This window comes from Alligator mississippiensis, chromosome 3, assembly GCF_030867095.1.
Source record: "Alligator mississippiensis isolate rAllMis1 chromosome 3, rAllMis1, whole genome shotgun sequence".
In the NCBI taxonomy this organism is placed as follows: Eukaryota; Metazoa; Chordata; order Crocodylia; family Alligatoridae; genus Alligator; species Alligator mississippiensis.
Window position 1 is genome coordinate 101,959,635 of NC_081826.1, and position 72,089 is coordinate 102,031,723.

Below are 72,089 nucleotides of genomic sequence, written 5' to 3' on the forward strand. Positions count from 1 at the left end.
GGAGCAGGCCAGATATATATCTAGTCAACCATCCTGCCTCTGGATACTGGCCAGCAGCAGATGCTTTAGAGGGCGATTACGAGCTTCCCAGTAGGGAGATGTTAAATGAATTGCCCTCCATATCAGGTCTCACACTGATTACTAATAATGAGAAATTAACTTAAGTAGTCATTCAGAGCTGAACATCTCTTGTACATAGTTCATATTATCATTATTATTGTGAACATACTTGATTATTAATGGAAATGTTCAATTGTTTACTAAATCTTTTTAAATATTGAAAAAATTCCTAATAACCATGGCTGAGTCCAGATTGTCCTGAACATGATACACGACAAATTTGTTCACAAGTTACCAGGTCAACACAAGATGAATCTGTTTTAGATGTGGTTTTAGTATTTAGTAGGCTCAAAAGTAAATGGAAATACACACCCTGCAGATGGAGGGGAAGGGTGGAAAGGAAACCCTGGAGAAAAAGTCTCCAGACCTAAATAACCAGCTCAGAGAGTATGTTGGAAATGAACACAAAGATTAAAAAAAGAATGAAGAAAAGGAGTGACCTACAAAGCAGACTGCTTTGCACAGGGCAGGAAGTATGTAAATAAAGGAAGACCTACATAAAATTAAGATGAGTTAGAAATTGCAAAAGATATTAAACCAAATACAAAAAAGTTATTCAGAAACATAAATAAAAATAATGAAAGAAGAAATTATACCATTTTGCAATAAGACTGAGTAGAAATTAATGATATTCCAGGACTGATGCACAAAAATGCTGTCTCATTTTGTATTAAGGTCAATAATTTTGAACGAAGGGATGAAAGAGAATGGCTAAAAGATAACATCATATCCAAAGTATAAGCAAAGCCCAAATTGTTGAATTACTCAAATTGGGAGGACTGACTAATTTCCATCCCAAAATAATGAAAGAATTGGTATATGATATCAGAGGGCAAGCAATAAGGAAAATAACAATGTGATGCCCAATATATAAGAAAGGAGAAAAGTGATCCAAGTATTTATGCATCTGAGTCTGACCTCAATAGTATGCAAGATATTAAAATAAGCTTTCAAGGACAGAAGAATTAATGACATAGAAGCGAGTAGAAAATAGGATAAAATGCAAAATAGGTGTACCAAAATTAAATTTTGTTACAACTATCAAAGACTATTAGTTTCCCACAAAAGGAAACAGTGGTAGAACTCACATATCTGGACTTCAGTAATGAATTTGGGATAGTGCCACGTGGAAAACTGTTAGTGAAGATGGCATTTAGTAGAGAAATTAGACAGTGGGTAAAGAAGGGGCTAATGGAAGGACAACATGTGGTGCTATTAAGGAAAATAGTAGGCTGTAGAGAGGTTACTAGTAAAGTCCCTCAGGGAGCAATCCTGGAACCAAAGTTTTAATATTTGCATTAATGACTTTGGCACAAAAAGGAGAATGTGTTGATGACGAAGTTGAAAGACATGATCAATACATGAGAGGATTCAGATTTCATATAGGAAAACTGGATTATCCTGAGGACTGCCATAATAAAAATGGAATGAAATCCAATTGTACAAAGTGCAAGTGTCATGCATTTTGGGATGCTATATGCTAAGAACCATACAGCTGGAATTCACTAAAGCTGACAAAAACTTGGCTGAATAATGAAGAATGTAATGCAGCTGGGAAAGAGGGGGAACAGATATGATGAACCAAATGCTGCACTACAATGTCTTGGGTGAAATACACTGAATAAATATAGTGAAATTGGACATGTCATTTTGCATGGCCTTGGTAAGAACTCATGTGAAATATTATATACAATTTTGATCACCCACCTCCAAGAGAGTTGAACTTAAATACAAAGAGATGTAAAAAAAAGGGCTTCTAGAGGAATGAAAAGACTATCTTAGAAGACTGAGGGCATAGGCCAGTGGTGGACAAACCCCAGCTTGCAAGCTGCATGTGGCCCGCTGGCATGGTACATGCAACACGGTACGTGCTCACCCAGCTTCTTGAAGCCCCGCCCACTTCTCCCAGGACTGCTTACCCCATGGCACACTCCCCTCAGGAACAGCTGGACTGGCTTGACTCCGGGTCACTCAGCATACCCCCCGCCCCTCGCTCCCAGACTCTTGAACTTCAGTGGAGGATTGGATGTGGCTTCCAGGGTGAATAACTCTCTCCACCCCTGGCATAGGCAGACACCTACTGCTATTGTATGGATATTAAAAAATACTGATATGACACAATACTTATGTAGCAAAATTCTACAACTGTAAATCTGCTTCATTCAAGGTCAAACTTTGGGCAAATTAGCCCAAAGATCATATAAATGTAAGTTATGACATGACAGCAGATTCATGTTCCTGAGCAGCCTCTCCACCTGTTTTTCAAAGCAGCTAAAAGATACATTTGCCAGTCCCCCAAGATCGTCCTCTATAAATATCAAGTATTAAAACTGAAATAATAGTTTATGAAGTGGCCACCTTCATGACCTGGGGACTGGCCTCTGTACTCTAGGGCTGCATCCAGAAGAGCGTGGCTGTACGGTATGTAGCACCACAGACCCATCTGCAGTGTCACACACTGCAGATACAGGCATTTCCTGTGCTGCTACCTTGTAGCGTGGGGCAGAGGGGGAGGGTTGACCCCAAGAGATCCAGGGGGCAAAAAAAAAAACAAATACTGTGCAGAAAAAAGTGGGGCAGCATATGTGGTGGTAGCACACACTGCCCACAACTGGAGCCTGGACCACCAGACCTATGTTCCAGCTGCCAGCCAGGCTCCCAGGACCCCAGGTAAGAGGGCTGGGGCCAGCACTGTTGCTGGCCCCAACCTCTCCTACCTCAGCCAGGGTAACCTGCTGTATACCCTGGCAGGGTGAGTACCTTGCTGTACAGTGAGTTCTGCTGTTTATTTAGAGGTAGTTTTTTATTGAGATTGAATTATATATGTAAATTTGATTAGACTCAATGTTGACTTCTTGTGTAATGAGAAAGGAGAAACAAAAGTGCCAATTAGCATTTCTATAAATTAATTATTTTATATGATTTTTGTTTCCCTTTAATTTATTTGATTTCTAGTATAAACAATCCTAAACTTTTCAATACTTTTTCCATATGATCACCCTTCTCACATCTGCACAATTGCCTTCCAACATTCAAATTCCCATGAAACAAATTCTTGAACTTGACATGCTTCTCTCCTTAGATGGTTTTAGCATTATATCTAAACACTTATTTCTAGTTTACATAGGTTTTAAGGAAGTTCACATACCTTGATATCAACAGGTCTATAGTTAAAAAGAAACTGAATTTGAAACTTTTAAAATCAACCTTGATTTGAAATATTATATTTTAGATGTTATATTTTTAGCAATATTTGGCCAAAAGTATACATATTGTTCTGGACTTTCCCCCCAATATGTATTTAATTACACAAAATTATTGTGTACTACATCATTGAAAATCCAGTCATACTCCAAGCAAAGTAATGCTGGGCTAATGAAACACAAAGGCATTGAATCCACTGACTGGATAAAATTTATTATCAACATAGAAAGTAATTTTCCAGTAAATGTTTCTGAGGTTTCTTCATGGTCTGAACATCTGCTACAAATAGATTATTTTTTCTTGTTATTTGTAGATTATTTTTTATGTATATATCTATTCTTATGCCTTGCTTTATGATCTAAATAATAAATGTTAAATGGGACAAAGTTAGGGATCCTGGTTCTCTCTGATATTCCCCCTACCCCCAATTTTCAGTTAAAAAAAAAAGTAACCCAAAATTCATATTTTTCCATGAATAAAATTAAATACCACTATATACATCTCTATATATTAGTAGTGTTTTATTTTAAAAATGAACAATTTTAAATGGAAATGGAAAAATGTGGATTTTGGGTTAAAAACAAAAATAGATTTTTTTATTTTTTTTTATCAGAGAAAACCAGGATCCCTGGTCATCACCCTATTCTGTGTATTCATCCCAGCTGGTCAAATATCCAATATGAGTAACTGTATTTAGAACTTGGGATGTCCACCTCAATTGTCGTTTAAGTTTCTCTACATTATCAGCAGGCAGTTTCCCTGTACTAGAAGATTTTCTGTACTAGTGAAATGGAGAGAGAGACACCAGGACTTGAAAGTGTGTTTATAAAATCCTTTTAGGTCACAGGAGCTCTCTCTCTTCAGTCAGCATCAAGGTTCCTTCAAACATAGCATGCATCATATTTCATACCTTTTTATCTATTCATTTAAAAATCTTCATTTTTAATCTGCAGATTCAAGAGACCTGGATTCAGTTCCCAAATCTTCCACAGCCTGCTATGTGACCCCACTCTGTAGCTAAGTTAAAATGCTCTATAACATGAGGATAATGATACCGCTGTTGTAAATTATTTTGTGAGTCACATATAAGAAGAATTATGTAAATGTAACTAATAATTACTGCTAAAATATTGGAATGAATTGGAATCAAACAATTCCTTTTTTTTTTTTAATTTACCTTCAGATGTACACATTTCTGAATGGGATTTCCATTCAGAGTGAGGGTTCTATTCATGAGTTTATTGGCCTGATTCTGAACAAAAAACACACTGCGCAAAATACAGTATTTTATCCTAGGTAGACAAGGTTTTTTGGGTAGGTGTGGTATCTTTTATTAGAGCAACTAAACAGTTGGAAAAATTAAGCTTGCAAGCAAAAACACCCTTCTTCAAGAATAGAGAGATTCTGCTGGTGTTTGTGTGCTCTCCTGGGTGGAATAGAAGCCAATATGCAAAATGCAGGTCTGTGAAAATGCAAATGTTCAGTGAAGATCAGAGGTGATGGGAGACATAGGGTGCAAGACAGGTAGGTGGGGTGGGGGAAAATGGTGAACTGATGATAGAATATAGGTGGTAAAATGTAGAGAAATTACCTGGTTTTATCAGATGGTAGGCAGGTTATAATGTGCCATAAAACCAATGTCTATATTTAGTCCAGATTCTTCCAAAGAATCTTGTCTGCCTATATTCAGTCCAGCGTTTCTGGTTGTAGCCATGTTAGTCTAAGGGCACAGGCAGGCAAGGTTCTTTGGGTAGATGCGATATCTTTTATTAGACCAACTGAGTAGTTAGAACAAAATTCTCTGGAAGCTCTCAGGCACAAGTACCCTTCTTCAGGAATAGGAAGACTCTGCTTGTCTCCAAGGAATGAAAGAAGCTAAAAGTATGACAGGAGATCAGTGAGAATGTAAATAGGTGGAAATTAGGAAAACAATGGGTAGAGAAGGGAGTGATTTTTTGTATCTAGTAGATTTATGAAGTGAAGTTCATAGGCTCATCTACAAAAGGTGTTTTGTAAATTCCCTTTGAGGATTAGAACTGGGAAACTGAAGAGAGAGTGGTCATCTGTAAGAAGTGTGCACCCACAAATTTGGTATTTTTGTCTGATAGATTTTTGGTGCAAGTTCAATCCGTTATGCAGTTATTGTTTGGTTTCTCCTACGTATTTTCCAAGAGGGCATTCAATGCACTGGATGAGATATATTAAATTTCTGGAGGTAATATATTTAGTATATTATGTTGCTGTATATATTTGAAGTGGCAAAACACTACTCAAGCTTAGAGTTCTTACACCAAATAAGGACCTGTTCAGAGGCAGATCTGGGGGAGAAGGATGCATTGATAAACTTTTTGATTGATGTACTTTCCCTTTAATTCCTGATCCACCCAAGTTTAAAACCAACTACCTGGCAGTGGCAGTGACACTTGTGTTAAGGCAGTGCTGACAGAATCAATTGACTTTGTGGCTCATTATAATCTACCTGATCCCTTCTTAAGCATTCATTACACAGGTGTTACTGACCCTCTCCTTCTTAACAGTCTTGATGTTCTGCCAATCAAACTATCCTTTATTCTGAAATTCTGCCATCTGTTAGCTGCTCCTGGTAATGAAGTTCCTATCTTGCAGCCCTGCAGCCTGTTTTTAACTCATGCCAATGAAATTATATTTGTTTTTCTTCAATCTTAAACTGAATAATACAGTCCTACACCCCTAGCATATTAGTAAAGCTTCTAGTTTATTTTTAACTGGAGAAAATCATGTGGGGTTTTTTGTATGTGAGAATGTGCCTCATCATCTGAACCCCGCTTTTCCAAATGTAGATCCACCCATGGATCTGTCCCATTTTATTACAAATCAAAGAGTACAACCACATTCTTCTCCTTATGTGACTGAAACACTTGTATTTAGAAATATAGAAACCCACTGCCCAATATCCAATAGTTTAGTTTCACTATTTGCAACTACTGTTACAAATGCAAAATTATTCTGAAACTAGAAAAGAACTGAAAACCAGTGCCATTTTAATGTATTTTCTTAATATAGGTTTTGCCTGAGATTTAGTTTCTGGAAAATAAAACAATCTCAAATAATTAGCAAGTGAAAGCTTTAACAAATGGTGTTATTGCCCAGTACTGCATTTTGGGCAGTATAGGAGAAGTGGCTGAGTAGGCAGCAGAGGGAGGAGGCAGGGGGGCTCCCAATGTGTGTGTAGTGGCCATTTAAATATCAACTTTTGGTGTGAGAATACAAGGCAGTGACATCTCTCCCACATAGCAGTATGCTTTTAGCTCCTGCTCCTACACCATACACCACTGCTGCCAAAACCTAAGCCAGAACTGCTACAGAAAAAGTGTAGCATGAAGGGAGGATAGGGAAGATGTGATGCCTCCGAGTTTTTTTCCAACACACTTCTCCCCACATTTAAGGAGATTTAATGGCTCAGTAGATTTTTTTTTTCTCATGCTTCCACTTAATTTGATAATTGGGAAATAAAAAACACTATCAATACTTTAAAAACATACAAAACATTGATAAGTCCTAACTCTTACCAACACATTTTGAACAAGGTATTTTCTTTATTAGCGATTACGCTTTATTCAAAACAAATCTTGATTGAGAAAGATTTTTGTGGGTGATAAATTTTATTGGACTGACTGCATGATTGGGATGGACTTAAGCTTTTTAAAGCAGGGCCTTTAATCAAAATATTTTTTTCAGCTAAAAATGCTCAATTTTGGCACAATATTCTATTAGAAAAAACTCAAAATAAACTGTTTTGATAATTTCTAAATAGATTTATTTGGAAACTTTAGGACAGTGAAATTTAGGACATTTCCTGCAGATAGAAATTCCATTTTCCTTTAATATTTTCTAGCTGTCAGAAGCAGCAACCACATTAAGCAAACATAGATCAGGTTAAAATTTGGCCAGAACAAATGCATACAATTAGCACACATTAAAATCAGTCTGAAAACAGATAAAAGGCTGACATGCAAATAATCAAATAGTTCACACCCCATCTATTGCTATTTTTCTGTTTCCTTTGGTCCAAACACATCATGTTCATTTCTCACATTAGCCTTTCAGAAGCAATAAGTGATGGTTCACTTATTATAACACTGTTGACTTAACCACCACCTAGACAATTTTATAACACTTCTGTCATCTGCAAAACTTAAGTAAGAACCTTTATTTTGCAAGAACACACTAGTTTTATATTAGCATCATTTGAACTATATTTGAATTCTCCTTTGAACAATTCCTTGGTAAAATCAGCTATTCATTTTAAACAGGTTTTTTTCAGGAAGCTTGTTTTTTAATTGGAACAAGAAAAAATTTCAATTTCAGGTTGGTTTTGTTTTTTTTCTGTGACCTTTGCAATATTGTTTGAATATGTTCAGTAAACTCAAAGTAACCTCAAAAGAGATTAATTTTGTATTCCATCTACTTTTGCCTAGGTGATTTTAGTATGAATATTCATGAATGCCCCATAAGTCTTCTTTTTATATTTGTCACCATTTTCACAACAGTTTTTTTTTAAATAGCCAGTGGATATTATTTCCATTTCCCCCTAAATTTATCATGAAATAAAAATAATTTGATAACCTACACCCAAAGAGTATTAAAAATTTTATTATAGGGACACCGCTTAGAGAGTTTCACCAAAAAAATCCAAAGAAAAAAGAAGAAAAAATGCAGTGACTGAATAATTGAAGAAAACTGTTAAAAAGATGAAAAATTATTAAATTCTAATGCCCCAAATCATCCCAAATCCTCCATGCAGGTAGACTACTGGTATCAATGAGAACCTGTCCATGCACAAGAACATGCCAAATCAGGGCTCAAACGTCAATTCAAACCTATCTCAGATCATGAGGAGTTAAATATCCATTACTCTTTTCTTTTATTTACACATAATTAGCTGCTGTTCTCAAGCCAATTCTTATCACATAGCTGTGAAACTAACTGGCAACCTCAACAGAACATCAAAGCAGAGACGAGACTTATCCAGTTACTGGTATTTGAGAAACCTAAGTTAGCACAGCTTGAAATACCTGAATTTCTGAAATCCCAGTATTCAAACTTCCTGGTATTCAGTTAACTCCCTTCTTACTAGCCAATACATAAAATTAGGGCTGTGTGAAACAGCACCATTTTGTTTTGACATCCATGTAGCCATTTCAAAGGGACAGTGTTTTGTTTTCACTGTTTCAACGTTTCACACATAGGCTATAAGGGGGAACCATGAAAATGCCTATAACTTTGTCATTTTATCCCTGATTTGAATGAAAATAGCAGGGATAGTAGCTCCTCATGAGGTCACAAAGTTTGTCAAGTTTCAAGGAGATAGTTGCAGGGATTTCTGGGAAACTGCACTTCAAACTGTTCAGAGCAAAACTCATGTCACTTGTAATTGTGAAGCCACAGGAGGGTGAAAACAGCCAGCATGGTAGCCCCTGCTGAGGCCATGAAGCCTGCCAAGGTTCAAGGAGATAGGTGCAGGGGTTTCTGGGAAACTGCACCTCAAGGCACTGACAAGTAAAACTCATGTCATGTGTGTGTATTAGGGCAGAGTGGGGTGAAAACAGCAGGCATGGTAGGCCTTGCTGAGGCCACGAAGTCTATCAGGATTCAAGGACATAGGTGCAGGGGTTTCTGGGAAGCTACACTTTGTTACACAGTAGGGTCCCTAGAGATGGTCGTGATACCCCTAGGGCCCTGTAACCATGCCAGCTCCACCCTATGGCCATCTTCTCTTCTCACCTGCTGCCACATCTTGTTGGAAAAGATAATAGGTAGGGAGGCAGTCCTCAAGCTTCAGCTCAGTCATGGTCTTATTCATAGATTCATAGATGTTAGGGTCGGAAGGGACCTCAATAGATCATCGAGTCCGACCCCTCGCATAGGCAGGAAAGAGTGCTGGGTTCAGATGACCCCAGCTAGATGCCTATCTAACCTCCTCTTGAAAACCCCCAGGGTAGAGGAGAGCACCACCTGCCTTGGGAGCCCGTTCCAGACCTTGGCCACTCTAACTGTGAAGAAGTTCTTCCTAATGTCCAATCTAAACCTGCTAACTTGTGGCCAATATTTCTTGTAACCCCTGAGGGCGCCTTGGTGAATAAAACCTCACCAATTCCCTTCTGTGTCCCCATGATGAACTTATAGGCAGCCACAAGGTCGCCTCTCAACCTTCTCTTGAGGAGGCTGAAGAGGTCCAGGTGCCCCAGTCTCTCCTCATAGGGTCTTAATGGACCCTACTAAACCATGTAGGTTCTTGGACCCCTTCCTGGGACACACTCTAAGTAGGTGCTTCAAGGGGACACTCTAAGCCTTATGGGCTAGATGCATGGCTCCAACCACCTTTTACCATACCCCATACCTCATAGATATTATATCAATATCACCCCTGTTATGAAGTCTTACTCTAACTTCTATTGTCACTGGGCTCTCTATGCCCCTGTTGCTGCACCCTGACTGATGCTGGGGCCTCTACATGACATGGTACTGTGCCCCGATGAGGCATCCTCCTCCCCTACAGCCTTCAGTCTGGTCCCCCACTTTAAATGACAACAGGTAAGCAGAACACTAGCACTATCTTCTCAGGCAGCCAAACTGTCACAGAGCCTTTCTTTCCTTCTCCAGCAGCTGCCAGAGAACTCTCCCAGCCACCCTCAGCCCTGGGGCTTAGATGTGCCCAGGACCCTGCTTCCTTCCAGTCAACTGACTGGGGACAGGTGATAGGGATATAGGTTGTAGCCATTTTAGTCTAAGGACATGGCAGACAAGGTTCTTTGAGTCAATCTCATATCTTTTAGTAGACCAACTGAATAGTTGGAGAAATATATCTTAGCAAGTGTAGCCTCCCATGCCTCTCCCCCGAGCATCGCATGTCTGGGTTCTTCACGAACCTTGCCGTGGCTTCTTGGGTGGCATAGCCAGGCTATGGGTAGCGACCTTGAGTCATCCTCCCAGGGGTCTCTCCTGCCACATCTTTGATGATAAGTAGGTTTCTATAGGGAGGACAATGTTTGGTCCCACTTCCCCTGGTACTTCCACTTGGCTGCCCTCGTAGTCGTTTATTCTTGGGGCTCCACCTTCCCTACACCCCCGCCTAATGCCAACTGTGGTGTTGGCCATTAGGGCTGATGCTCAGGCTCTTCCCAATGCTCAGTTTCTTGGGAACTGCTGTCATCAGCTATTCATGATACTTGTCCTAAGCACTCACTGAGGCCCCTTTCTGCTCTCGGCTTATGTGGAGCCAGATTCTCCCCAGGCTCTAGCTCCTCTTGATGTGTCGTCTTCTCCCCGAGTTCAGTACCTGTCACCTGTTGTCCAGGTCAAGGTTCCATCCTCACTGTATTTGCCGGTATCCTCAGTTGCAGGGGCTGTTGCCCTTAGCCCACACTGGCTCTGTAACTGACTCCTTGGGCCCTCGCTGGCCCAGCATTCTCTTGATGCTCCCCTCCTGAGGGATCCATGAAGCTTCCTTCTCAGTGTCATCTGGGTTCTCTGGCCCCTCTGGGCCAGCCGAGGATGCTCTTCCTGGTCCCCCCGGCTTCCTTCCAGCAGGACCTTTTCTCTTGGTGCCGGGTACCCAGACAATTGCCCTTGGCACGCTTTCATAAAGCATGTGCAGGCCAACACGGGAGCCATTCCCGGCTCCTCCTGGCTCTGCTGCATGTTTTTACTTTGATCTTCACCACTTTTGCCATGATCAGCTGTCAGCATGGCATTCCGCTTCCTCTCTTAGGACTCTGGTAAGTTTTCACCACAGCAAACTTTTGGGTTGAAAACCCCTTCATCCAGTTCAGGAAGCACCTGCAGTTGGTGTGTGTGCTTTTCTTGGATGGAAGGAATAGTAAAGAAGCCAAAGGCTGGCATGCAATGCAGGTAAGAAAGCCAATCAGTGAAAATGGAAATGGAGGCATCAGGGTGTGTGAGAGAGAGACTGGGGTAAGGGAGAAAGGGGGATGTAGCCGTTACAAGTGGAGAAGTAGCTGGGGAGTCAGATGTCTGGCAGATTGCAGTTTGTCAGAATTCCAATGTCTATATTGAGTCCGTGAGTTTCTGTACCTAGGAGGTTGATGAAGTGCAGTTCATAGGCTCATCTATGAAAAGCAGTTTGTAAATTTAAACAAGCACTTAACCTCACTAACCTCATCGCCAGGAGCCAACTTCCTACAGCCCAAAACACACTGAATGGATCCAGACCATGCCATAAAAAGACATTCAAAGCCTGCCAACAATATTTTCAGTATGGAGATATCTTCACAATACATATCTCCATCAGGGCACCAAATGCCCTGATGGAAAATACGTAAGAGACACCAAACATCAACTGTGCACCAGAATGAGTGCACACTGAAAATCTATCAAAGGCAAGAACACCCAAATACCTGTCTCCAATCTCTTAGGCCTGATCCTCAAAGGGAATTTATAAACCACTTTTCACAGATGAGTCTATGCACTTCACTTCATCAACCTCCTGGATACACAAACGTATGAACTCAACATAGACATTGGAGTTCTTAAACACTACAACCTGCCAGACATCTGACTCCCCAGGTACTTCTCCACTTTTAAGTGCTACATCCCCCTTCCCCACCCACCCCAGCCTGTCCCTCACCCCCTGATGCCTCCATTTCCATTTTCACTGATTGGCTTTCTTGCCTGCATTGCATGCCAGCCTCTGACTTATTTACTATTCCTTCCATCTAGGAAAAGTGCACACCAACTGCAAGTGCTTCCTCAGCCCAATGAAGGGTTTTTCAACCCAAAAGCTAACATCTCAAGCAGCTAAGCTGAGCTCACCTGGAGTCTCACAATTCCACTGCAACTAGCAAGCCTCAGGCCTGTCAAAGATGTGATGGGTCTGGGCTTTCCCCAGCCAGGACTGTGCATGAGTGTGGTGGCTGGAGGTCATATGGAGATTCCTACCCACCTTTCACCAGGGAGGTCCTAGGTCCTGGCATTTCTTGGGGGCTGCCATGCCAATGGCATTCCTACCAAGCCTCTCAACCCTGGAAGGGTGCAGTTTTAGTGGTCATATCCAGGATCTGGGGCCTCCTCCTTCCCCATAGCCCTAGATCATACGTCCAAGTTTGTCCTGGTATGGGAGCTCAGCAGGAACATGTTCTTCCCCGGTGGCTAGTTATACAGTGAGTGCCCCCTCCAGCTCTGAAAGCTGGGCAGTAAATGGCTGTGAAATTGAAGGGTAAAAAAAAAGAAGCAAGTGCGGACGGAGTGAGGAGGGTGGCAATCACTCCATCTGCATGTGGAACGTGAGGAACCCCAGCAGCGGGAGGTTCACCTTCAGAAACACCAGCTTCTTCACAAAACTAGGATCCAAGGAAGTGTGGCAGGGTGTCACAACATTACTAGCAATGCTGAACACCCTCTCACTTGGAACACTGGTTGGTGGACAGTATAGGTGTTCCTGGGCAACTGTGTCCAGATCCGGCCACATCTTGTTGAGGTTTGCCCAGTAGGACAAGTGGTCACACAGCAGCGGCTCCATGTCCTCAGTGAGATAGGCAGCCACTGAGGCCTGAGTACTACCTGCCTGATGGTGGGGTCTGGTGCCTCTGGACCCCACCATAGAAGCCATGCCCTTGGCCCACAACAGCAGTGCCTGTGGTGAAGGAGGAGGCTGGCTGGTGGATGGCATGCTGGCATGGGATAGTGGATCCCACTCTTCCATGTCCCCCCTGCCTCTGCCCTTCTGCCTCCCTACTCTGTTCACCAGCACCTCCATCCAGTGATCCAGGGTTTTGCTGCTGCATACACTCACCTTCATCCTTGGGTCACACATGGTGGCCAGCATATGGACTGTACTAGACTGCAAGGGATCGAGCCATTTCCTGATGCCCTCCTTCAGCACATCTGGTGACAGCAGCCTGCCCCAGCCAGGAACATTGATCCCCTGGAACTGCTCCATTTGGTTCTAAATTTCCCTCACTACAGGGATCACCTGGCTAAGTAGGGCATCGCCAGCGTTGAGGCTCCTGGTGGACTTGAGGAAGGGCTTGAGGACCACCAAGATCTGGGAGATGGTATCCCACTCATCTCTCTTAAGGGGGCCTTTGATTCCAATCTCACGGATGCCCCTCTGGTTGCTCCACCAGCCTCCCAAGCATCAGTTATGTGGAGTTCCACCAAGTCTCCACATCCTGAATGATTCTGTGCTGCAGAATGTTCTACTCTTCCTGTTTGTCCTGCAGCATCTTGCCCCCACTTGATGTTCTTGTGGAAGTAGCCTGCCACCTTCCTGCATTTGCAAATGATCTTGCTGGTGGTGCTGACACCATCACTGGCAGCCCTGTCCCCCTCCCAGGCATCCCTGACAATGAGGTGCAACTTGTGTGCTACACATTTGATGCCAATAGAGTTGGCTTCACAGACTGCCTTGACCATATTGGCCCCATTGTCAGTGACCATGAACCAATGGGTGAGCTCACCCTGCCCAGTGAGCCTCCCCTGCATCAAGCAGTTCTTGTCCCCCATGATCTTGGATGCCGTGTGGGACTCATTCATCACCTCAGCTTGAAGGAGAGCCTACCGACAGCCTAACAGGTCACACCAGTGCCCTGTGAGGGAGAGGTAGGCATGATCTCACCTTGGCTTCTCCAGATGTCCAAGGTAAAGTGTAAAGCCACCTGCAGACCTGCCTCGTACACCCCTTTCAAGTACTCCCTGCATGCCTCATACAGGGTGGGCACCACTGTCATGCTGAAGATGGTTCATGTGTGCACTCTGTACGATGGGGCCACAAGCACCATGAGACACCTGAACCCTGGCCACTCAACAAAGGAGAAGGGCTGGCCATCCAGAGAAAGCGTCTCCCCAATGCTCTTGGTGTCCTCATTCACCTTGGTGACCTTGCTCACCTCACCCCCCTGTGTGCCCCCCCCCCCACTTTCCCCCACTGTTCCAGGGTGGCATGCCTCTGCTTCAGGGGGATGGGGGCTTTGGAGTGAGATGGGGGCTTCCCATTGGGTATGCTCCCACGGGTGCCAGGCTGAGGAAAAGCAAGGGCAAGGGGGTGATGCCCAAGGAGATGCATCAGCATCCCCATGGTGCTCATGTGTTTTGTACCCTTTCCCCAGCTGGTTTTGGCTTGGCAGTGCAGGCAGATAGCAGATGTGGGATCATCTTTTAGCTCAAAATGATCCCAGACCATACTATCCCCTTGTTTCTGGGGTGTGGGTGCATGTGCGGATGCTGTCTTTTCCCCCTCCTCAGCAGGCAGAGGCACAGCAACAGGAGGAGTCGACTCAGCTGAACCACTTGCCTGCACAACCTCTACCTCAACCTCCTCTCAAGTGCATTTTAGCGAAGGAAACCTGGCTCTAGGGGAAACTTGAGGGGTGTGAAGCACAAACAGATGATTCCTGCTTCTTCCTCAGAATTTCCTTCACTATGGCACTCAGATCCAGATCCAGCTCCATCTCTCCCTCTGGCATTGGAAGCCTCAGGCTGGAAAGTGAAATGGGGGTAGAGGAGACTGTCATGGTGGTGGTGGGAGTGGGGTATGGCTGGTGCTATTGGAGGGGATGCAGACTCATGTAGTGGCACTTCTCCCCTCTCCTTCCTGCCAGTATAACAAGAAGCCTCGTGCCTGCTAGTGGGAGGAAAGAGGCTATGTCTCATTTGGATGAGGGGACGGGGACTTAAAGCTCTCCCTCTATCCCCTCTTCCATCCCTCCCTGAAGGCTTGCCAGCTGCCTTTCCAGCTCACTTCATAATATGTTTGGTGTGCTGGCAAATCTGTGCGTTCTTCTATAATGTAATATGTATTATGTAATATATGTAGATAATTGTATGTATGTATTAAATAAAATATATTATGTTCATGTAATAAATAAAATATATAAATATATGTATGTGTTTTTGTATAAATTGTATATTATAATATGCAATATATGTTGTGCTTCCCTTCAGAGTGAATGGAATGCACACTGTGAGAGGAAAGCACAGATTTCTAGGGGGAAAGAATCAAAATAGATCAACAAAAACAAAAAGAGGATTTTGGGGAAGGAATACATTGAGAGGAATAAACATAATAATAAAGGGTATTAGGAAAGGAAAAGTTATTGGATCCCACTTGCTAGGAACAGACTAGGAAGTAGGAAGTGATAGCCTTTCTGATGCTGCTGAGCTTCAGTAAGCTGACCCCAAGGCACAGAGAAAGTTCAGTTCAAACAATGCTTTTTATGCTGTTTTTCCATCCCTCCCCCAGAGCACTGGGATTGGAAGGGACCTCAGGGAAGGATCACAGTCACTGGCCAGCTACACAGTCAAGATCAGAGCAGTCCTTCCCCTCTCTTCCCCCTCCCTCTCCTTAGTTTCTGTTTAGCTGCAAGCAAACCCGGCTTCAAAACTCAAAACTTTGAAATGTTTCGAGTGCCCTTGTTTTATTTTGAAGTTGTTTTGAAATCTTTCATTTCATTTTGATTTCACTGTTTTGAGCTTGAAATGCATCGAAACAGCTTTGAAATGAAACACTGGTCGAAATGTCATACACTGGTCGAAATGCCATAAAAGCTATGGTTTGGAAACTGACTTATTAGATACCGGGACACTTAATGTATTCATCTAAGTGCCTCTGTGTGTCAATAATAAATTCTCCCCTCCGGATTGTTACATGGATTCAAAACAGTCTATATAGCAATGATTCTACAAGGAGCTGCAAAGGATAGACCCTTGCACCAGTAACAGTTGACTTCAGGAATGCTCTAAATGAGCTGAGGTCCATGTCACTTATTCTCTGGTTACATAAAAAAAGTTGTGCACCAATGTAACTAAATCAGTTTCTACATTGATTTAGTTAAATTGATGAAATCCCTAGTGTGAACCCTCTTAAATTAGCTCAGAGTGGCTAATATTGATGTGGCTCAATTCATTTCGATTTAGCATTCAATTTAGTTAAATTGGTTCCATTTCTTTGTGTAGGTATACCCTTAAAACTTAGTAATCCTAATTGAATTTTACTCTTCAGGGCCACTGGGGTTTAATATGACTATAAATGACATAACACTTTTGGTAATATGTTTAGACTGCCTGTGAATCAACAGGTAACAATGGACTTTCAAAAAATGGACAATAGATTTTTTAAAATTCAGATATTCCTAGATGTGTAGCATAAAGGATACAGTTTACAAAATAAAAAGAAAGAAGAATGACAATGGAATGTATGATACATTTCTGAAAAATGACATGAAATGGAATCATTGGCTTCTTTGTGTTCTTCCCTTTCTATGCCTCAACTGTTGGGTAGCCCAAGTTAAGGTACTCAGTTTCACTTATGTGATCACAATGCTTTTCACATATCTTAACTAGTAAACGATCAGCTGTGTTCACAGGAGAACTTGAAACTTTTGTGGGGAGGTTCAGACAGAGTGCTCTCAGTAGAAAATCCTCGATTGAACTTCCTTAGCATCAAATAACTTGAGTCCTGACAGCTTTTGAAATCTATGGATGAATGTAACCTCACTATAGTTAAAGAAGAACCTCCTCCTTGTTTCTTATCTATGTCTAGGTACAGGTGGGCAGTGCAGGCAGATCACATTTAAAATGGCTACCTAATTTAACTTAATTCACCCAGGTGAGAACCTTGCACTTAGATCCCTAGTTAGGTCAATCTAATTGCAAACTCTACAGAAATTCAGGAAACTTAGATTGGTCTAAAAAAGCTGACCCAATCTAATTTAACTTCAGAGGTAGTCTAACTTGGATTGACTGGGTCTGGTGATACTGATCTAACTGAACTTCTGTACAGTTTGCAACAGCCCAAAAGCTGTGCTTTTCCACCGCCTCCCAGCCTTTTGCCTCACCCCCAAAAGGACAACCCTCCCCACATGGATCAACCAGTCCTCCTAACCATGCTAACCACCCCCCACCCCCATTCTGCAAGCTGCTCCAGGAGCCAGTTTTACCAGCATTTGCCAGTACCAGGAGCCAAGGAAGTATTTCAGAGTGGAGAAAGGGATGGATAGGATCAGTGGTTCTGGGGGTGTTGTTCATCTGGGAGTATGACAGTTAGGAGGTTAAAAATAGTCCCTGGTCCCAGGAGGTAGGGGAAGGAGGAGAGCCCTCCACCCTCCCAAGCACCCTCATGAACCCTGCTAGCCCTCTCAATCCTGTCAAAATCCTTCCAGATCAAACCAATCCCCCATAGACTCTGCTAGCCCCCACTCCCCCTGATCTCCTGCTAGTCCCTCCATGACACTACTTGACCCTGTTCCCCCCTCCCATGGACCCACTAGCCCTCCCTCCCCCATTCCTGCCAAATCCTCCTGGACCCCACCAACCCACCCATGGGCACAACTATCCCCCTTATGACCCCCTAAGCCCCCACTCCACAGATGCTGCTAGCCCCCCCATCCTGATTTACCTTATATTGGGTGGTGATTTTTAACTCAATCAAATCTCTCCCTAACCTCCCCAAATGTCTGTACATACCTTATATGAGCTATTATACTGTTTTTTTTATGGGGCAAATATCACCGCAACAAATAAAGAGGATAAACCAATATTTTAAACGGCATTGAATGCAAAAACAGATAGCATATCTTGGACGCAAAATGTTTCTTAAAAAATGATTCAATGGATTTCTCTAAAAGGCAAGCTTACAAAGCCGTAAAAGCTCTAAAAGCTCTTACAGATCTCTAAAAGGTGAGCCACTTACATTTAACCATTACTCTGAAGTTGGTAGTAGATGAAGAAAAAAAAAATCACCCAAATGTAAATCACCACACACACAATAAAACACACATACACACCATTCCTCAATCTGCATGGCTATCTGTAAGAACACAAGCTCCCTGGCCAGAATTTCAAATCACCGTCAGCAACAAGACAGTTTGAATAATACCATGATATATAACACTAATTGTCGCTGAATGAGATGACAAAGTGAAGGAAGAAATAAAAAATTAATCCCTTCCTCAGCACCTACAGCTCTTAATCATATACACAGACCACTAGGCTCCACACAACAGCCATTTTCTCCCCATCTAAAACCACCATGAAATCACCACTCCACTCCATTCAATCAAGCCCTTGTGCTTTCTTGAGAACACTTTACTTCCAAGCCTGCTTGAATAAGAATGAAAGCTGGGACCAAGAACATTAAGTAATGCTTTCAAACAAAGTAGAAAATAAGCAGAAATAATGGAGTTCTTTTCTAATGTTCAGGCAAATTCAAAGGCCAACTTCCACAATTATTTTTAATCCAAAAGAAGTCATCATACTGACTCCACAGCTAACATCAATGCATTTCAGCCAGATTTAATTCATTTCAGCCAGATTTAGTAGACAGAAACAGTAACTCCACATACCTGGCATTTTCCCTATTGTTTGCATTCCCAAAAGGCTTTGTTTCATTTTTACACACCAGTGGAATTTAGTACAAAAATGCTTTTTTCGTCTGACTACCCTGCAAGGTATGCATAAGCCAAAGTGCCTTCTGAAATTGGGCAGATATGGTCCAAACAATAGCAGTTGTCATGGCAGCAATACAATCTGCCTAAGAATGTAGAAAAAAATGTGTGTAATTAACAAATCCAATGGCTTAAGAACACATTCGTTATACGTACAATGTAAGCTTTTGTCAAAATATACTGTGGTAAGTCATATTTATACAGCAAAGTATGCAAAAATTCATATTTAACTGAGTTTCACTTATTTACTCATACGACGATACATAGTCACCAAAAGGCTTATTATTAACATAATTTTATAGTCCCTACTTGGAATAAATGTCTGCCCTTGATATGTGAATATATCTAGGCTTAAAATAAGTGGCTAAAATGGAATGTTTCCATGTATATTCAGCAGATGTGTATTATCATTTAAGAAGAGTCAGTCAGACAAAAGATTGGCTTCCCATATGACTGCACCAACAGCATTATTAAAAAAAATACAGTTATATATTAATGTAACAGTGGGAATGCTGACTTGACTGAAAATCCTAAGGTCACAAAAGGATAAGCCCCTGCCCCAAGAACCAATTAGGTTGTAGAGGATCAACAAAACAAAACAAAACAAAACAAAACAAAACAAAAAAATCAGAAAGCAATATATTTGCCTCAACAAAACACAAAAGTTCTATAAGAACTTTCACTCCATAAGCAGGTAGTATGCAATATGCAATATACATGTATGTCTAGATAATGCTGCTGAAATGGAGAGACATTTATTTAGTTGGCTGATTAAATCAATTTCAGAAGTTTTTTTTTCTAAAGGTATCTTAGCAATATAATCACTGTTATTAACAAATATATTTTTAACATGTTAGTTTCCATTGAGTCCTCTCACATGAAGGATTCTGCTTTTGTTAAAGATGACAAGAACTCTGACTTCACATATTCAAATTACTCAGCTGTATCAACCTGGCTAAACAGTAAATTGACCTTGTTACACATTTCTCCTTCCATACTCCCCTGTTAGTTTCCCTGGTCTAATTAATCCCTTCAGTAATTAAACTGCCCTTTAGTTTTGACACTTACATACAATGCACCTGCTATCTTAAATCTCCCACATTTGCACACTGAAATCTCTAACACTGGCTGAGTTTTCAGATGCGAAACTGCAGCTACTGCATAGTTTTCTCTGGACTTTAAACAGTAAATGACAAAACACATTGAAACCAATATATATGACTCTGATTTTGTCACAAACTAGGGAAAAGCTAAGGTGAACTAGACAAAGAAAGGTTCAAGAATTATGCTAATACATTGTATTATAATGACCCTCAACACAAAAATGCACAATGTTATGCATTGTTTATAATGTACAGATATTAAAATCTGCCCTTAGCTTTTACAGATTCATTGACCAAACCTGAGTTGTAAGAAAACATTTAAAACATTTTTTTCATACTTATATTGCATGGTCGGGAATTGCATGGCCCATTACCTGTCCCCATGAATGTAGCTAGGTTGCTTCTTGTTCAGGAGGCAATATGTATGTAGAGATAGAGACATGCTGTAGTCGGGACCCACTGGATAGATATAGTTGCTGAGCTCCAATTTCACATGCCAGCTCAATGGACACTAACTTTTCAATATAAAAGTTGCATTAAAAGCCAGTGGGACACATGACCAACCATGTACTGTCCCCATGATGATTTTGAGTCTGAAGCTGAAAAAATGATGTCTATTCATATGCTTTTTCTCTATAAGCTTCAAAGGTGGCAAAGATCCTTTAAGGGTACTTTCCAGTTTCTTTCTCAAGATTTTAAGACCAGTACCGGGGTTTGGGAGCATGAAGAACAAGGACACATGACATCATGTATAACTCATATGACTGTAGTTTTATCCATGGTTTTCTCCTGGATAATTATAGATTAGATTCAAGTAAGTCACATGGCCAAATGTTGTGTGTCTACTATATTAATTTCACTAGTTAAACTGTCCTATTAAAAACTTATTAGCAGTAGTGTGAAACAACATGGACTGGTATAAGAACCAGAATCAGTAACCTAATAAACAAGCAAGGTGTTCATACTCTTGCTTGATTATAAGACTGAATCTATTATTACAAAAAGCCACAAACCCCCAATAGGGCTGAAAAATACCTGAAAGGTGGTTCCTTCAGGCAAAACCATATACTACAAATCATGTTGATGATTAAATAAGTAGCATTTTTCTCTCCACTCTTTTTACTTGGAGAAATAGGCTCTTAGACTGTAAACAGATACCCATGTCTGTTGTCCAAGGATAAATTCTAAAAAAGCCTGCACAGTTATCTCAAGGTTACATCATTGAATCAATGGCAGAAAAGTGGCGTTGCATTTAGCTGGTCACTAAACCCCATTTAGAAGGGTGATGTGCATACACACCAATCCCAGGATATTTTTGTTCCAGGGCAAATATAGACAATTTCTCCAGGGATAAACAAAACATCTGTCCAGAGCCCTGAAGTGTGGTGCACTTCCCCTTCCTTGTCTAGATACTAAAGTCTTCATAACATATTTCCTATGATGTGACTCTCAGGATAATCACAAAGATGAAAGAAAAAAATAACTCCCCTTAAAGTTCCTCACTGGCCCCATTCTCCCACTCCTGCAGAACAGCATACTCAGGACCAGACTCCTCTACCTCCTCCTGAATAACTCTGAAGTTATGGAAAAGAAACATCCCCCCCCTGTGGAGTTTACAATTTGCTCAAAGACCACATTCCTGCCAGTATCAGGAGCTCAGCCAGAGAAGAAACAATGGCATTACAAATCCACTGCTCTCCTTCCTCCCAGATCATGGTTATTTTAAAAACTAAGTAAAATCCCAGGGGGTGGGAAAAGAATTAAATAAGACTTTAAGTGGATTTAAGTTTGAAAATATCAATTACAGAAATCTAGGAAATTCTCAGTTGTTTAGCTTTCTCAACACACAAGCAAAGGTATAAACCATCTTAGACAACAATCATGGCCTTAACCTGCACCAGTAATTTACAATGATGTGGTGTTAATAAAATTATGAAGTAAAAAATAAATAAAAAAAACCTAATTAAAATAGATCTGGGGAAGATTTTTTTTGGTATTGTATTTAGGTTGTACTTATATTAGAGTTTGTATATTAACCTTAGATTAGGGTTTAAAGGCAGATAGAGACAATAAAGGAAAGAACATAGTTACACAAGTGTAATCAATAGTGTGATGTGTTGATCTTATACTGATTAATTGATAGGTACCAGTCACATATGTATGTGCACAGATCCTGTTTTAAGAATATGGATATAAGATTGAATATAATCTCTTAAAGCAGACCTTGTGTAGTACGCAGAGTTGAATGTGTGCTTTGTCATGAGAGAGAGGTTTATGATTGCTTAAGTATAAATGCCATGTTTGGGGGTGGGGGAAGGAGGGAGGAAAGCTTGACTCCTAATTTCCCATGCAATGTTTTATCAGAAATAAATATGTACTTCAAACATCAACTCCAATTTAGTCATACATGGTAATCCTAAAATGTTTATAGCATTTTAAAAGCAAAGCTAAACCAACAGAATACATCAAAAGCAACAAAGTTATATAGCTTCCCTCAAAATGAAAAATGCAATTAAAAAATGGCCAAAAGTGTTTTTACAAAACTACAAGGTTCCTTACAAACAACTACATTTGTTTTATATGTTACATCTCAAGAGTCTGTTTAAAAAAAAAATATGGGTAGAAAAACACTATAAAAATTATTTCTTTGTATTTAAATCTGTATCGATGTGTGGACCTATGTTAAGAAATATAGTTATGTTAACTTTGCCCTTTTTTTCCAGTTTTCTTTTTTTAGCTACTACTCCTATGATGCAGACTCAGCAGACACTTTTTCTTGTATTAGAGAAAGCTCTGAGTTTTTAAATTTAATAGCCACAGTGGGAAAGAAGACATACCTCTGGAGGATCAGTAGCTTTCACACACCATCTTACAACTGCAGTCAAAGGCATACTAATTCCCTTGTGGATCAAGAAACAGACAAAATAAATGAGATGGCATTCTATTTTAATTCAGAATGATTAATTATCCATTACCTTTGTCCTCTGAAGTTCTAATGCCATATTTGTTCAAACACATGGGAACAACTTTGAAAACTACTAATTGTATCATCAATACATAAGAAGGCGCACAATTTTGTTTACACTAGCTTAAGTCTAATATAACAGAGATCAAATTCTGATCCACTGGGCCAAACTGCTTCCATGCCTAAGATAGCAGGGGTGTCAAACTCATCTGGCCCTCTGTTCTGGATATTGGTTGCTGTGCTGGTCTGTGGACCAGACTGGGACCAACCCTCTGTGATGCATGTAGTGCCTATGGTGCTGGGTCCCGCTTGTGCTTACATGGGGCGCACAGCGGTCCCACTCCAGGGCTTGCTCTACATGTGGCAAATGGTCTGGACCCAGAGCTGCATGTAGCACATGTAATGTGAGCTGTAGGTAGTGCACATCCAGACTAGCCTTGCACACTGGCTCTGGGGCTGGTCCAGATCAACCCCAGGCTGTTTGTGCAGAAGACCCAGTGCACAGGGCTGGCCCAGCACGGGTGCCGCATGCAGCCCAAAATCCAGACTGATTGTGCTGTGTCCTGCATGTGGTGCGTGGGTTAGACTTGGCACCGCACACAGACTACCTAAGCTGTGCACAGTGCCAGGTTGAGTCCACACACCACGTGCAGCACGTAGGGCTGGGGCCAGTGCAAGTCCTATGCAGTGCATTGGTTCAGTCCAGAGACCCCTGGGCCTGGTCATAGAGCTCCATGGGCTAGATCCAGTCCACAAGCTATGTTTGACACCCTTCCAGATATACATTTCACATTTTATAAAGTAGCAGTTCTTCCTTAAGTAAATGTGTTTTCCTAATATTTCCCAGGATATTATTTTATTTTCCAGAGGAAACTCTATGGTGATAATTATTGTCATTTCACTACACTTCACAAATTCCCTTTAAAATAAATAGGAGCTTAGAAAGTACAGGCAAAATTGGAACACCTCAAACATTTTCATGTGTTAGTGGCATCCTCAATGCTTTTTATTTATTATTATTTTAATCCAACAAGACCATATAGCGATGCATTGCACATCATTTACAAAAGTTATGATTCAGATATTACAAGTTATAATTTAGATGAAAAATGGTTGGGCAGAAAAATAAAGTTGACTTAAAAAAAATGAAGCTTCACCACCTTTGAATTAGGAAAACACTTAATGGGATATTGCAATAGTGAATTAAGTAAATGATCTAAACTAGAAAAAGATTACCAAGGCTATTTAGGAGCAATGGAAATAATTGTATAGATGCACCTAGTTTCAAGAGTGCCCTAATGTAATTCCCACTGGCTGTACAACAAGGCCAAATTTTCTTTTCAAAATAAAATAAAATAAAAATAAAATAATTCCCCTTTTTTTCCTAAAAGTAATACCATACTAGAATCACTACAATTAATATCAGTAATTGCTCTTTATGATGTTGAGAATCAATGATGTCTATAGCTAACTATAACAGCAAAACGACAGAAGCCAGTTTCACTGTATCACATGTTGCTTGATGTTTCTATCATATTTATAGGGCAGGTTTACATAATGACTCTTTTAAACAACAGCAACCTTTTTGCTTTCCTAATTGAATGGGGTAACTTTATTATTAATATTTGCTAAATCTCCCCTGGCTTATTTCCCTCTTTAGTATGTAAAATTAATATGCTGATTAGCAAACAACTGAAAAGCCTGAGGAATATATGAATATGGGCAAATGCTTACACAATACCTGCATAGATGGAAGCAGAGGACATTTGAGGATATATTCTCAGCTGTGTGCACAAAGAAATGAGCACCTGATGACTTTTAATAGAAGTGAAAACTAAGCACCTAATTCCCCATACACGTAAGTGAAAATTACACTTCTGTTTCAGTGTAAATATTAATTTGGCAATATTTTAATCCCAATCTTATTAGCTGTTGCAGTCTATCAAAGAACCTGTTTAGTCAATCATCAATATTATATTTCCAAGAGAAGAACTTAGAAATTTCTAGCTGAATCAAAACCATAATAATAAACAAGGTACTTGTTGCGGGGGGGGGGGGGGGGGTAGCTGATCCAGAGGGGAGAGGCTGGCAAGTCTGTGGGTAGGGGGGTGGAGGAGGGGGTCTTCAGGGGAGGGGTTGTGCATTTGGGGTTTGTGCTACTACACGCATTCAGATTAGATCAAGTATGGGTTAGACCAATCTATGTAGATCACCTCTGAGGTGACGTAAAGTTAGATTGAGCTGGTCAGTTTTTGCCCAATTTAACTTTCCCAAATATCTGCATAGTTTGACACTTAGATGTACCTAACCCTTAGTTAGGTCAATCTAAGTATAAGATTTGCATGTGAGTGAACCAATGGGCGGCCATTTTTTGCCTGATCTAACTTCCTTAACCTGTGTACAGTATGGCATTTCAGTTGATCTAACCCTAGTTATATCAATGTAAATGTACCATCTGTACCTACCTTCTGCCTACTACACCCTTACAGAAATGGAAACTCATAATCCAGCTGTTCTAGGCCTCAACATATTCCAATAGCACAAGTAGACTGTTTTCCAGAGGTGCAGACTTTGTGGTTTATAGCTTACCACTCCAACGACTTTCAGTGTTGAACTGCAAAACACATAGGATTTGCAAAGGATTTCTGACAAAATTACTCTTTACTTTAGACTGAAAAAAATATATATTCAGGTCTAGGCAAAACAATAAGGCACCTCAATTTACTCACCACTCTGAGTCTTCCAGGGTAGTCATAATCTACCCTTTTGCATATCCAAGTCTCTGTCCGTCAAGTACAGAAGAAAATGTTCACATTACACATAATCTGAAGCCTTAGCTCTTTAAACTGAAAGTCTTGGTCTATAATATAGTGATTTATAAATCTAGGCCAGAAATCTCATTTTCCAATGATTTCATATCTTTCCTATTGTAGATATATTATTTATTTTAATCCCTTTCAAAATTAATAATGGCATATACACTGAATCTGACCTCAGTATAAATTTCACATGGCAGTTTTGATCAGGTGTAACTCATATACTCTGAATAAATGACATCCAAGTGATTCTGAATGCTTTCTTTAGCAAGGAAAGCATGTATTTAAATTTAACAAAGTCAGAATTCCTCATATCCTTTCTTAATTAAGGACCAAAGCAATGATTCTTTGATATCTTAGATCAGCAATCTCTTACTCAGAGTTCTCTGCTGGTAGAGTAACTAATTGAAATTATATTATTTACAGTAGTCAGGGTTTTCAGAACTAGACCCCAGGATGGTATTTCGCCATCTCAAAATGTTGAGAAATTGGTCTCACTGTGTTTCCTGGTACTGTAGCAGCATTATCATGACTTTTTCTTTCAGTGAAAGGAGCTAACAAAAAAACAAAAAAAAAAAGGGAAAAAAGTGAGAATTATAGCCTCTTCAAGTCAGACTCAAACTCAAGCAATTAATATACAGTATTAAAGATAAATGTCAGCTGAAATGATTAAAAATGTATGATTTCTGCAGAAGAGCTTGCATCCTTAGTTACGTGAATTTATTAGTGTTTATTATGGATGTGTTAGAAATAAAAACACCTTAACTTCACAACGAAGCACCTGTCTCAAGCACATCAAAAAATGTGTTTGTAATAAGTCTCTAAAGCTGAAAACCCTGTGAAGAGAGATCATTGTAGACCAACCTTACAAACTCAATATTTTGCATTCTGTCCCACACTGGCTCCTACTGAATAAAACTAAAGCTCTGTAGTTTTTTTTCACTGTCTTATCACTCAATGACAAAAACAGTATTTTTGGTGCCATTCAGATAAGGGTGATATAACTGCCTTTTTTCCTTTTGCTTCTCAAAGAGATAATGATAGACAGCAAATTAATTCTTTTCTTCCAAGGAAGATAAAGAACTGTAAAATTATAGATGCAACTCTTCATGCCCTTCCTTCTTAATTAAAACAATGCTACAGAGAGTTTGTTAACCAGCAACTGAGCAAAGGGGAGAATGAATGTTCTCAAAACTATAGGTTTAAGTGTGTGTGAATACATATACTTCACTCCAACCCGTTAAGTCCCTAGATCTAAAAATTAACTACAGTAGAAGAGTCTGGGGGTTACAGCTGCCAACAGTGGAGTTAAGCAGTACTTTAAGGGAGTACTCCAGGTTATTTGGTTAAAAATATTCTGAATCCCACTTCTGAAAAAGTTTTACTTCTGTACAGAAAAATTTATATCATTACTGCTGCATGGTCTTCTTTAAAGTATCCTTTTTTAATGATTAAGTATACTTTTCTATATATACTGCACTCCCTGCTCCAAGTCTTTACAAGAAAGTTATGCCTCTGAACAGTGCTTGGAATCTTCTGTTATGAACTATGTAAGCATTAAGTATTTCCAAATGAGACATGCATATTATAAAAGGGGTGTGGGGGTTCATAGAAGAGCAGCCCCTTTGTGTTAGACATAATGGCTGAAACCAGATGAGTGCGCACATGCTCTTGCGGTGTCTCAAAGCAGTTTGAGATGCCACAAGAGGCACTCTGGGAACCAAAAAAAAACATTTCCACACTGCATATTTGCAGTGCTGACTACATTTGATACCTGGAAATCCAGGTATTATAAAAAAACGAAAAAAAAGCAGGACAAGGCATGGTCCAGGACCATGCCCTGACACAAACTGGTGGTCGGTCCTTCAGAGATGCTCTGGTATCCAGCCAGAACATCTCTATGGTGCTCCTGTTGCCCCAGCATGTGCCCTTAGCATGAGGGGCAAACAAAAGTGGGGTAAGCTTGTGACAGGACTGGTCCCAGGCGCTGCCCCAGGTAAACAAGTACTAGGGGTGGAGGGGGTGGGGAGTGGTGGGAGCGGGTGTGGGGAGACTTGTGAGGAGCCGCTACATGCCCACCCCCTGTGACACCAGCTGAGCTGTGCCCATGGCCGTGCTGCCTGACCTACAGTCTGTGAGGAGAGAACAGGCCCAGCTCAACCTGACCCAGCCCACTAGCATGCCTTTGGACAGGACAGAGATATGCAGCTCTTGGAAGCATGGCTGTTGTCCAAAGTTGTGTACTAGCTGGGTGGGTTGGGCCAGGTCGCGTTGGACTGGGCCCATTCTCCATGAGAGTCAGGAGACAATGTGCCACGGCCCATTGTAAGCACAGCCCCACATCATCACCTGACCCACACGGAGAACAGACTTGGCCTAACATGACCTGGCCTGGCCCACCCAGCTAATGTGCACCGTTGGGCAGAAGCCACAGATCCTAGAGCTGCGCGTCCTGGTCCTGTCCAAAGGCACACTAATGGGCTGTGCTGAGCTGGGTTGGGTCAGGCCCATTCTCCCCACACAGACCGTGGGTCAGGCAGTGCTGTCATGGGCATGGCCCTGCTGGCACTGCAGGTGGTGGGTGAGGTGTGTGTGTGGTGCCTCCCCCAGAAACCCCACATTGCCCACACCACCCCATCCCCCTCCTGCAAACCCAACACCACTCCCATACCCACCCACCCCACACTAACCACACACCCCCACATTCTCCACCCCCTCCTGCAAGGCCCACCCCCCCACAAACCCAACACCACCCTCATACCCACCCACATCCCTCCACATTGCCCTACACTTCTTCCAACCCCCTCCTGCAAGCCTCACATCCCTCCATCATACAGCCAGCATGCCCAGCTGCCAGATGTGATGAGACCTGCTAGCAGGAGCTATGGCAGCAAGGGCAGCTGTCCCAACATCCTGGTTAGTGAAGGGGTCAGAGGGAGCTCTAATTTTTCTATGATAAGAAAACCAAAAGCAAACATAAAGGCATAAAAATATTTAAAATGTATTTTATTATAATGATAGAAACACTGGGAGGCTTCCAAATGGCTTTCAAATTGTAAATATATCAATAAAACATTGCCCAACTGATGTCTTTCTCTCTCTTTATTTGTGCAAGAACATGGATGTTGGAGTATTTTAAAGAATGAATTTGGGATTTTTTTTTATCAGAGAATTTACAGCTTTTACATAGGGAACACCAGGATTCCTGCTAGTAAGGCAAGTGGCAGGACCCAGGCAAAACAGTCTGCTCAGGGCTAGCACCCAGGACCTAGCTGGAGGGAAAATGAGATGAGTGATCTCCTGGCCATTTGGGGCCAGGACCACATGCTTTGACAGTTCAAAGCAGATCACCATACTGAGAACATCTTCCAGATGATAGCTACCCAGATGGCAGGGTGGGGGCATACAGGGCAGCAGTGCTGCACAAAGGCCAACTGTGCAGCTACAGCCCATTGACAGCTAGCTTAGAGGTGCAGAAACCTCTGCTGCAGCCATACGGTCCCTGCCCGGTTCTGGCAGGTGCACAGCCTTAGGGCCACATGCTGTTGCAGGTGGTAGCATGTCATATCCAGGCAGCAGCCCCACTGTGAGATTGCTGCAGTGGGTGCAGGGAATGCTAGGTATGCGCTGCTTCAGCAGTCCAGCTGGCACAAGGGAGAACTAAGGAAGAAAAGGGTAGGAGTGACATGGGGGTCAAAGTGTTAAAATGTAAAAAGAAGTTCTCCGGAGAGGGACACTGAACAGAGTCCCGCCCCCCCCGGCCACACCCACCGGTCCTCAAAGGCATCCAAGGAGCTGGAGGAGAGGAAAGTAGCCCTGCAGTCTCTCGGCACCTTCCTGCCCAGTGCCTCCTTCCTGGTCAAATACAGGGCCCACTTGGCCAGGGCCAGGAGGAGGTTGACCAGGAGGTCCTGGGACTTGGTGTGGCCAGAGATGGGGTGACCAAAAACAAAGGGGGAGTGAAATTCAACCAGAACCTCAGAAGGAGGCTCTGAAGGTGGAGGTGGAGGGGCTGCAGCCTGGTGCACTCGAGGGCCATGTGTGCCAGGGTCTCTTTCTGCTCGCAGAAGAGGCAGGAAACTGGGTGTCTATGAAGCTCACCACATACATGCCCATGGCGATGGCTCCATGGAAGAGCCACCCCAGAAGCTCCTGAGAGCAAGTAGTCGTGAGCTGCTTGCCAGCACAGCTTTTTATATTGCTAAGACCAGCACAGGTGCTGGCCCCAGGCCCTAGTTTCCCTGGCTACCCCAAGTGGTAGAGCTTGCCCCACACCAAAGTGCATGTTCAGGTACATGCACAGAGGCAAAAATCCCTGGCACAAATTTGTGCCACTACTATTTGAGCTGTTGCAACCACATGTGTCTGCATGTGTAGATGCGCCCAATGGGTGCAAACAAGTGTTTACCGCACCTGGTCTAGTTCTAGGCATTTTAACATAAGTTGGCTAGATCTAGGCCAGGAATGATACATACATTAGTCTTCTGTGGCTAGAGCAGCACAGGAAGCCTGATATAAGTAACTTTGGATTGGGGGAGGGACAGGCATGACTGGAAGGATGGTAAGTTTGCAGGTGAGGGTTTGCCTGGTTGGGGGTGGGGAGAAGGAAACTAAAAACAGTCCCCTTGGTGGTGGTGGGGAATAACATTCTGGGAGTACCACCTGCTGAGGTACACTAACTTAGATTGGACCTGCCATTTTTAGCTGAATTAAACCTTCTGAATGCCTGCATAATTGGGCATTTAGATAGGCCTAATTCTGGTTAGGCCTATCTAAATATAATGAGAGTACCAGGGCAGATCCAGTGGGGATGTGGTGGCATGGCACCTAAAAATCCCCCCCCCCCTTCTCTGTGCTCAAAGGCATGTACCCTCCCCACCCCTTCCCCTCCTCCCCTACCTGTTGCTGCTTCTTTTCCCACTGTCCCAAGTTGGGAGGAGCTTCAAAACCACTCTTCCTGCCCTACCCAGGCTGTGTGGGGAGCAGAGACAGCAGTAACAGTGATGGGTGGCATGGCGGGTTACCCTACCCAGACCAGTCCCCCCGGCTCATCACTGTTGCTGCTGTGCACATCCCCCATAAAGGCTGACTGAAGCAGGCAGGAGCAGCTATGGATCTTCCCCTTCCCCCAGAACAGCAGGGAATGCAGATACAGCAGCAGGTGTGGGACTGGGGAAGGGAAGGGAATGGGAGGGGATGTGCCTTTGAGCATGGAGGGGAAGGTGGTGGGGGAAATTTTTACATGTTTGGGGGACTTTAAAGAGTCCCCAAAGGCACCAGCTCAGTAGGGGGGGTGGAGGAAGGCCAGGAGCATGGGTGTAAATTAGCCAAATTCTGCATCCTCCCCTGGCCTGTAAGTATAAAATAGCCAGTGAAATAGCCATCACCCCAAGTCCTGAAGAGCTTACATGGGTTTATCCTTCAGCTTTCACTATACTAAAATAAACTGTAAGGCCACTGTAGAACCCTCTCAAAAACAGAAGTCATTCTTCAAGTAAGGCACTAAAATATTTTCTTAAGTTTGATTTAAGTATATTGTTAAATACTTTGATGTCAGCCAATGTCCATACAAACAACATTTTAATTTTTAATTAAAATATTTAAAGAAATAAGCTAGCCTGCCCTGCACTCTTCTCATGCACAAGGTGTTGTCAGAACGCTGAGTGCCTTTTGTTTTATTGTTGTCAGGCGAAAGTAATGCCTGGGCATCTTTTACATAGTGAGGAAGAGTCAAGCCTTGTCGCACATTTGACAGACTCATTTCTTTTAAGCATATAAAGGTCAGACATATGTAGGAAAAACTAAGGATTAGAATGTGAATAAATCAACAGGACAAGTGTATCAAGAGTATCCAAAATAGATATATATGCAGCAGACTTATTAGCAGAGCCCTAAGCAATAGCTGTAGTGCAATCCAGACAACACAATATTAATGTTTCAGGTTTTTCTTTTCTTTTCTTATTCTGTTAGAGTAAACCACAAACAAAAGGATATCCAAAATGTAGAACCTTCCACTTAACTCTTTAACAATTTGTCATTTCATAATAAAAGCAAAAATAGCCTTGAGCTGAAAAGTATAGTTTACATCAGAAGTCACTTGGAATCAGTTAAATGAGTTGATTTAGATATAATAGTTAACCGGTATTAGAGATAAGGGGCAAGCACCAAGTTTGGATCTACATATGAACTTCTCAAATATGTGAAGAAGCTTGAATTGGAATGTGGCATTGGAAATATCTTTGTGTAAAAGACATCTAAACCTTGCAAAAGCATGTGATTTAACACACACACAATGCTTTACTTACCATTACAAAAATAACTCATCTAAACATTCATTTGCACCTGAAAAGGTAAAAAAAGTTAGAGTTATTCAACTGGCTTTCATACTGACCAAAACCCAAGATGAACAACTGGAAAGATGATCTACAAATCTTCAGTAATTGCATCCAGCCAACATGTGGCATTCAAGAAGGACTAAGCTAGAGAGAGCTGGTGAAGGCAGCACAAGTTAAAGAACTCACTGAATAAGATATTGAATCATTCCAATCATTCATTTTGTTGATATAAAATGTGAATGAAGCACAAGAAATGAGAGAGACTGCCTCATCAAGATTGGGATAATAGTTCTGCACAAGTTTACATTTACCTAGAAGAGAGCTCCATAATACAGTACATCTTGATGGGCCTCTACATGTGCAGGTAAAGGTGAAATGGGACCGAATGCATGACCCACACAATCGCTCCTGCAGCCATGCCAATGTGCACGTCAGGAGTCATGATTGTAGAAGTATGCATTAGAGTCCATCATGCTTTATTACTGGGGCAAAGGGAGCCCGATCCAGCAAGAAGTAACCTCCTGTGACTGGAAACCCCCTCAGCTAAGGGGCTCCCAGCTGCAGGGGCACCCCACACACTGCCATAGCTGGGAGATTGCAGCTGTCATGGTCTCCTAGCATCAGGGTGGGGGTTGAAATCCCCAGGCATGGGAGACTGTTGTAGCTGTGATCTCTCAACCCTGGGGTTTCATGCACCCCTGAGGCTGGGAGATTAGGGCAGCTGCAATCTCCCAGCCATGGTGATGCTCTGGGATGCTCTGGCAGCTGTGGGATGTTGCCAGGACCCAGAGTCGGAGCTGCTGCGGGTGAGAGTCCTCTCAGTTGCAGGACTCCTAGTCCTGGCTGGGCATGAAGCAGGTAATGAAATGAGCTTTATTTAAAGCCCCTCCACTGCCATTTTTTAGCATGGGGACACCAATACACAAGACACTGTAGTCTGCTGGAACACAGTAATTACCACGCTCCAGCAGACTTGATTAACTGAGGCTGCTCAGACGTTCTGTAATTACTAACTCCTTCAATTATGCCTCCGTACCCTTCACTGCCCATACAAGTGCTAAATGCAGGTTTATCTACACATCTGCCATGATTTCAGACCAGATGTGATCCTGTCAACAGTACCCAAATGTCTTTACCCAAAGTCCTTGGTCTACCATGTGGAGCTTATCTAAATCACAAAAAGACAGAAAAAATCTAAAATGTAGCCCTCATTTCCAAAGTTAATCTATAATTCATGGATATTTATTTTCTTTTTGAATATATGATTTAACTCCATGACCTAAAAAATGAGTTGAGAGGCAAAATAAGTCATTTTATACACATTTGTCCCCAGGTGAAAAATCAGTTTTAATTATACTGACTCAGATGTTTTCTTGAAAGAAAGATCTATTTAAACAAAACAGAACCAAAACAAAATCCCACTTTTTAAAATTATTCTGTTAAAAAACCCCAATTTTAAATTATGTTACATCTAACAAACAAATTAATGGTGGGACATAATTGAAAATTAAAGTTGAAACATGATCCTTCAGCCATAGTTGTAATACTTTGACCCCCTCCCATAGCCCTGGCAAATATTCAACCTTCTCAAGAAACTTTTAATTTAATGTATTGGCCATCTGCATATGCATACAAGGAACACAGTTTATCTTTTAATCATCACATAATTCATTGCTTGTTATAGAGTAAAATGAAACGAAGCATGTTCCTTCACTCCAAACTCATTTTTTCCAAGTAATCTACTCTTAAATGCTTCTCTAATCCTTGGATTTTTTGAGATCAGAATCATGCATAGTAATATAATATACAATGTCGTCATCTGGTCTTGAGGAAAAAAATGAGGTTTGATTATGCTCATGCTTATTGTCATAACTTTGCATTTATTATAAGCTCCTAGAGAGGAGGCAGAGGAAATGTATTTAGCAGATTTTGTCAAAAACAGCAACGCTGGCTGAATAGAAAGAAGGAACTGATCTTGTTTGTGATATCCCTTTCCTCCCTGTACTGGAAATTAGTAATTCAGAAGAGGAAGATGAAAAGAAAGAGGATAAAAATGTGATGCTTGCAGAGAAAACTTTCCTAGCGTCAATCAAGTCAATAGATAAAAAGCATCAATCGAGTAAATAGATAAGAATAATTTATCTTTATCATCATAAGATACTCTGTAAAGGAAAATCGTAAAAAAAGAGAAAATTAGCTTTGAAAATTAGCATTGAACCCAAAATGGACTTGGAATATTCTGTGGTTTTTCTCCCCTGTTTCTTAACATCAGCCCCAAACCTTTGCTGGCAGTGGATTAAGTGAAAAGTGGGGCCTCATTCTAATCCAACAAAAGGGCTTCCATATCAAAGCAAAAGCTTCCCACAACTAATCAATGTACTCCTGGCACTTATGGCTCTTTGCCTTGCTCAGCCTAAACCACAATCCAATCCTCCTTGTTTCTGGTTCAGCTGTCAAGCCACTAAAAAGAAATGTTTTTGATCAAAATGATTTTCTTTCAAAATAAAATTAAAGAGGAAAAGGTTTTAGGGGTTGACATAAAATATTCAATTTGACCCCCATCCTTTCTAGAAGATTTTGTGAGAAAGCAAAAGACGTGGAAAGTTTAGCAATATGCTAGCTGCTACAGCTGTCCTTTTTCTATAGGGTTACAGCAAGGAAATCCAGTGATCAATACCTGTAAATGCATTGGGTCATCCCATGCCTAATCTACTGGAAACTTGTTTTGCTTGGATAACTAACTTCTGAGTCTGTTGGCTTGAACATACATGTACACACCAGAACATTGTACCAGTCCAGTCAGTAGGTGGCATCAGAGGTTATCTTCACTCATATGGCCGTATTAAAATCCTTCACTGGCTTCCTATATCATTTGATATCCTAGCCTCAGATTCAAGTAGTCTGCATAGCGCTGCCTTTACACATATTTCAGATCACACCTCCTGTTCCCCATTTTGTGTTTTTGCCAACTTCTCCTGAATAATCAGCCCCTCATCTTATTTGCAGTTCAAGCTGTTGCTTTTCTCTTTTTCATGGGTGAAATAGCTTCTTGGTGTTCACATTCCTCTTTCAATTCCCATCTAAAGACTCCAATCCTTCAGCTGTCCATCCTCCATTACATCTCCCAGCCCTGCTTTCATGTTTTAGTTTAGTCCATTATATTTCACTCCTGACTGCAGCTCAACCCTTTTGCATTTTCTGGATTTGATTGAGAACAGAAGGACCAAGATATAGTAAGAAGCTTCTCTTACACTTTGATTTATTGGCTGCACAGACAAATAAGGAGTAAGAAGAAAATGTTCTAGTTACTCAAAGAGTTTCCTGGGGTAGGAAGACACTAGCCTTCCTAACTCCACAACAAGAATTGTTGGCAGCTGAGTTTATTTAGATAAGGAAATGGACATCTGGAAAGGCGGCATTCTGACTAATATGAGAATATTCTACCAGCCCATCTGATTCAGCACATGAATTATCCAATGATCATCTGAACTCACAGGTGCATCCATTATTACCCATTATAACCTGTTGCATTTTTTTTTTATGACAACACATCCATGGATATAAGCAAGGGGACATTAACATCTTGAAGCCACAAGAGAGAATTCCTATTTGAAGTCTCCAATTAAAGTTTTAAAATTATTCACTAATCTTAAAAAACAAGACAATGGCTAAGCATATGCCTTAAAACCTGGTACTAAACAGAACTGTAGATTCAATTATAAAAGTTTTAAAATTGTAATAGGTCTCAGAAGAATAACAGATGAGTTAAAGTATATTTTAATAACTATTGTATGAAAATCCAGTAGCCTACGACAGATAAGCAATTACTGACCCATTCAATTTGATCTATTTTTATTACATTGGGGGGGGGGGGGGCCGGAAATCACTCAAGAACAGACAGCACAATAAACAAACAGAAAGACTGATAATACTACATCAATCTGATCTTCAGTTTAGATGTCTTATTTTCTTTTATTGCATTTTTAAAATTTACAAATGGTTTTTGTTGGCTTTCAACTGGATTTAAGCAGAAGACTTTGGCTTTATTGGTTTTTTTAGAAGATTTTGATCTTCTGCTCCATCCTCTTTTATTGAGCAAATAGTGGCAAATGGGTTTGGATAAGAAGGAATTAACAGTGTTCAAATGATATATAAAGGAATAATTGTAACCATAGTTTAAGAACAAGTATACTTAAAGAAAAAAACCTCTCCATTGCACACCACATTTTAGTTAAACTTCAAACCATTATTAGTTTTTCTCTTTATCATTAATCTGTTCAATATTTCTGCCAGCCAGACTACCTGTTACTGGTGATACAGAAATCATTCACTGTCAATTAACATCCAGACCAATTGAACAATACCCATCAGCAGGCGTTAGATAACATTCTCAACAAGTTTAGTTGGAATAGGCTTCACTCAAGAAAAATCAGTTCTCCTTTAACAACAGAGTTTGATAAATTACATAGATTTAAAAAGGCTAAGTCTTTTATTATGTGACCCCCATTATCACTCTTTTCAATACAAGTTTCCTGCTTCACAATCTCGGTGTGGAAGGTAGGGAAGTACATTGCTTATTTCTAAAAGTGAGTACAGAGAGATTACAAAACTTGCCCAAGGTCACATAGGAAGTTTGTGGCAAAGGAGGAAAGTAAACTTGGGTCTCCAGATACCAGGATGTGGATCAGACTAGTGGAAACAGGCAAAGCTCTGCTAAAGATCCAACCTTTAGAAATGCTGCCAGTTTGCCACTTGGAACATTATTAGTTAAGTGCCAACTATGTATTTGGTACCATACAATGGAAAACAGTTAATAACAGCCCTTTTCCAAAATTGCTTGCAACAAAAATTATAGGCATGGAGAAAATAAGCTATATTGGGAAATCCTGGATATTGATATGTATACAACAGAAGCCATCCCAAAAGTTTCCTCCATCAGGAGTAAAGCACCACTGCATCAGACATTTCAGATACTTGTACATACATGGTTTCTACTCCAAAAAGATTCCAATTATCTTTTGAATTAAATCCATAGGTAGTAGGTCTCAAAAGTGTGGTTTTAAGTGGGAGTTTGGAGCATTAATCAGTTTCCACTGTTTTCAATGGTGCATGACTGGACTTCAGTGAACTAGGTTTTGAATTATGGGGAGTGTGTACACGTGATGGTTGTCACAATGAACACGTGACAAAAACATGATTTGTGTGGTTTAATGGTGTGTCACAGTACACGTGTGCCAGTTTTGGGGGGTTTAGATGAGTTTTTTTTGTTGCAAACTAAACTACATCCAGATGTAGTTTAGTTTGCAATGAATGTGTTGCAACTGTCAGCTTGCCCCCACCCAGCTGCGGGAGAGGCAGGCAGGCTCCACAGAAAAAAAGATCAGGACTCTCACTGCTTTTAGGTGGGCTGCTAGCAATCCAGGTGCTGCCCAAGCTTAGGGTCAGGGAACAGTTGGATTGGGCCGAGTGCTGCCTCTGAACTGGGGCAGCAGCTGGCCTGCTAGCAGCCTGCCCAGCCAGCCTCAGGGGGTGCTGGGGCTGCAGAGGAAAGGACCTGCCCTCCTCCCCCCCAAAGTGCAGAGGCCACTCAGCCCACTAGCAGCTTGCACCCCAGCTATGCCAAAAAAAAAATAAATAAATAAATAAATCAAAAAATTCAAAGGATTGGGCCCCTCTCCCTAACTAGACAAAAAACCCAGAAACAATAGGTTTTAATTAACGCCCCCTCCCCCCATTTCAATGTAGGGGGCATAAAATAAAACCCATCATGTATACAAATACCTTTTGTTATAATATTTTATATTCAAAGACTTAGGAAGCTTGTGTTGCTTTCTCAGATGGCTTGGTATTGTTCATAAAACATTTATGATAGATGTACTGTTAGGAGAGAAAGACATATTTCTCACTCTGTCTGGTGCGTTGGAAAATTTGCGAAAGAACAATTCATCCTTGTGAAAATACTACTGAAAAATCCTGGAAAAATAAATGTCAGCTTACATATTTGCTGTAGAGATGCCATTTGTAAAAATGAATTTTTTTTCCAAAGGCTATTTTTGAAATTGCTTACCTGACTTTTCCAAAAATTGGAAAAATATTTGTTGTTTTAATGTCTTGAAAAATGTAAATTATGTTTTTTTCTGTTAGTCTTTCTATTGAAAAACTAGAACTCTAACATAGTACAAAAATGCATATTATTTTAATATACTTTTTTGAGGCTTTATAAATAAGAAAAATCTAGTAGTAACAACACATTAGCCTGTGTGTAGATGAAACAGGGGCCCTAAATTGAAGTGGTGGATTTTAAAAAACACCGCTTCAATTTAGGGCTGATTAAACCCCTGTCATGCACACACCCCATTAACTCACCTGCCTGTCCGGCATGGAGGAGAGGGTGAGTTGCTGGTGGGTGCAGTGGTCCTTGAGCTGTGGGGTGGGGGCAGGGGGGGCTGGTGCTTCCCTCCCAAGAGGCACCTGCTCACAGGTTCCTGTCTCGGGTGATCGCCAGGGGCACCGCAGCCACAGAGGGATGCACTGGGCTCCGCGCAGCTCAGGCAGGCAGGTAGGCAGGCTCCAGGGGAAAAGAAAAAAAAAAGATCAGACTCGCTGCTTTTCTTGGGCGGAGCCTGCTTTCCCGGGCTGCTGCCAGGCTGCCTTCAGGGCTTTCTGCAGAGCTGTGGAGCTGCACAGAGCCCAGTGCTTCGCTCTGCAGCTGTAGGAGGAAGGAAGTTTTAGTTTGCTGCACTCCAAGTCATTTAAGGTGCATTACACCACCAAACTTCCTACAGCAGCTGGAATTAATGTGCAATATGCCACCAAGACACGCAAACACCAACACCATTAAGCCAGTGCAAAAGCATTTAGCCTACTTTAAAGTGTTGTGCACACATGCCTCTTGTTTCATCTACACACGGTCTTAAACATTAAAGAAGCCTTTTAAAGCAAGGAATGTTGAAGTGGGTATATTAGAATTCCAACGACCACATCGTCAGCTAAAATTCCTTTATTAAATCCAGAGATCAGAGGTAAGAGTTTTAGGGTACTTACATAAATTATGAGACATTAAGGTGAGGTCAAATCACATTAACAGTGGCCACTAATCTAACTTAGCTTGCCCAAGTGTGGACCTTACACTTAGATCCCTAGTTAGGTCAATCTAAGTATGAACTGTGCAGCAGTTCAAGGCAGTTAGATTGGTCTAAAAATGGCCTACTCAATCAAGGTTAAGTGTAACTCAGAGAGAGATCAGGTCCAGCAAAACCGATCTAATTGAACTCCTGCACAGTTCCCAACGCAGCGCCAGGATTGGGAAAGCCCGTCAGCTGTCTTAAGACTGGGAGCTGTGCTTTTCCTAACCCGCCCTTCCCCCCGCCCATGATCTGTCAGCAAGCTTTTATTAGCTGCCCCCCCCCCCCCCCCCCCCCCCCGCAACCCAGCTCTTCACCTCAACCCCAGATGGAAATCTCCCTGCCCTGCCCCATGGACTAGCACCCCTTCCCCCAAGCCTGCCAAATACCCCATCCTGCAATCTGCTCCCAGTACCAAATTTACTGGCATTTGCCAGTACTGGGATGCATGTGGTTGGTTTGCTGGGGGGTGTTGGTTTGCTGGGGGTGGTGTTTGTTTGGGAGTGAAGGTAGTCATGTGGATAAAAATAGTCGCTGGCCCTGCATGGGAAAGGAGCTCCCCAATCCCTGCTGTTGGTCCAAGAGCTCCCCAATCCTACTAAACCCTCCCAGACCCCATCAACCCTCCTGAAGGCCCCACTTGTGCTTCCAAACCCCCTGCTAGGCCCCCAATCACCTTGATCCCTCCTGTGGACTCTATCTTCTGTCCCTACCCCAATCCTCTCCACAGACTCAGCCTGCCCAAGCCTGATTGCCCCCTATCCCCTCCAAACTCCCTACCACTCCCTTGATCCCAATGTATCTTAGCTTGAGTGGCCATTTTTAATGGCCCCAGCCCACAGCACTCCCTGTGTCTCCCCTGGGGTGCATGCAGAGGTGGGGAGCCCTCCATGCCCCTGGACAACTCCCCCACGCTCTGACCATCCCACAACCTGCCCCCGGGGCCCCATTCACCCGCTTCCTCACTGTGGAGTCCTCAGTCTCCACTCTCCCCATGTTCCCCTTCACAGACTTGCCTGCTGTGGTGGGCAGTGCTCAACACATTGCTGAGCTACAGTTCTGGCTGTGTGCTTCTGCATGTCTGTGTGTGTCCCCTACTGCAGCTGCCCATTAGTTCCGGCTTTCTGCCACCTATGAAGCATCCACATATCAGTTGCAGTTGCAACCATTTAATCAGAATACTTGCAACTGAACTAGCAAGGGAGAAATTCTAACTGTCCTATGATGGTTGGCTCCAGCAATTTCAGTCAGTAGCATACCTAAGGAGAGAGGGAGCCCACTGGGGCACTAGCCCCAGGGCTCCAGGCACAAACTTGGGGGCTGTGCACAGAAATAGCCGCCACTTCACTGCTAATCTGGCTGCCCCTGCCACCATCCTTTATGCTGATGTTATTGGGAACTGCCTACTTATACCTCTGAATTTAGCTCTGTTTTTCCCAAACAGTTTCTCATTATATCACCTTATCAGACCTAACCCAAAGCATTCCTATGTACCTGTCTTGTTATTCCCAAGCCTTTCCCTGTTAGCCCTAAGTACATTCTTGGTTAGTTTGTTGCCAGTACCCTTCCCCACAGGAGCAGGACAGTCAGACACTGGGGCCCATGGGCTGCATGGGTTAATGGCTCATGGGTATAGTGGGCAGCATGCATCCACATGCTAGATCCTTGTGGGTTGCTGCTAGTGGGACAGCCCTGCTACAGGATATCACTCTTTATAAAAACAAATAATCTGGGGCAAAGTTCTGCAGCTTCTTATATTCTAAAAGTTCTCATACATGTAGTAAATACTACACCTTGCTGTGGGGGGGTTGAGATTGGTTTCAGTATGTGTTAACTTTTATGAATGCCACAAAGCACAGCCAGAGATACCAGTTTCAGCACATCTTGCTATAATGTTGGTTGCATATTAATTAAGACTGTTTTGGTCTGACAAGATAAATTTCTGTTTTTGTCAACCAAATTAATTCATAAATGGATGATTACAATGATTACAATGTTTAAAAAATTATGAAGAGGTAGTCATTTAATTAATAGTCGGTTATTATAGAAAGATATTTTTTCATGTTTAGATTGATTATATGCATAGTCTCAATTTGCAGATGATACAGATCTTTGCTGACCTTTGGGAACTCTAGGAGATTTTAAAGTAATGAAACACCTGCTGTTTATATGTCCTTGGTGTGCACAGTAGAGATGTTCTTGAAAATGAGAATTTTTCCTAGACAAAATGAAAACCTAACATATTTTTCATCTAAAATTTATAGAATCATAGAGAAGTAGGGCTGGAAGGGACCGCCCTAGGTCATCTAGTCCAACCTTCTGCCTGGGGCAGGATCATTCCTATCCAAACCATCCTATAAAAATCTACTGTTTAGCCTATTAGGAAAACTACACAGTCAACCATGCCATGAAACCAAACATAACACTGCAACCTGCCACAGGTAAAGCAGGGAGACTGTAGTTGCCAATGTCCTGCTGAGGTTCCAGGAGAAGGCTACACTCCACACTACAAAGGGAGGCAAAAACACTCACAGTCCATACTAATCTGACCATTGGGTAAAAATCCTTCCTGAGGCCAAATATGATTGTAGGTCTGACCCTAAGCACAGGAACAAGACCATCTAGCCAGGAACTTCCAGCTTTAAGTCCCAGCACAAGCATTTTCACACCCCAGTAAAAATCTCCCACCTTGGTGAAGAATCTAAACTTACTTTGCTGCAACTACAAGCCACTGGTCCAAGTCCTACTGTCTGCAGCAAAAGAGAAAAGTATTTTCCTGTACTTTATGTCAGCCCTTCAAGTATTTGAAGATTGCTATCATGTCCCCTCTTAAGCACCTATTCTCTTAAGCGTACGTTAGGAGCATACACAATTAATCGTGTGCGCTGCAAGTCTGCTGGAGTGTGCTAATTAGCATGCTCCAGTTGCTTTCATGTCCCATGTATTCAGTGTCCCCACATTTCAAAATTGCAGTGGGAGTACTTTAACTAAAGCTCATTGAACAAGCTTTAACTACAATGACCCCACCACCATTTTGATATATGGGATGCTGAATACATGCAACGCTGCAGATGCTTTAATTAGTGTTGCGTTATACAACTTGATTTCCAAGCCGTTTAACATTTTTGTCACCCACATCTGGACACTCCCTAGCTTTTCCATTTTTTTTTTTCAAAATGTGGACCACAAAACTGCTCACAGTACTCTAAATGAGACTTAACTAGTGGTGAGTAGAGTGTCACTATTACTTTCTGTGTCTTTCACTTAATGCTTCTCTTAATGCATCCAAAAACTATATTCACCTTTTGTAGAGATGCATCATGCTGCAGGCTCATATTAAGTCTGTGATCTGCCACGACTTCCAAAACCTTCTCTGTAGTGCTGCCATACTGCCAGGTGTCACCCACTTTGTATTTTTGATTATTCTTCCCATGGTGTAAGCAACTTTCATTTGTCAGCATTTACTTCATCCTGTTAGCTCTAGCCCAGTCTGTCATTGACCATCTGAATTGCACTTCCGTTCTGTCATTAGACGCCATGGGCAGCTTTTACTTCATATATCTCGGGTTGGGTTGCCAGGTGAAATTTAATTGCTTTGATGCACTACCATCTAACCTCTTGATGTATCATGAAGGAGAAGACAAGCTGGGAAATAGGAGTATGAGGCACCAAGTTATGATTTCAAAATGAAAACATTTCTATGGTCAGCTAAAATATTATTTTCAGATGAAAGAAAATTTTTGGCTGCCAAAGAGTTTTGGTGAAATATTATCATGCCACCCAGGCAAGTTCTACTGCATATGCCCCCCACCCCTCTCCTTGCCCCCAGCTGACTCCTGGGACCTAGTGCCCAGGCAGTATTCACTCCCCCACACATGCACACTTGTTCCCCCAATCCCCCCACCCCATCCACAGGGCAGGAGTGTGCAGCGAACAGATTGGGGCTCAGTCCAGACCCCAGCCCTGAGCTGTCACTGCCCCACAGCCCAGCCCAGCCCTCTCCCAAATGCTGCTCCCTGCCCATCCAAAGCCCCATAGGGAGTTTCAGTGAGTTGTTGGGGGAGGGGGAGGAGGAATGCTGAACCAAACCATGACAGCTCATAAAAACTCCCCATGTCATCCTTGGGCCCAAATAATTGTTCACCCCTGCTTTTGTGACTACTGTATTTTTCTTTCTACTTCACAGGCCAGGAACTTTATAGCTAAGTACAGACAGTCAAAAAGTCTGAGGCCAAATCAATTTAATCTTTGCAAGTTAGTCTAAACTGCATAGATTGAACTGATAAGCAAGTGAACAGACATTCACTTTAGATTCCAGAAATGCAGCCCTATGGGGGGAAAGGGAAGAAGGGGTGCTTGGTCCAAGCCCAGCCAGACCATCCTGCAAAGAGGGGGGTGGGGAAGGGTGCAAAAGATCCTAGGATGCTGGAGAATTAACTTGAATCTGGAGGGGATCTGGGACAGAAGTTCAATAAACTGATGTACCCAAAATCAGTTAAGTCAAATACTACATCCATCTTAAACCAGTTGAAAGCAGTTCATTTGCACTGAACTTCTGTTGTGTTACAGATTTGAACTGGTTTCTGATAACTTATACTAGTGTATGTGTTATTTCTGTCCCTAGCCCGAGTCCTATTAATCGGTGGAACCTGCTATGCCCTGTATAATGTATGCATCATGAGTAAATGCTTGGGTCGCAGTAAGAAAAAATCTGATAACTGTGCTTTGGGGGCTATAAGGATGAAGAAGATGCAATTGTGAAATTGCTTTGGTTCTTATTTTAACTGGGCAGAAGAAACCTGCTGTTCCTTATATATGTTGTGCTCAGTGAGACTGTTCTGTGTACTCTGGACTTGAATACTGGAAAAAGATTCCTAGACTCCGTGACAATTCACAAAAATTCTAGGAACTCCATGGTAGCTGGAGGGGTTTTGAAAATTGATCTTTAAATCATGAAGACTATGACTCTAATGCCATTTATTTTTATTTTCATATTAATGTGTATGGGGGATGTGTGGGGGGCTCATGTTTTCAATGTTGCAGATGCCACAGGTTGTCATCTTTAGGTTGCAAGATTAAAAAGTCTATTCATATAAATGGGGTAATTTGTACCTCCCAGAGCTACTGTTTCCAAACTGCAAACATTTTAAGATGACAACAGGTCAACTGTCTGTCTGCGATTATTCTCCCTACTTTGGAAATCAGAAAAACAATTTCAAACTCGACATTAGGTATAGAGTTCCTATAACATAGTGAAAGCAGAGATTTCAGAACACAGTTCAGTTGCATATCACCTCACCTAGGAATTCCAGAATACTTTCAACCTATTCTCTAACCCCCTCCCAACCCCATCCCCATTCAACTTGTGATGCCAGGGTTTCAGCAATACTGGAAACAACTTCCGAATTAACAACCAAAATACTGCAAACCCTAGGTTGTGCCTTTATTTGATGACCTTAACCAGACTGGCAACAGGCTACAGAGAAAGAAAAGACAGTATGAGAGATTGATAGAATTCAGGTAAAATATCAGAGTTCTGTGGCTTTCCACAAATTTGGCTTACAGGCCTTTTTCTTATATGTCAATTGCTATCCCCTTTATTAAAAAAGAAAAATCTTTAGTGAAAACTGCCAAGGAGATTTTCAGGTTGTATTTCTGTAATGTCCTAAGGTGGTTCAAGACCATAAACTTTCCTATTAGATGAACTCTATGCCCTCTATCCTTTTCAGTTGCTAAATCTGCTGTTTTAAGTCAGACGGGCTTATATTTTGGCACACTCTTCATTAATCTCCATTTTCCTCCCCTGCATAAGAATATTTTTTTTAAGTTGCCCTGATGGTTTGATCTAAAGGTAAGAAATCCTTAAAATCTTGAAAGTTTGAATCCTTTCTTTCCAACTGCTAAGTAAGGAAGTTACTTTTTTGTGCATTGCATATTAAAAACATGTTATGTTCAAACTGAAGTCATTGCTGTAGTTTAAGATGAAATGAAATGAAGATAAAGACATTTACATATAACAAGTAACTACTGAGGATTTGTATTTGCTTTTCCCAATAAGTATTATTTTCCTTTATATCAATTTCAGGCTACAGGTAAAATGCCTAAAGAAAATAATGGAAAAGTCAGTCCAGGGTAGATTATTGCATATCCTTTTAAAGTCCTACACATTTTTTTTTTAATTCTATCCCTGAAGTTAAGGGTTGCTAGGGCAAGTTATTCTCTATAATATGCATTCACTATAGAGCTCATGCTGTTTTGCCACCCCAAGCGACTTCTACTCTTCCATCCATTTAATAATGTCTCCTCTGATTTTCATTTTCACAGTGTAGGAGTTTTCAAAGTTTTCTCTATTGTTTCTTTATTGAAATGAGACTTTTCCTTCCTGCTTCAATGCCCTCTCTCCCTTCTTCCTTCCCCTTATGAGTGAGTCTGAGTTACATATGTAAATTCTATAATCTGTTACCAAGCCCCTCAAGCCAACTACAGTGGGTTCAGGGGTTTTGGCTTAGCTTAAATAGTCTTTGCCTTCATCTGGTCCTTTATTTTCCCAGGCACACTTACCTCTAGGAACATCTCAGACATAAATCAACATTCAATACCATAGTCCATACAGAGCTCACTCCCAGGCCTGAGTCTTTTCTAGCACCTAAAAAAGGCACCTTCAGCTTTCTATATCTCTGCCCACTGCAGTCCTTTTTTCAGTCAGTCTTTGACTCAGTTCCCTAACATGATGCTGCTACCTCCAGCCTTGCAGCCCCTAGGTCTCTTCCCAGACACTAACAGTTCCTAGCATAGTATTGCAGCCACTAACTAAACAACCCTCTCCCTCTCTTTCTGCCTGTCTCTCTGGCTCCTCTCCCTAGCAGCCTCAGCTAATCATCCTCTGCAGCTGATCCACTTCTCCTAGGCAGCCTACAATCAGTGCCTACCGCCTTCAGCTGACTGCAGTCCCTGCCAACCTGTAAGCACTTGCAGCTGGGAGTGTGCAGGCTGTTCCAAGCTTTTGCCAGCTAGCTGCAAGATTCTGCCAGCCAGCCTGCTACACCATCCACTGCTCCTTTTCAGCTTTTTATTTTATTTTATTTTTATTAAAACAGGCTGCAGTACCACTAGGACAATGTGCTATTGGTTACAGGATTTCTATTCCAGACTAAGAGATCCTAGGCTACATCATTCTGGATATGTTCAAGAAACACCTGGATGCTCACCTTGCTGGGGTCATTTGACCCCAGCTGACTTCCTGCCCTTTGGGCTGGTGGCTGGACCTGATGATTTCATGAAGTTCCTTTCAGCCCTAACATCTATGAAATCATTAGTGCATGATTATAGCTAATCTCAAAATTTTTACTCATGTGCATATAGTGATGCACAAAATTTAAATTCTGAGTCTGCCACTTACCATTCATTCAATTGTCCAAACTCCATTCTTACTTATACCACTGAGCTCATATGAATAGTGGATAGTGCTTTTTATCATTGATAGTGCTAGTGCCAGCACAAGATCTTTCTTGCAGTTGGCAGTACCCTCCTGAAGTTAAGAGATATGCCAGCTATCAGCATGAAAGGAAACTCACTTTAGGTTATGAAACAGGATCTTCTGTATTCTACTACTATTACTAATTTATGATGTGCTTTTTAGTTTTGAGCTTTACTGCAACATTTCTCTTGTGTAACATAAATATCAGTTAATATTTGTAGAGTGCTAAATCAAAGAAAACCAAGATCTCACCCAACACCCTCCAAACAATATTATGAGCTTACACATTTTCAGAAACATTGGAACAATTTTACACGGCAGTAAGTGTTCCATCTCCCACCTTCATACCTAAATCTTGACAGTATGCATGGTACAGAATCCGGTGCTATAGCTCAGACAGCAAAGAGTCCTGTTCAGTCCTGAGGCTGGCCAAAGTGGAAGCTGTCATACATATATCTTAAAAAGCATTGTTCTACATCTTCTATAGCAAAATACTAATGGCGGCCAAAAGATTTGAGCTCTCTCCACATAACTTATTCCTTATCAAATGCCATCATTAAGTACAGGGGTGTCCCAAAAAAGCATTGTGTACAGTGAAAAGGTCAGAATCTAGTTACATTTGGGAGGAGAAAAATAGTTTGACAGACCCAATTAAACAAATATTAAAGATATCTGTCCAGACACTTTCTAACTGTTTTTTGTAATTCTTAAATTATAATTAAATTAAAACTCAAAGCCATTAGTGACACATAGGGGTGCATGCAGATGCAAGTGCACCCCCTGCAATTGGCAGTGCACCCCCTGAGATTGGCCACCACCAACACTGCTGGCAGCACCTGTAGGCATTCACCACGTGTCACCCCTCCTCACTGCTGACACCACCGGCAGCATCCGCAGGCGGTCACCAATTGCCACTGGCTGCTGCTGCCGCTGCTGGTGGCATCTGCGGGTGGTCACTGATCTCCAGTCAGCCCTCGCCACCCTCCCCTCTTGCCACTGACACCACCATGGCCACCTGTGGGAGCTCCCCACTCATCACCGCCACACCCCTGCACCCTCACTGCTGACACTGCCTCCACTGCCTGCGGGTGGTCGTTGTGGCCTGACAGCCTCGGGAGGCATGCAGCATTCATGCTCAGAGCTGAATTTTTACATGCATTCACAATTGAGGCATTCACCAATGTGGATCTTCACTTTACAGGGTAAACATCTAGGTTATCCCTCACAACACATTTCATAGGTCCAGATGCTTTCTAATTGTTTTTTGTAATTCTTGAATTATAATTAAATTAATACTCAAAGACATTAGTGATACATAGCGGGTGCATACAGGTGCAAGTGCACCCCCTGCAATTGACGGTGCACCCCCTGAGATTGACCACCACCAACACTGCTGGCAGCACCTGTAGGCAAACACATTCTAAAATTATACACATATGGATTTTAGAGTATTTAAAGAGCATACATAGTGTTCATGTCTTATAAGGAAAAGCTTGTTCCTTATGGGTATAGAAACAAGTTGTACTAGCAGAGGCTGGTTTTGGGTTTGTGTGAAAGTTCCTTCAAAATTGTCATTTTTTAGCTATCAACTTTCAGATATGTAGTCTGTATGAATAAGCTATAAAAAAGTAGAAGCTTATGTTATTACATTTCATAGTCCTAAAGAACACAAAGTTATAGGTTAGAAGAGAGCTCATGGCTGCATTCCCAGTGAAGGATGTACTGAATTTTATTTTGGCTTTACTTAATAATGTTCAGCATTAAAAAACAAACAAACCCTGCAAGTGTTTTTGCCAAGTCATTAAACCATCCTATAGAGAAAAAAACAGGATGTGGGTACTAGTAAGATGATTCATGGCAATACAATCTTTATTACATCAATATGTCCCCATAATTGAGGCAATTAATGAATCCATCTGCTCATTTCCAGAGATTTCCTCCTAATTATACAGCCAGATCATATGTTCCATTTTCAAGAGTTTAAGTATAAATTTGCAGCCTATTCCCTCCCACATACAAACCTGTGGTTAGGTTTCCACTGCCTTTTGCAAAATGTGAAGCTCATAGCTGTCCTTGGGACATAGATGAAAGAGTGTTCTTCTGACTGTGGAAGCTAACCCATTTTGAGAATAAGGTGGAGGAGCCAAGTAGTCTTTTTCCTTCCAAGTTATGAGTGATTTTAAGTCAGCACTGGCCAAATGTTATTATTTAACTCCTCAAGCATTTTGATTTTTTTCCAACTGCAAACCTATGAAGACTTGGATTTAAAATAAAATACTTCTAACTTCACGAGTCAAGTTCCTAGCAGCAACAAAAACGGGGAAAGGGAAGAGTAGATAAACTTAACCTGTTTTGTACTGAACATTCTAGTTCAATATTGCTTCAGGCTGGAACACTTCATGCTTCCAAACTCATCTCTCTCCAGTTTCCCTTGCTTGAACAATATCACAATAAACCAGTGTGGGCAGCTTATGACCAAGAGTGTGTTGACTCCTCCAGATTTCAAATATGGGATAGGAACATTACTATTTGCACCAGTGAAAGATGTCTCAGCATTTGTATAAAAAATAAGAATCTACACCAGCAATTCTCAACCAGGGCTTCCTTAAGATCAAGGGTGATGCAGGCTGTCATGAAATACTAGCACTGTTAGATGTACAAAGTGATGGGTAGAAAATGGTGGGTAGAAATTTAGAAGTTTGCTTTAGGGAATTGGCTTGTAGGTAAAGTAGATATTCATTACAATAATGGTCCAGGGCAATGGCAATGATTTCTAAAAAGCCTAGTTGTGACAAAGTTTGCTTGAGGCCCACTGTGTCTGACACAGGCAAGCAGACACACAGGCTGGGAAACTGAAGGCATGTACCACACTGTGCCATAACAGAGATAAGGGACTCTGCAAAATTGGCACCAGGTCACAGTGCCCAAATGCATAGCCCTTGGGATTTCTGGTTTTGGTTGTGGTATACGGAATGTACCTTTAAGGAGCCAGCAGTGGTATGGTCCAATCTTTCCCCCAATGCCCTGTGGATGTGGTTTGATTGGTGTGGTTGTTCTCCCTGCAACCTGTGAGTGTGTGTGTTACTGATTCCTGTTTCCCAATAAAGATAAAGCTGTGCATCACCCCACCACTCTCTGCTGAATGCTGACTCGAGGACAGAACCCTAAAGGCATGGAGGTCTGAGTGAGTACCCCATCCCTGGAACCCAAAGGCCTAGGGCAAACTTTATATTGGTAGATGCACCAAATTAGGAGGACACTGGAAAAGCCCAAATTAGGATATGAATGTGTGATGGTGTTGTGAAACAAAGCACTATGCTGACACAACAGAACATGGACAGTATGATGACCACAGGGGGAATAATCAGCAATGTCCAGAGATGAAGTGTCATCAGAAGAGAGAAAGAATATAAATGGAAGGATTTCAGAGCAGCAAAGGGTCCCTGAAAGGGGAACTCGAGGCCACGATGGACAGATATACCAGCCCATCTCACCCATGATATACTAACCCATCTGCCTCCAACCTCCAGGCTGCTGACATATGACATTGAAGAGAGAACCTCAGAGGGACTGCTGGGTATAGAATTGTTTGCATAATTTTTATCTGCTATCACTGTGTACCAATAAAATTTGCCTATTATCAAATGGAGATGTTGTGGTCAGTCTGGGGGTTTGGATCCAACTGGAACAAGGTATTTGAGTCATAAATCTAGTGCCAAGACAAACATGATTTACATGTTAAACCCAGAGATTGCAATAGGAATCCATAGTGTTAAAAAAAACCATTCTGACCTGTTGTGGTCTTTCTGTGTTCTTTGCAATAAGAGAATTGCTCTATTATTTTTCTGCTGGCAAATTTTAAAAAGTGAAAATTAATAAATGGCATTTTTCAAGGTGTGGCTTTAGTCTATCAAGGTTGAGAATCATTTATTTACACTGATGCTGACAAACCTATTTCTCCATTTATTCATGCATTTCAACACGATGGACCATGCCCGCTCCTGCAGCCCAAACAGAATGTTTAATAATGTTTACCTGGCTCCACTCATTCTTCTGCAAATAGGCCCTTGAGGAACAGATTTGGAAATTGTTTCCTCTCCTGTGCAGAATCTCAGAAAGCTTGCCCCATGCAATCTTTTTTGTCAACATTTCTGTCTGACCACTCAGAGAGAACATGAGATTTTTACATGCTGTACTGTAAGCTATATATATATTCTCACAATCTCTAGCTTTCCATCATTTTCTCATGAGTATCAGACAGTACTTTTGCCACCTGATAAAACTGTCTGAAAGAAATAAGCCCTTGGATGAAAATAAGTTGTATTAAATTTAACCAAGAAGCTAGTGATAGAAAACATGGAACAAGAAGGTCTGGCTCTTTCAGGAAAAGAGATCCTGGGCCTCATCAAAGAGTGAGCCAATTAAGAAGAGCAGGTTGACCAAACACAGAGATAATCAGGATGAATTCACTGAACAGATGATTCCTGTATATGTTGGAAAAATTCAGTGGAGGGAACCTATAGGGTGCAGGTTTGCTCCTGTTAAAGGTACTGGGGTAGGGGGAGGCACAGGAAGGTCCACAGGAGGACTAGGGAAGAGCTGCTAGGAGTGGGCACCCTCCTCCCACAAAGAACTCCTTGATCAGGGGAAAGATTGCTGTTGGATGCATATTTGGGGATTTGGTGAAGACTGTTGGTGTGACTGACTGGTGGTATTCTTAAGAAACTATTTAACGAAACTCTGGGCATACTACTGTCTCTTTCCAGGAATAAGAAGAGAATCTAGGAGTCTACATGCAAGAAACCCATTCAATAAATAGCCTTGATGATGACCTTCCCCTTTACATTTGCCTTTCATCATCTGGAGTGATGCATAACTAATGGTTTCCTTGATTTATCTCGAGAACTAAGTACCCAAACATCAATGCTGGTCAGAAATGTATCTAAACTTGCTCTTTATATATAGTGTTACATACCTTTCTCATCTCAAGTTGGAACAAAGTCTGTCCTCTACCTAGGGATTAAAATGATTGTAAAACAAAAATATTCTAATAGTTCAGTATTCGTTAGTTAGGTGTGCAGAACAATTGGTAGAAAATAAACCATTAGTGTTGTATACTTTCCATTGGCTTTTTCTTTCTCTGCTATTTAATACATCCTCTGAAAGCTGAGAAAGCAGTGGTGAGTCTGATTCCAGGCACTAATCTTCATCTACAAATGGGGTATGTAGATGTTACATTTAGATTGATCTAGGTCTAAGTCACACTAAGTGCTAATCTATGCAGATGTCCAAGGGTTTAAATCAGGCCAAAACATGGCAAGCCTGATCTTAATTCACCAAAGTGAACAAGAACTTGACAATTGCAAGAGAATGGGTGCAATCATCAATCCACAAGAATGTCCTGGTTAATGCATACTAGGAGAGAACTCCTGCGTTTGGTTAGGTGGTGTCTGGGTAAAGGTATTTATTTCTGAAACTCGTATGGCCACACATTGGAAAATGTGTTCATCTCACTCCTTTTGGAGTGTAATTCAAGACAGATATCTTTGTTCAGGACTTTGTCATAACCAGACACACTTCTAGTAGTTTGCCGTATTCCTAATCTGTGTGCAGCCAGACAGTAATTGATTAATCTCTATTACAGCAATGAGAACAGGCAATAGATCTGAGGTCCCTATACAGAACTGAATGCAAATTAAAGCCATAGTTTGAGATTTCCTAACACATGCTTTTATGAAACCATTTAAACATAGGAATAAATCAGTATTCATACAAGTAAATGAAGATTTATTAATTTCCCCAAACTTTACTCAGAACAGGTGTTTTCCCTATATCTGATATAGGAGATGTGTGCTCAGGGTTAAAGTGAAAAATCATGGAAAGTTTTAATGGAAGAACACGTGCTTCATATAAATTAGCTGATTGTACTTTTATGGAGAGAAGGACACAAAAAAGATTGCTCCCCCACTCCCTCCACCTTTTTTTTTCCAATCTGAAACTTGGTTGAGACAGTTGATTGTGCCATAAAACCTATAAATATGCTGTGCTGTGAGAGAGTGGCATATGGGTTCAAAAAACATGTATATCACCAGGAGGGGCATCTTACCTGAAAATAGCAGAGGGAGCTTGAAGATAAATGTGTCTAATCAAAGTCCTATTCCATATGGGACTGAATATCAGAGCCTTATGGCCAAGCCCTGAATCTTGCTATCACCATTAGGGCACTCAAAGAAAAATAGACTTGATGGTTGGAATTGTGCCTAATATTCACATAGTAAATGCTTTGCCTGCAGGCTCTTCATGACTGCACAAAGGGAATGATAATTTAAGCTCCTCCAATGATTTCAAATGCCATGGTATCATTCAAGAAGACAGGTAATCTCAGAGGTCACCAGACTCATATACCCATAACGTTTTATTGATTAAAAACAACACCTTAAACTGCACTCAAAATGACTGACAAGAAGTTTAATGTGCTGCCTGAGGGGAAGAAATCCTAAATAAATAAATATAATTTAAAAACATCCTGCACAGGTAGATCTCTCCATCCTGCCCTAACTGAAATTTTGATTGGAATTAGAATGTTGTCCCGTTCAGTTTGCAGATATCCAATGTCAAAATGACAAATGCATGGATCACAGATAATGAAAAAACAAGACTCGGATCTGAGTAACTGTTCCCTGTATAGTACCATTCCCTGTATAGTACTGGATCACTTTCTTTGTTACCAATATAACCTCATTTTTTCTCTGGATTGAGTCTGAGATAGCAATACCTCAACCCTAATCCCAGCAAGCTACTGGGTAAAGCAGTCAACTCCATCTGCTAGGTTAATTCACACAGGTATGCAAAGCTGATCATCCACCCATTGCACACCTGTGAAAACTCCTAAAACAGCTTCATACCTTTCCTAAGCAATCTATTCCTCTTTTTCAGAATTCTTAATTTCTTTTTTCTCATGAAATAATCTCCTCAGACAACAAAAATATTTCAGTTAAAAAAATCTATTAAATTGGAGAAGGAGACAGCCTGTTAAGGGAATGGTTGCTGCTGTTGACACATACTGCTACTGGTAATTGTACAAGGAATGGATGGGTTGAATCCTCCACAGGTTTCAGAAGCATATATATGCAACATCATAACCTCTCCCAAATCTGTAAAGACCTTTCATCAACCAGGTATGTCATTTAATTCCATTCCATCTTCCCCACCATGACCATATATTTATAGACTGGTTAAAAAGATTTCTCTGCCAGCTTTCACCCACCTTTGGGCAGTAAAATTTGTAGTTGTAGAATAGTGGGCAAAAAACAAAACCAACCAACTTACCAACCAAAAAAGCTCAAACACTTGACCCTAAAATTAGCTCAAAACTAAGCAGGCAAGAATTAAAAGGGTAAACTGACCTCCAGAATTTACAATTATATAGCAATAGAGTCTAAAGTAGAAATTACAGTGAACCATTTCAAAGGGTCTGCATACAGGAATACTGGAGACAAACTGATGAGACAGATTGTAAAGGGAAATACAGAAACAAAGTATGCAATAAAGGTAATAATAAGGGGCAAAGGTTTTGAAGGGAGGTTGAGGGAGGTTTATATTAATTAGAAAAGTCATTAACAGGGAACAATGATTAAAATACAGTTTTGAAGGACATATTAAGGGTGATGCTCTTACATTATTTGAGTGCGTAATGAACTGAAGAACAAGAAGGCATGACCTAAAGCTAAGAAAAGACTGGGCAGTAAGGGAGTTCAGGATGAATCGCTTCACACAGAAGGTAAATAATGTGTAGCACTACAAGCAATTAAGAGGGGAAAAAACAAAGAGATAAATGCTAAACAGATCTGTGAATAGAAAGGTAGGTAGATGTGCCAAAAGGGGTCATTTGATTTCTAAATTTTTCAGTATTTCTCTCTGCTGCCAGAAGGGCACAGAAAAACACGTTATTTAAATTAGTGAAATAACAAATTAAATAGTTCTAGGAGGGTTACAGTGAAATAGCCACAAGGAAAAAGCAAAGGCAATGACTATGGGCTAGTACAATTATCCACTAAAAATATCCAGAGTTTACTATTTTTCTTATAACATATTTCAACAGATGATCCCAATGTCTTTATTACTAATAAGAACTTCTAAAAGGTTTTAGTGAAACACTAATGGAATTCCCATTAAAGTTAATGTTGATTGTACATACGAACGGGACACTAGAGCATTAGGTTGTGCCATATGATTTGGACAAAAACACTGATGACATAACTATTTATTATTAAAAAAAAAAAGATGCTAGATGAAAATGGTACCAAATTAAACCAATTCCTTGCTTGATTCTGTCTGAATGTCCTATTTAAAACTGGAGCACATACACAGCATAATGAATTCACTGTCATCAATATTGTGCCACAAAACTGGCATTGTAATTCAAGATCCTCAACATTAGTACTACTAGTAGTAGTAGTAATAGTAGTAGTAGTAGTAGTGTTGTTGTTGTTACTGATACACAAATATATAAGACCCGTTAACTTTAATAAACATTTGCCTTTGTAATTTCCGATTATAAATATTTTCAGTACAGGTTAATAACTGCACAAAATATGTCACCATCTCCCAACATCCTTCTGCAAAATACCTATTAAGAGAAAACTTGTATTGTAAAACCTTACAAACCTAGAGGTTCCTGCCTCTCTCTTCAGAGTACTGAACAATGACTAAAAGTCATCAGTTTGTCTCCAGTATTCCTGTGTGAACCTAAATGGAAATGTTCCATATAATCTTTTTCCCATTCCACGTGTTTGCTGGTTGTTTTCCCTCCCACTCAGCTGGGTTGAAGAGACCTTATAAGATCATCTACACCAGCCCCCTACACAAGGCAGGATGATACCTGATTAAACCATCTTAGTCAAGTGTCTGCCTAACCTGGTTTTGAAAACTCCCAAGGATGGAGATTCCACAACTTCTCTAAGTAGCTTTTTCCAATATTTGACCATTCTTGGAGTCAGAAAGTTCATAATCAGCAAACTAAATTTTCCCTGCTGAAGCTTGAGACCATTGCTCCTAGTCCAGTCCTCTATTGTCATAAAAGGGTCCATCTCCCATCTTCTACACAATCATCCTTCAGGTATTTGAAGACGGTTATCAAACCCCCCCAGTCTTCTCTTTTTCAAGCTAAATAATCATAGAATCAAACAATCATAGAAAATTAGGGTTGAAAGAGACCTCAGGTGGTCATCTAATACAATCTCCCGCTTAAAGCATGACCATCCCCAACTAGATGATTCCAAACAAGGCTTTGTCTAGCTGGGTCTTGAAAATCTCCAAGGATGGAGATTTCACCACCTCTCTGGGTAATCTATTCCAGTGTTTAACTACCCTCTAGTGAGAAAATTCTTCCTAATATCTAACCTAAACTTCCCTTGCTGCAACTTGAGACCGTTGCTCCACCACTGAGAACAGTCTAACTCCATCCTCTTTTGAATCCCCCTTTCAAGTAGTTGAAGGCTGCTATTAAATCCCCCCTCAGCCTTCTCTTCTCTAGACTAAATAAGCCCAGTTTCCTCAGCCTGTCTTCATGAGTCATGTACCCCAGACTCCTTTTGGAGTCTACTGCTATGGCTTCCATTATTGTTTCTCCTTATTAAGTTTTTATGCAGATCCCTAAAGTCCTTAACCTGGGGGACCCAGATGGACCATTGAACTTGAAGGACAAGATGTTTCATAAATAATACAAAAGCTCTTGCTTGTAGGGAGGCAGTTAGGCGGGCCAAAGCTACCATGGAGCTGAGGATGGCAACCCAAGTAAAGGACAACAAGAAATTGTTTTTTAGATATATTGGGAGTAAAAGGAAGGCCCAGGGAGGAATAGGACCCCTGCTAAATGGGCAGAAGCAATTGGTGACAGATAGAGGGGACAAGGCTGAACTCCTCAACGAGTTCTTTGCCTCAGTGTTCCTAAGCGAGGGGCATGACAAGTCTCTCACTGGGGTTGTAGAGAGGCAGCAGCAAGGCGCCAGACTTCCATGCGTAGATCCTGAGGTGGTGCAGAGTCATTTGGAAGAACTGGATGCCTTTAAGTCGGCAGGCCCGGATGGGCTCCTTCCGAGGGTGCTGAAGGCACTGGCCGACGTCATTGCAGAGCCACTGGCGGGAATATTCGAATGCTCGTGGCGCACGGGCCAAGTCCCGGAGGACTGGAAAAGGGCTAACATGGTCCCCATTTTCAAAAAGGGGAGGAAGGAGGACCCGGGCAACTATAGACCTGTCAGTCTCACCTCCATCCTTGGCAAAGTCTTTGAAAAAATTATCAAGGCTCACATTTGTGAGAGCCCGGCAGGGCAAATTATGCTGAGGGGAAACCAGCATGGGTTTGTGGCGGGCAGATCGTGCCTGACCAACCTAGTCTCTTTCTATGACCAGGTTACGAAACGCCTGGACACAGGAGGAGGGGTGGATGTCGTATACCTGGACTTCAGGAAGGCCTTCGATACGGTATCCCACCCCATACTGGTGAACAAATTAAGAGGCTGTGATGTGGATGACTGCACAGTTCGGTGGGTGGCGAATTGGCTAGAGGGTCGCACCCAAAGAGTCGTGGTAGATGGGTCGGTCTCAACCTGGAAGGGTGTGGGCAGTGGGGTCCCGCAGGGTTCGGTCCTTGGACCGATACTCTTTAATGTCTTCATCAGCGACTTGGACGAGGGAGTGAAATGTACTCTGTCCAAGTTTGCAGATGACACAAAGCTATGGGGAGAAGTGGACACGCCGGAGGGCAGGGAACAGCTGCAGGCAGACCTGGATAGGCTGGACAAGTGGGCAGAAAACAACAGGATGCAGTTCAACAAGGAGAAATGCAAAGTGCTGCACCTAGGGAGGAAAAATGTCCAGCACACCTACAGCCTAGGGAATGACCTGCTGGGTGGCACGGAGGTGGAGAGGGATCTTGGAGTCCTAGTGGACTTCAAGTTGAACATGAGCCGGCAGTGTGACGAAGCCATCAGAAAAGCCAATGGCACTTTATCGTGCATCAGCAGATGCATGACAAATAGGTCCAGGGAGGTGATACTTCCCCTCTATAGGGCGTTGGTCAGACCGCAGTTGGAGTACTGCGTGCAATTCTGGGCGCCACACTTCAAGAAGGACGCGGATAACCTGGAGAGGGTACAGCGAAGGGCAACTCGTATGGTCAAGGGCCTGCAGACCAAGCCGTACGAGGAGAGACTAGGGAAACTGGACCTTTTCAGCCTTCGCAAGAGAAGGTTGAGAGGCGACCTTGTGGCTGCCTATAAGTTCATCACGGGGGCACAGAAGAGAATTGGTGAGGATTTATTCACCAAGGCGCCCCCGGGGGTTACAAGAAACAATGGCCACAAGCTAGCAGAGAGCAGATTTAGACTGGACATTAGGAAGAACTTCTTCACAGTTCGAGTGGCCAAGGTCTGGAACGGGCTCCCAAGGGAAGTGGTGCTCTCCCCTACCCTGGGGGTCTTCAAGAGGAGGTTAGACGAGTATCTAGCTGGGGTCATTTAGACCCAGCACTCTTTCCTGCTTATGCAGGGGGTCGGACTTGATGATCTATTGAGGTCCCTTCCGACCCTAACATCTATGAATCTATGAATCTATGAATACACGAGGAATCACTTTCCATTCCTAAATAGTTACAACTTAAATTTATTTATTATTTTCATTATTGAAGTTGCTAAAAATAACTAAGAGTATGTGCATTTGTCACATATTTAGATAAACAAATAAACATATATCTCCAATGATGAGTAGCATTTTAAAAATCATTCAAAAAGGTAAGATGGATGGAAAAGACAACACTAGTCAATACAAACCATCTTTATATAGTTGTCTAAAAAGTTTTTCTCTATTAATACTCAAAACCCAAACCTTTAAATGTGTACATAAAAAAGCATAAAAATGTGATTGATTTAACACATTAGAAACATCTTTTTAGGTCAAAACAAAATGTATACATTGAAACAAAATTAGCATTTTAATAAGGTTAATATTATTGAACTACTGAAAAGTTGAGACATTTCTATATTGCATAGCTTCTATTTTTATGCAATAATGGAATATATGTCATTATGGAAAAGCCCCTTTAAAGAGATTGATATAGCTGGACAACAAAAAGAGCCATTAACTAACCCAAATCATTGGCTTTTATTGCATTTAAAATCATCAGTTTAGATGATATATGAGTTTGAAACCTGGGTGTTGTACAGAGTGGTTAATAACCTCCATTAATGTGAGAATGGGCTTCTTAAGTTACAGTATGCCAAAAAAAGAAACATATACAAAATTTCCAGACTTTCTTTGTGCTAAAATCTTGCTAATTATCTATCTTCCTAAGCAACCTGACCAATGGCACCATATACAACCTAACCAGTGCTGTATCCATTCCCCAGCAGCTAGACTTCCTTCTTGTTTCATATGAGGCAAGCTAGAAAGGAGGGGACATTTCTTCCCAAGTTCAAGTTAAAGTAAATTCTCTTCTGTCCCCCCCCACTAAAGAATAGAGGTCACTCTAAGTGCCCTTGAGGACTCAGTACTTCAAATTGATCTGCATGGATCCATCCACACAGATCTGCCTGCAGAATGAGAGTAATTCATACAAATTTCTCTATATGTGAAAATGGGGATAGTGATGCAATTGTGAGGCTCAGATCTATTATAAAAAATCTGATCTTATAAGGTATTATTATTAAGAGGGATAAATAGGATAGGATAATTTATAATAGATAGGATTAAATATGTTATATAACACAAACATGAAACTTTTTTTTTCTAAAAATCCTTGGAAATATGGATAATCAAGAAATTCATAATCTATATTTTACCTTCATTTTGACTTTTTCATTTGAATTCACTTAAAACTATATTCCCACCTATTCCTCACTTACTACTTTTGAAACAGATTCAAGGACTGGAAAAAAACCAGTAAATTCTATCACAAGTTCAGGAGTGTAAAAGAATTGAAGTGGTAAAGAGATTCATAGATTCATAGATGTTAGGGTCGGAAGGAACCTCAATAGATCATCGAGTCCAACCCCCTGCTGTTCCATCCTTACCTGCTATTATAGAAAAAAATATGTAAGCAAAGTTTCTTCATATTTATATGGAAATATAAATGTCCCTTTCTGATCAAAACACTTGGAACAAGATTTTTTTTCCAAAGAAAAGTTCTAAAGACATCAGATTCTATACCATGTTCTTTTCCTTGAGATGTATAAATTTGCATACACTGCATTGTGCTGAACACTGCTGACACTAAACAAATCTAAACTGTTATATGCTAAGTCTGGGTCAGAAATACTAGCCCTGAGGCTGCACATCTCAGAAAATACAAATAGAGTGCTATTCCTTCATGAGCTTACCTCTTCTGCTAAACACTGGTAGTGCAGTTCTTTATTTTCATGCTATGGCTGCATGCTAGTTTCCCCCAGGGGGTGGTGAAAAGCTTCATGTCTAGCATTAAATAAAATAAAAGCATCAACATACTCCACACTTGCTTATGTAGCTGTGTACTGGGGCAGGCAAATTGGTACTGAAAATCTACCCCCTCGATGTCTTGCTTTGCCAGATAATAATGTGAATTACGTCTTTAGAAGCACAGTTAGGGGCCTCCCTGTTGGAAGAATCTTCTACACATACTTTCCTTCTGCCTGTTCCATAACTTTTATCTTCTATTCTATACAACATTAGGAGTTAACAACAGGGGCCCTTAACGGTATTTACTTTGGTACATATTAAGCACCTCACTACAGCGCTTCAGCTAAATGTAAGTATCAATGTCAATTGGTGACATTTTAATGTACCTACTGTAAGGCCGATTAATCACTGGAATTTATCTTCCAGGTCTATTTGTTCCATCCAGTGATGAAAACCAGATAATACTGACTTGAAATATCAGCCCCCTGACACCAGTGATGACATTGCTTGATCTATGTTGTGAAGTTTCTGGCAGCAATGCACATGTCAGTGACAAACTAGAAAACAGAGTCAGAAACTGTGTACCAGGCTAGCAAACAAATAGTGTTTTCCATACTCCACAGACCTCTCAGATCTTATGTTGTAAATATGCAAAGAAAAACAAGATGCAACAGATATGGTATAAAGAGGCCGTAACTATTAATTTAACTCTTCTGGGGACTATTCAAAAGTGCAGTTCCTTCCCAAATTATTTCCACCTGCTGGTATGTTTCTATCAATCCCACCCAGATGGTCTCCAGCACGCTGCATACCTGGGATCCTATCGCCTTCCACTAATACAAGGATTAAGGGAGTGAGAGAAAAGGGTTACCTAATTGAACTGGACATTCTGAACTCCAACACCACTGTCCAGTTTCTGTACAGTTCCTTCCTCTAAATCCACTTCCAATTCAAGTTAAACAGGGAACTGGATTCCCTATAGATCTGCACTCGACATCTGTCAATTAGTCTGTATTCTTCTTCTGAATCATTAGCCAGCTTCCTAAATAGTTGAAACCTGCCATGATAATTGAGTCAACCCACCTACAAATACTGAATTTGACTATAAACTAATAATTTAAAATGACTGCTTCCTGGAATTCAAGGAGAATAAGAGGGGGATTAAACTATCCTAGGCATGCCTCACTTGCCATAAGAATCCAGATTTGCCTCTATACCAATCCTCAGCTGTACACCCCCATAGAAAATGGATGCATACCTCTGGAGTTAGTGCTTAGAATTGTGCCCAAAGACAGATATGAGTAACTCCTAACACATCACTTGATGCCTTCACCCTTGTCCTGACATCCCTTCCAACTCAGTTATCTAATTGCCCAGCAGTGCACTTCCAAGGGAAGTGGGTACCTGCCTGTGGACCAAATGCAAAACAGCATGCCCAAACATCCATTCACAAACTCCTATGGCCTGGTCCCATGATCTTAAAGGAAGAGCTAAACAGCAGGAGTTAAGTACATATAAATTCCTGGATTATTTCAAAGTCCTTTTATGCATCCGGATATCAACCATGATAGACGTTGAGGGCACATCCACACATGCAGGCACATGCACTTGCAGCAGCTCAAATAGCAGACACACAAATTTATGCCAGAAACGTATGCCTCAACACACATGCCAGAATGTGTACTTTAGTGTGGGGGAAATTCTGCCACTCGGTGCAAACTGACACTGCGCAGCTCCTCCTGGTTCTTCAGCCGGGAGGAGCTAGAGGCTGGGACCAGCAGTATAAAAACCTGCCCTGGTGAGCAGCTCAGGGCTACTTGCCCTCAGGAGCTTCTAAGGCCCAGCCAGTTGGTATCTGGGGACACTAGTCCCTTGTGCCAGCTGGCCTGCTGAAGCACTCCTAACCTAGAGTGGCCCCTGAACCCTCTACCCACTGCAGCAGTCCGGCAGTGGGGGCTGCTGCCTGGCTGTGTCCTGCTGCCACCTGTGACAGCATGCGGCCCTATGGCTGCACACCTGCCAGACCCAGATGGGGACTGCACAGCCATCTGTGCTGGGGTATGGGCACTGAAGCAAAGCCTCCTGCATTTCTGGGCCAGCTGTCAGTGGGCCGTGTCTGCAGTTGGCCTTCGTGCGGAACTGCTGTCATATCTTTTGGTGTCCTTGCCCTGCCATCTGGGAAGCTATCGCCGAAAAGATGTGCTCATTGCAGTGGCCTGCTTTGAACTGTCAAAGTGTGTCCTCCTGACCCCAAATGGCCAGGTAAACCATCTTGGCCCTTCAGCTGAGTCCCCAGTGCTGGCCCTGGGTAGACTGCTCTGTCCAGGTCTCACTACTTGTCTCACCAGCGGAGATCTTGGTGTTCCGTGTTTAAAAACTGCAAATTGTCTGATAAAAAACCCAAATTCTCTCCTGTGATTAAAATGAAACACCACTATATAGAGACAGATCAGTTTGATGTAGTTACAATTTTAAAGCATTTTGGAAGCCTACCAGTGCCTCAGTCATAATAAATGAACTCTCAATATCTATAGGCCTTGGCATTTGCTTTTGGAGGTTTTTTTCATAGAAAAAGCAGGGCTGCCTCTGCTCCCTTTGCTCACCAGGATGTGGGGTGCTGAGTAGCACTGATATGTCAGTGCCCTGCCTCTGCCCTTGGCCCTCACTCCTGACCCACAGCCCCTGCCTGCCCCTACTAGCTCCATCCCAGCACCAGGACATGAGTCCAACTCCAGCTGTTCTACCTGCTGCTTTGTGGCTCTGAACACCGCCAGCCCTTGTTTTTCTGCTCCCTGCACCTGTGTCCAGGCCCAGTGATCTCCATGCCATTTCTGGGAAGCCCTCAACTAGGGCTCAGGAACTGGACTGGGCAAGCCCCTTCACTTCCAGGCCAGCCTTCATCTGCACAGGTTGCTCTAGGGGAATGGAGGCTCTAAGCCTGACTTTGGTGGATGCTCCTACCCAGAGTTCTCCCCCACCTCCGAACCCCATCTCTCTCTCTCTGACACACCCCTGATGCCACCTCCACCCCTCCCCCCAGCCCATCATACTACCCAAGTGGTTCCTGGGATCAAAAGCCCACCCCCCCGCCAGGCTGGACCTGCATGTCCCAGCACTGGTGTGGGCATGGGGCAGGGCTGCAGTGTGGCAGTTGTCCCTGCAGCCATGGCTCCTGCCAGCAGGTCCCATCCCATCCCATTTGGCCAGCTGGGCATGATTTGTGCAAGATTTGTGAGGGAGGAGGTGTGGGGTTTGTGGGTGAGGTTGTGGGGTTGTGGGTAGGCATAGGGTTTGTGGGGCTGAGGTTTGTGGTGGGTATGGGGCTTGTGTGGGGATTTGGGGGGGTGGGGTTTGTGGCTGTGTATGTGGGTGGGGGATCAGTGAGCGTGGATGGGGGTGTGGGGCTTGGGGATTTATTTTGTGTGGGGGACTATGTGGGGTTGGGGGTACTGCTTGGGAGGGGTGGGTCCCCTGCCCACCTGCCCCCTATATGGCACATAGCCCCCTACTGAAGCTGCATCAGCCATTGGGCACTCAGGGCCCACTGCTGGCATGGCCCCAGCCAGCTGAGACCCAGTGCCACATGTGCCACATGGCAGGGGCCCAGCCCAGCCCAGCCCAGCCCAGCCCGGCCTGGCCTAGGGGCAGGACCAGGCGACTCTTGCTATCACTCGAGGTCTCAGCACTGTACACAAGAGCAATGCGTCAGGCCAGGCCAGGTCCTGCCACACCGCTGGGCTGGGCCAGCTCATGGAGGCACGACTTGGCATGGCCTGATGCATAGCCCCAGTGTGCAGTACCAAGGGCCCTGGATGACAGCAAGAGTGGCCCAGTCCTGCCTGAAGGCAGAAGCCTCAGGCTGGGCTGTAGCAAAAAGACCCCACACTTCCTTCCCTTCCCCCATCCATTTCTATCTTTCTTTTCCCACTTTATCCCCGCTCCCCCCTCCTTCTTATATGAAATAAGGTCTAGGTAAATCTTTTGTGAGTTAAGCTAAGGAAATGAGTCTGTGCATTGCAATGTGTTACTATATATATATATATATATATATATATATATATATATATATATATATATATATGCCTCTTTTAGGTTTTGTATTGCTAATTTTGCTATCTTGTATTGTTTTTTATTTGGATTTTTGCTATTTTGTGCTATTTTTACACCGATTTTATATACTTCAGGCCTGTTTTCATGGTTAACCAAAGTAATGTCAAGCCTCATTTTGTAATGTTAAGATTCCATTTTGTTATGTTGTAACCTGCCTTTCCCCTTGCTTTTCAAGACATGTTGTAACCCTATTATAATGTCAATTGTGCCTATATGAAAAGTTGGTCCCTGAGTGAATGGAAACTGTGAGTGTGCATTTGTGTGTTTCACAAAGGTGGAAACAATTGACCCATCAACATAACGATACACAGGAACATCCCTGCATTCAACTGGAAATAAGATTCCAGGAAGCAATCAGGAACAGTATGGATTTCCAGTAACCCAGAACCACCCTCATTGTGAATTCTGAGCAGATGCCCCCCCCACCCAAAACACTCAGAAGAATGGACACTTTGAAACTGCACGTCCCACTGGGTGGGACTCTCATCAGTGAGAAAATGACAGCTGTTAGCCCCTCTTCCATCTGGGCTTTGAACCCACAGGGATCACAACGGAACTGCCAGATAAGAAGGCAGGGGAAAATGACCCTGGTGAATGCCTCCCCTATCCAGACCAGCACCCCACCACATAACCTGCACTAGCCATCCACCAGAGGATCAGCTGGAACCCCTCTGAACCCCAGCCTCAGGATGACATTGACTGGCCATTGATCATCAACCCATGGCACCTGGATAGGACTGCATACCACCAATTTCAATCTCCAGTTACTAACCCACAGCCACCTTTGTGTGCGTGCACGTGTGAGTGTGTGTGTGCATGTATGTGGATTAACAGTTTCTTGTACCTGTTTTAGTTTCTTGTGTCTGTTTTATGTTTGCATAATTACACCCTCATTTAATAAACCTGATATTGCTGATCCTGAGCGTTGGTCTTGCTTGTCAAGTCAACAGGGCCAGGTCCACACCATATGGCACAGGTGGCACTGGGTCTCAGATAACTGAGGCTATACTATACCACAGAAGGGGCTTTGCCAGCAGTGGGCCCTGAGTGCCCCATGGCTGCTGCTGTTGGGGGGCTGCGCACCATGGGAAGGGTGGGTGGGCCAAGAACCCATCCCTCCTGAGCAGCCCCCCCCCCCCCCCCCCACACACAATCCTTCCTCACACACAGCCCCCTCTACTTACTGGGGACAACACCTGGGTCTGGGTCACTGCTGAAACTTTGCCTCACTCCTATTTGCCCCAGCATGCTGAGGCAGTGTGTCGGTGCAGCAGTGGAAGTGGGCAGACATAGAGATGCTCTGGCCAGGTACCAGAGCATCTTCTTGGAGGACCCAGCCTGCTCCGTTTGTTTTTCAGCAGGGTTTTTTTTTTTTATACTGGGATTTCCCAGTATCAAATTTAGAGTCCATGCTGAAATATGCAATGCGGGGAACATTTTTTCATTCCTAGCATGTCTCTTGCAGAGTCTCAAACTGCTTTGAGATCCCACAACAGGCACATGTGTGCTCATCTGAACACACCCTGAGGGTCTGATTGCAAGCTGTATTGTGAATGTATATCCTGAGTAAACGAATCCTACATCACAAAAGGAACCTAAACAGTTAGCACTAACATCACTCAAAGCTGGATTTTCCTTTTCCCTTTGCTGTGAAAGAAAACTGGCCTGGTCTCAGAAGACTCCATACTAGGCAAGTCTGTAATACTTTGACCACAAATTGAAGCTTCCCCACACTCTTGCACAATGATTCACTATTATTACTTATCTCAGGGGGAAGCAACCTTTTTAAACTGCAGGTTAGAACAATCCAGCCCTGTCTGGCTATAGTGGCACATCCGCAGTCAGCAGTGGAGGTACTTTGCTTGTGCTCATGCAGCATCTAGGTACTGCCACTGTTTCTCTCAGTTCCATCACATCCATGGCTGGGGCATGAATGCAGCTTCTAGCCAGATGTTGCCAACCCCTATCTTACTGGCTTTTTAGCATAGAGAAAATTGGTAGATTTCTCCCCCTCACCCCTTTTCTGAACCCTAAATTCCAAAATTTCACCGGTTCTTTCCTTGATGAACCCCATATAAGCCCTGATAAGAGTTGCCATAACAACAGATACTGCAATTTTGAGAACGGTCAGGCTACTCTAGCATCTTCCATGTGCAAGTTATGATGTGCTTGGACACAACTGCTGAAGACTGAGAAGTTACAGTTCCAACTACACTCAAATGGCTTCCCACTGCGCCCTAGAAACTTTCTCAGATTTCACCCATTTCATAGTCTGAGTGAGTTGAAGAATTAGTAGTTATCAGCAGCTGCTTTTATCGTTATCTGTTTTTAAACTTAAAATTAACTATTGAGCTGCTGGCTTAAAGTAACAACACTCCTAGCATGGGAAATAACTCCTATAGCTCTCTGAATCAATGAGCATCACTGATGGAAACATCAGATCCAATGCCCCCAAGTGCATTCATGCCATCTTTCAGTTTTGACACTGGTTTGCAGTACAACTCCTGTGCCATCATTTAAACACACATCTCCTGACAAGAAGGAGCCACCATCAGATTAAAACAGACACCTGTACTTGCAGCCTGCTTTGAGCACTGCCATTAGCTGCCCATCACCGCTACTGCTGCCTCTGTTATAATCTAGGGTAATTTCAGACAGACTTTGCTAGTTTGGACTAGTCCCGCAAGTGTTTCTGATGCTTCCAAGAATCAACATTCCTTGACTTGAAATCCCTAATGACACATAATTGTGGCAGATCTTCAGCTGTCTCCTTGCACTGGCAAGTGCAGGCCTGAAAAAGGACTCAGGCTGGAGAGACAGAGTTTATCTGGGTATGCTAGTGTCTTCTTTTAAATATCCTTTTCCTCAGTGCTTGATGTGGTAATTGGAATTTGGGTGAAAGGCTGGTGGGTGGAGGGGAGTATATAAAAGAAGCATTAGCCATTTTTGTTTATTGTTTTTTAACAACAAATTGAAGCAAAAACTTTCTGTTCCCAACTTTGAGGCTATAGAGTTGGTTTTTTGAAATGCTAAAGCCAGCATATCAGTTTATAACTAAAATAAGGACAATACGTATCACAGAGTTCTTCATTTAATAACTTCCATTTTTTTGGTGCACTTCCCTTCTTCATATTTTTCTATAACTATTTTTTTTTTCTGTAGCTGATGAATCCATGTATTTGAAGGTAGTACTGACTGGAAATAATATTTTACTACCATGAACAAAAACATGATAACAAACAAATTATCTACAAATTGGAAGTTTTAGGAAAGTGTCACTTGTTATTTATTCACAAATAAATCCTCTTAAATATCCTCTTAGTTCTAATGTATTTGCTTCTAGTAATCAAATTCCTACTGTACAATTTAATCACACTACACTCAAGAACCCCTGCTGCTGACAAATTTAAAAATAAAGGCTTTAAAATCAAATATATTGTCTACAAAGGTCTTAAAAATGTACTATTTTGCTACATAAGTTCAGACGCTGTTGTTTACATTTGATTCACAATAGAGCTGGTTCACTCAAGTGGACTTAACTAAAAGACATATATGCTTCAACGTACAAGCAAATATGCTTCACCTCAAAACACACACAGACAACAAAAACCCTTTAGATTTGACTATTACAAATTGAAACAATAGCCATTAAGGAGTCTTTCTAAGTAAGCAGTTCATGGCAGTGATGATAGTTTTCTATATATTCAGATAAAGGCTTCCATGATAGAGCCCCAAACCGATTAGCTTGTTGATGCTTAGACAGTATACAAATAAATAATTATGGTGGCAAGGCAGTTCTGTCCAAAAGGCACACAGTTTGAGGCAGCTTTAAAAAAAGAAAAGAAAAAAGCTAGCTCCAAAAAAGATCAAGGCAAAAATAAAACAAAAGATTTTAATTTTACTTCTGTGTGTAGAATTAGAAAAAATCCAGAAAAAATTTAACAAATGTATTATAAATCCATAAACTATTTATTACAGTAATGATAGAAAGGTTTCTAACCATCTCTGGATCTGGCTTTAGGTCCCCTTCTGAATTTTCCCAGTTACAATGACCTTTCCCTCATTTTCCTCTGCTCAAGGTTCTGGAAGATAACCAATTTGGTACACCGGGGATTTAATCAGGACTGAGCTAATATGTCTCTATTAGATATCAGTAGCCAGGCAACCACCCACCCTGGATGCAGGGCTATAAATACAAAGCAGCTCTTTTTCTAGTGTGATAAGACAAAAGAAACTAAACAAAATGAGTCCCACAGAGATCCAGAAGGAAAATTAAATGGGATTTCACTCTTTTGCATTCCACTTCTTTTGTGTTCACAACACAAAATACACATTGGAAAAACAACACAAAATAAACTAAAACAAAACAAATAAGCAAAAAAAAAAAAAAGAAACTTCAAAAAAAAATCTACACCTGACTTGGGGGTGATGGGGAAAAGATTATTAAATGTCAAAGAACACCATACTATAGGATGTTAATTTTTATCTTGCAGTTAGCAGCCAAACGAAAGGGGTTAGGCATTTATTTATTTTTTTAACCAAAATGTAAATGGCAAAAAATTACTGTAAGCCAACCACTTTCACCCACTCTGCCTCCTTCACAGATAAATAACCAACTTCAAGTGAATAAATAAAAGTTGGATAAACACAAGTGCTGCTCTTTAGTTTTCTCTCCCACCCTTACCTCTGCAATAAACTCTAAGGCTGCATCCACATGAGCCCACATGTGCCTCTTGCCCCGCCTCAAACCCTTTTGAGGCGGGGCAACAGGCAGGTGCGGGAAGGAAAAAACGTTCCCTGCGCTGCAAGTTTGCAGTGTGGGGAGAAAATTAGACCCCTGGATATCCAAGGGTCTAAAAAACTGGAAGTTTAAAAAAGCGAAGCTGCCAGAGCATCTCTATGGTTGGCCCTCGCCCCGGTGCTGAAACACACGGCAGGCCAAGCCATGTGTTTCAGCATCAGGGCTCTGATGCTGGTAAGTAAGGGATTGGGGGGGGGCTGGAGGAGGGGGAAGGGGACCATGGGGGGGTCCCCCGATGGCCCTGCCCACTCCACCAACCCTCCCAACCCCTGCCAGGGCCTGCCCATCCCCCAGCCAGCCCCCCAAGGCTCCTGACCCCTGCCAAGGCCGGGCCCAGCCCCCCAAGAACCCCCATCCCTGCCCCCCCAACCTGCAGCTTAAAAAAACACAAAATAAACTCCAGCACTTACCTGCAGTTCAGCTGCCGTCCGGCTGCCTGGGGCCCCACCTGGACAGTGCGGGGCAGGGTGACAGCCCCAGCGACCACAGCCCGGGCCCTGCTGCCCCCTGCTGTCCTGTGGTGCCTGGGGGCTCTGTCAGGAGGCCCTGGATCCCCCCTACCCTTGCTTCAAAGGTAAGCAGAGGCTTTTTTTCCCATTTTTTTCTGTTTTTTTCTGGGTTTTGGGATGGTGCCTGAGATTGTGGGGTTAGCCATGAGCACCTGGGGGTGCAAGTTGGAGGGCAAGGCTGGGTGGGGCAGCCATTGGGGGGGCTGCAGCAACTGGTGGGGGATGGGGCCAAGAGGCAGCAGTTGGGGGGCATGTGGGCCTTGCAGGGGGGGGTAGCAGGGGGCCATTTGGCCCCCATTGCATGGCATACCGCTTGTGTGGGGGCTGAACTGCCTGTTAGGGGGGCTGAACCCCTTGTTTGGGGGCTGTACCACTTGTTTGGGGGTTGAACCCCATTTTGAGGGGCCAGACACTCTGTTGAGGGGCCAAACCCCTTTTTTGGGAGCTGAACCCCCTGTTGGGGGGCCAAACCCTTTGTTTGGGGGATGTACCTCTTTTTGGGGGGTTGAACCCCCTGTTGGGGGGCCAAACCCCTTGTGTGGGGCTGTACCCCTTGTTTTGGGGGCCGGACCTCCTGTTGGGGGGCCAAACCACTTGTCCAAAACCCTTGTGTGGTGGCCATCACCCTGTGGGAGTGCAGCAAAACATGTATTCATGAATTCATGAAACCTGTATTTAGAGTTCACTTTATTATTATGATAAGAGACTTGCTTTAACACTGTAGATATAACAATAAAACATTGTCCAACTGATCGCTGTCTCTGTCTTGCTCTCTGTCTTTATAGTGGACTTTTGTTTTACTTGTGGAGGAACATGGATTTGCGGGTATTTTACAGAGTGACTTTGGGACTTTTTTATCAGGGATTTTTCAGTTTTCCAATAGGGAAAAACCAGAATTCCTGCTAGGGAGGCCAGTGGCAGGACCCTGCCTGCTCAGAGCTGGCACCTTGGACCCATCTGGCTGTGGCTGACCTCCTGGCCAAATGGGGCCAGGAGGACATGCTTTCGCAGTTCAAAGCAGGCCACCACACCCAGAACATCTTCCAGGTGATACCTGCCCAGATGGCTGGGCAGGGGCATATATGGCAGTAGTGCCACACAGAGGCCAACCCTGCTGGCCCAGAGGGATAAATGCCTCTACTGGCTGTGCAGTCCCTATCTGAGTCTGGCAGGTGCACAGCAGGTCACAGCCAGGTAGCAACCCCCACTGCCAGACTGCTGCAGTGGGTAGAGGGTGCAGGGAACTCTCAGGGCTGCTTCAGCAGTCCAGCTGGCACAAGGGGTAGTGTCCCCAGGTACCAATTGGCTGGGCCACAGAAGTTCCTGAGAGCGAGCAGCCTTGAACTACTTGGCAGGGTGGCTTTTTATACTGCTGGGGACAGCATAGGTGCTGCCCCAGGCTCTAGCTCCCCCTGGCTTTAGATCCAGGAGGAGCCAGGCAGGGTTATTTTGCCCCAAGTGGCACAATTTGCTCCACATCAAAGTGCAGGTCCGAGCACATGTGCTGAAGCAAAAAGCCCTGTCTCAAATTTGCACCGCTTCTATTTGAGCTGCCCTAAGTCATGTCTACCTGTTTCTTTTCCTCTTTTAAAACAATTTTGGTGTGTGTGTGTCTGTGTGTGACACAGACACACAGACACACACACACTTCTTTCTCAAGGTAGATTCCATATCCTTATCTTTCCATTTCAGATTTGATATTGTTTTCTCGCGTTATGAACTAACTGGAAGCTCCCTAAGAAATAGTGTACTATTTTGCTTTAAAGTTCATCAGAATAACTGGTTATCACAGTTCATACAAATGTGCAAATAGTATTCTGTTTAGAGTAAACACTTTGCAAAGAAGGAACTTATTGCATCCACACCAACAAAGAAAATATTTAGAAAAAAACTTGCCCACCAGTAATATTCAGTTAGTGCTGATTTATTATGTTGCTAGTAAGCTTTAGAAATGTCACATCCCAGAGATCTCCAAGCACTAATGCAGGACAACATTTAGTAACTCTTCCCTTCACTATCTCCCCTTTTTTCTTCCTCATGTCTGAAATAAGTGCATGTTTGGGTGAGCTGGATGTAGAGGGGAAGGGGATGGATAGTGGACCATCATTTCAACAGCCACTGTTTAGCTTAAGAGAGTCCAAGATGGCAAATAATTCATTTATAGAGGGAACATTGTAGAGAAAGAGAATTGGTGTGATACAAAGATGTAATCCATCTTCTGGTCTAGACAAAGTCATTGTCTCTTGTGCCTCTGGAATCTCTTGCTGGTACATTTGGCATTTTTGTGAGTACTGACCTGTTCACTGTAGTCATGTTTATGTCAAAACCATTGAAATCTCAGTATTAAGTGACACTTTACAACCATCCACCCTTCCTCACAGAAGACACAAATATTCTTGCACTGGAAAATATAAAATGAAAATATCCTGTTTCATAGGATATGGTCTCATGTATTGAATGGGTTATACTAATAATATACAGAATGGTGCCAGATATTCATAAATGTGTAATTTACCATTTCATTACCCTTTAATTGGATTTACATCTTCAGTTTAAGACCTATCCCTTTATACCTCTTGTCTCAAATTACCACATGGCAATCTGTCCAATACTCAAAGACATTCCAGAACCATAGCAATTTCCGGATGCTATAT